The following is a 72089-nucleotide window of genomic DNA, read 5'->3' as shown; positions in this document are numbered from 1 at the left end:
TTTGGGACTGAATGGCTGCAGGACCAGGAGGGACAGAAATCTCTGAGAACAACCTTTATCCCATTTTGTGTGTCTGACTTGTTCTTTTGCTGACTGGAAACTCCTATGACTCATTCTTCCTCATCCCTATATTCTCAGTTTCTTGTCTACCTTTTTCTGCTCAGCTACTGGCCAGTTATCTTATTTATTAAATCAATCATAGTGACATGCATTCACACAGTATAGAGAAAGGTTGTTTCACAGCAAGGGAGACTTGATGTCTTTCTTTAAAGAGCTTTAATGTATTTCCCCAAGACTCAGTAGTTTAGTATAGTAGAGTAGAGAAGGGGTGGGAGAATTCATACTGAAGTAGCTGTCCACACACACAGTGAATGATAACTGATGAACATTTGAGATATCTCTTAACTATGTTTTAATTCTTTATCATGTCACACATAAGTTTCTGCTACAATAGTTTCTTTCTAAATATCTTCTCACTATTTTTTAGGAGGCCATTTTTATTTCTCAAGATGGGGCCTACATGATAGGAAACTTTGACTTACTGTCCGTTTTCTGACACATTCACAGATTTCAGAATCCAGTATTTTGTAGAATATTATTACAGCAAAAGTCCATTCAGTGTGTCCCAAAACATCAAAGTCACTCTTTATCTAACTGAAAGCTAGAAGAGGGGGTTGGAGTTCAAGAAATAAGATCTTTAACAGAAAAAAATGTTCAAGAAAATAAATATTGTAGAGTATTCTACCATGCTGAATACTAACACTTGTCAGCTTCACAGAATTTAAAATACATGTGAGCTTGATGGGTTGTTTTTGGACAGTAAATGGCTTCTCCTTGCCCTGAAATATATTTTAAATATGGCATGATAGTATATCAGACTCCTGCCTGCCATCTCTGAAGAATGCCAGTTCTGGAAGAAGTAGAAGAATTTTTTATTCCTGTCAAAATCCTCAATTAATATTTGATCAACCAAAGCTTGTCAACCCCACTTGTTGTAGTGATGGAGGATTCCCATTGGCTAATAAAGAAACTGCCTGGCCCATTTGATTGGCCAACATTTAGGTGGGCGGAGTAGACAGAACAGGAAAAAGGAAGTGAGGTAGATGGCTCAGAAAATTGCCCAGCCTCTCCTCTCTGAGGCAGACTGCCATGCCTCTCCTCAGAGAGAGACACGATGAAGCTCCAGCCCAAGATGGACGTATGCTAGAAACTTCCCGGTAAGGCACCACTTTGTGGTGCTACACAGATTATTAGATATGGGTTAATCAAGAAGTGAGTAAGAGGCTGAAATAATGGGCCAGGCAGTCTTTAAAAGAATACAGTTTCTATGTAATTATTTTGGGTAAAGCTAGCCAGTGGCCGAGAGCCGGGCAGGACGAAAAGCAGGCCTGCCCACAGCTCCTCACTACATTGTAGTACCAAGGGAAAGAACTATAGTGAATAGTGATACACAGGGTGTTTGGTGTTGTTTATAGTGAGTATCTTTCTTCATAATTTACCAACATTTGATAGTATGGTTATTTGTTACAATTCCATGCTTTGTCATATCCTGACTATCTCTTGAAGCATATTTACTCTAAAGACAGTAAGAACTGGGTCAAAAAGCTTAGTACCTGGTTTTGCATGTAGCTCCGTACTAAGACAATCTGGATTTGATCTTCAGTCTTGAAAAGAAACACAAGCCAACAAATTGCATGAAGAGACTTGGTAGAATATCAAGCAAAAGGTTTAGAGATGTATTCTGATCACTAACTTTATCACTTAGGCCAGAAATGCTTTAGAAATATGTATATATATATATATATATATATATATATATGTGTGTGTGTGTGTGTGTGTGTGTGTGTGTGTGTGTGTGTGTGTGTGTATACACACACACACACACACACACACATATATGTCCTGTTGTTGTGAATGCTGGAAATAACATGTATACATTGGGTATTTATGTAGATTATGCTGGAGATTTTATTAAAAGTTGAACATGAACTGATTATTTAGATGTTTTATGCCAAATCATTTAATATGACTCCGAGTTGTGATTCTACTGCAGCTGAAGTTAAATTATTTTACAGTTTGTGCTCCTAGATGTTATTGGCCCAAGTTTTATGTTGGAGGAGGCCTCTTGTTGGTTCCTGGCTGCTTATCAGCTCAGCCCCAAAATAATCACACAGAAACTTGGCCCATTAGCTTTAGCTTCTTATTGGCTAACTTTTATATCTTAACTTACCATCCCAATTAATCTGTGTACCACCATGAGGTCATGGCCTACCAGCAAAGTTTTAGCACATCTTTCTCCGGCAACAGCTTCATGGATTCTCTGTGACTCTGCCTTCTTCCTCCCAGCATCCAGTTTAGTTTTCCCTGCCTACCTCTATTCCCTGTGCAGGACCTAAACAGTCTCTTTATTAACCAATGTTATTCACAGCTTAGAGAGGAGAATCCCACATCAGTCTTGTTTCTTCTTTTCTTTCTTCAGCACAACCTAACATAAGATTCTCTCTGGGATTCTACATTTAGAAATTGGCCTGATAAAAGTTTCTTAGGATATAATCTATTGCAATAATGAATGAGTTTTAAATAAAGAGGAATCTTCTGGCTTGAGACTCCTTAAAGTTGAGCAGCCTTCAACTCTCATTTTTATACACTAATGGAAATGTAGTGGATGCACATGTGTATTTACAAGTTTAAGTCAGTTTTCTTACAGATTCCTAATACACAGACATTTATTCTTGATGTATTTTAGTGTGTATGAATTCTGAGTCTGAGTGAGTTGAAGCATCTTGCTCAGAGTAGTAATGCCTCAACCTTCAAATCACTTCATATGTTTGGAAAGTATCTTCTTCACACAGTTATTATAAAGAAGGTGAGAAATTAAAGAAATGGTTTATTAGTTTAAGATGGCAAGAAAATGTACTGATATTAAATTTATGGGTCTGAGTAAGGTTACAAATGTGATTGTTAACATATGCTCCATGAAATCCTTGGGTGAATTTAAAATTTAAAATTTCCTAGTTAGATGTTTTATAAATCTCCCTGGTCATCACAAGCCCAGAGATGTCCACCCATACATGTTTCCTTGGACTTCCCATTTGGATAGCTTGGTTTTTTCTGATTTCTTTTTGAATTTGTGTTGGTCTCTACATGGCCAAGTTGTAATGTTGATGTTGCAGCAACTCTACTATGTTCTGCACCGAATAACAACAGCAAAGCATCACCAGTAGGAGAGACCACTTCTGCAAAGCCCTGCTGGGGCCACTAGGCTGCATTATATTCTTCCTAAGAACTAGTCACTATGAATAGGCTCCTTTCTGGCATCTGAGTCATCACCCTTGCCACTATGTATGCAATCATGCATTATATACTTTTCAGAGTACAATGTATAAGTGTGTGAGTGTGTGCTTGCATGTGTGTATGTCTGTGTATGTGTGTGTGTGTGTGAGAGAGGGGTCTTTCCTAGAGGAGCCAGGAGAAAGTAATTAGCTCTTAATAAAACTAAGTCCTAAGATATATGTATTAATGATCTATACAAACAAAGCAATTTTAAAGTTTAAAATATGCCCAAGGATTTCATGGTGTGTATACTACCAATCCCATTGTTTAAACCTTTACAAAGAACTGTAGGCAGCTAAGGGATGCTGAGGGCAGTAAACAGTCTTGCCTGTGGAATGTCACACCTGTTGGTTATCTGATACCAAGCAATCCACACCAAAAACAATAGTGTTTTAAAGTGCCTTCAGCTTCTAACGCAACCTTTTTCCTTTTCTCTTCACTCCTCCATTTCTCCCACAACATCATTCTGAAAGGTATGATGATGATTTTAAAAGATAGTTTTTTCCCTCTTGCTTCCGATGAGTGTGTGGGATATTCAGGTGGACACAGAACACACAATGGACAGCGTGAGGATAAACGTTGCTCCCTGACTCCCTCATCTTTCATTAGTGTGGAACAACTCAAATGCTTATGTAGAATATATTCACCGACTGGGACAATTAAACACTTCCATGCAAAACAACCTTCTATTCCAACCAGACTTCCTTCTAAATACACTCAAATTGACAGTCACACATGTATGGCTTCTAGTTGTCCAATATGGGTGTTTAATTTTTCATGTCCAAGAAGTGCTGCTTTGTGTGGCCAAATAACTCACCCTGCTCACATTTAAACAATCACCCTGCTCAGACTTACAAGGGTCTTGGAATTCTTGGTTCATTGTCTCTCTCACTGTAGCACATTGAAAGAATCCTAATTCTACATAGAACACACATTGGGGTTTGTTTAAAAATATTTATTTTTTTTAAACTCACCTCCCTGAGAATAACATTTAGTGTCTCCTTGAAGTTGACAAAGCAGCATTATCAACAAGAACACTGAATCATTGTGATGCAGGTGGTAATGAAACCACAGATAAAAAAAAAAAAAAACAAAACACTAAATGAAATGAGGCTTTACTTTAACAGCTCATGGAAGAGATCATGAAAATTCTCAGCAAGCAGAGACAGGCAGAAAAATGACTATATGAAGCTAAAGACAAGAGCTTTCCTGATTAAAAAATCAAAAGCACGGTGTTTAAATATGAATTACCCTGCTAATGCTCACTATGATAGTGTGCATGCCTTATATGCCTCATTAAAACGCACATTTTACAGACTCTCTGGCACGTGCATAGATAATTTATGTAATCTAATTGCTCAGGAACTGGGGATTTCACTGCGGATACCAGCTGTGGCTGCTGTCCAGGGGAGAGGATGCTGAGTTCCAAGAGCTCAGCACTCTCTGCTTGATTTTATGCAGCATTTAATTGGTTGCTCAGAAATATATTGCAATGAACATTAATTAGCCTTTAAATATTTTCCTTGAGTGACAATTTATTCGTTAATTTTGGTTTAAAAATGAATTCGAAAGGGTAGAAAGGGAGCTGATGGATTTGAAAGCCATAAAAATATGTGGTTCAAAATCGGACTAGTAAAAAAATAAATAAATAAATAAAAATCGGACTAGTTGTTTTGCATACATGCTTTCATTTCTAAACCTACTTGAGGAGAGGACCTATCACCAACTTATAGAATAAAAACTGGGATCAAAAGATAAAACGAGGCTTCAGCAACAATACAAATTACACTACTTGGCACATTTTGATCTCAGCAAGTTATAGTGTATCTATTAGTCTCTCTCTAACCTGTGTGTCCATCTATCTCACTTGCTACTTTTATTTCTTTGAAAATTTTAGCCTACCTACTTCCTGGACTTTTGCTTTCCTTATGGTTTTATATTTTCCGTCAACCTTGATTGGAGAAGAGGTTCTGGGCTGGTTTCCTGAAAGCTTATTATACTACAACATACTTCTATATTTTTATATAACAGTATTTTAAAGATTTACTTATTTATAATTATTTGTGTGAGGGCTGATATTGCATATGTGAACACAGGTGCTGGTGGAATCCTGAAAGGGAATCAGATGCCCTGGAGCTGGAGTGACAAGCAGCTGTGAGCCTCCTGACACTTGCTGTGAAGCAAACTTAGGCCCTGTACAAGAACAGCGTGTGTTCCTAATCATTCAACCAGCGTCCCAGCCTAGAGTAACAGAGTTTTAAATTGAGAATTTTGTGTTGATGAACACACCAAAATCTGTCCTATTATATGTAAGTTTATCCCTAGGGAAATTAGGCTTTCTTTACATAGGCATGGGAAGTTATTGAAAGAGCATGGATATAATTAGGTCCTTTGAGTCATATTTTCTTTTCCCTCTGGAAATTTAGATAAAACTAGTAGTTAAATATTGAATAATCTCAAATAAACACTTTCAGGTAAGTAAAATAATAAGAAAATGTGTTTATAGTCAATATGTTTCAGAAGTTATTAGAAAGACTGTTTCATAAATCACTAATAATTACAAATTTCAGAATTAATAACTTTCCAGAGTGATGCTGTATATAATATAATGTAATACAATACAATATAATATAACAGGTTGTATTTCTAAAATAAACAGACATTTTGTAAGTCTTATCTCTCTGTGATTGGTTTCTGTATGACTTGGATGAAAAAACCCAAAAGACTGTTGACAGTTCTGAAGAACTGTAACCAAGATTCACTATCCTTATGATATATTATAGGCCAGTCTTTGACATTTTAAATGGAATTCAGGGCATTAAATAACATGTCCAAAAATAATATTTACCAAGTTTATGCAACTATACCAACCTGAAAGTTGCTAAGTTGCTTTATGTATTACAGTTTCAATCCTTGTTTTCATATTCATCCTCTCTCTCTCTCTCTCTCTCTCTCTCTCTCTCTGTCTTGTTCTCTCTCTCCCTCTCTCTCTCTCTCTCTCTCTCTCTCTCTCTCTCTCTCTCTCTCTCTCTCTCTCTCTCTCTCTCTCTCTTCTAATGAGTACAGGGTCTCATGTAGCCAAAACTGGCCCTAAACCCACTGTGTAGCTGAAAATTAATTTGAACTCCCAATCCTCCTACTTCAACTGTGAGAATCTGAGAATACATTATCTAATCAAAACCAACTGATAATTTATTAACTACCAACAAATTATATTTCTTTGATGTTAATGTCTTTCTTTTACTAATTTCTGAATTAAGGTTAAAATATAGCAGGTAATTTCCTTATAACTTTGGAGATAAATCAGTAAGTACCTTGCATGAGTATGAAAAATAAACTTTATATTATGGGAAGTCAAAATATAATAGGTTGCTACAATGAACAGACCTTCAAGAAATGTATCGCTAAAAAAATCCACTTAATAGTTTAATTTGTAGTTGATAATTGATTGTGTCCCACAGCTATTACAATATTCTATTAATAATTTTAAATGATTGATATGAATATGGTAGTTTCTCTCAGATTGTTTTAGCTCTGTCAAAACATTCAGATATATTTTTAAAGGGTAATATTTACTAAAACTTTAAAATATTTTAATTTGTTTGAAACTATATTGTCCGCAAAAGGTTTTCCTAAAGCAATACACTTATTAGAGCTTTCAACGAAATAAGCTTTAAAAATTATTGAAATCATCCGTCCTATTTTTCTCTAAAATTTTGAAAAGAATATTATTATGGCATTTTTTTATTTTTACTTATTTGTTTTTTAAAAGCAATCTTTTCTCATTTCACATACCAACCCCAGTTACCTCTTGCTTCCCACTTCCCACTCCCCCTATATCTTTGCACCCAATCCACCCCCATGAACTCCTCAGAAGAAGGCTTGTCCAATTTTCTTAGCATAAAAGCAAATGCTCTACTTCATAATTAAAAAGCACTTATTCTGCTTCCTGATAGGGGGCTGGAGAGATAGAACAGGGATAAAATTATGTTTAGTGCTATAATAGGACCTGGATTCAGTTTCCATCAGCCTTGTGGAACTGCTTACAAACCATATAACTCCAGCTCCAGGGAATTTGGCGTCCTCTGTATAACTCAACAGACATTTGTACACACACACACACACACATACACACATTACATACACACACACGTGTACATATCCTCATACACAACTATATACATGCAAAACTAAAAGTAATTTTAAGTTCTGACTACATGTATTTTATCCTCTATTTTTAGCCCATCTGCAAATAGGCACTGAGTATTTTTAGACATTTACTGCTACAGTCCATGTGAGGTTATACGCTGCCTGACCCAATGTTTTCAAGAGAGCAGTCCTGTGTTGCAGGTTTGTAGTGTACTGCAGTACATACACAGGTTTATGCCTGATATACACAGTGCTAATATGATTCTATGATGGAGATTGCTGCATTATTGTTCTTTAAATTGAATAAGGCAATTCAATTGCAATAATAAAATATAAGTTATTCCATCAGCCCCACATACATTCTACTGCATTCACCCCAATTCTTTTTTTTAAATATTTATTTATTTATTATGTATACAATATTCTATCTGTGTGTATGTCTGCAGGCCAGAAGAGAGAGCCAGACCTCATTACAGATGGTTGTGAGCCACCATGTGGTTGCTGGGGATTGAACTCAGGACCTTTGGAAGAGCAGGCAATGCTCTTAATCGCTGAGCCATCTCTCCAGCCCCCCCAAATTCTTAATTTGACAACTTTTTGGGCTTTTTATCCTTTCAATGACTTAGCTCCATAATGATTAATACCCTCTCTGCAGTGTTGTTTCTCAAATTTTTACCTGAAGCTGCCACCTGTAGACAGTCACCTCCCAAGATCAATGAGGAATTTATTGATGTGAAAATTCTCTCGTTGTGGCTATGTTCCTTAGTTATTCTACATGGTTCAAATGCTGTTTCATCCCACCCAGGAGCCATGAATCACAACTTTATTTAGTGAGACATAGTAAGAAATTCAAGACTGAGAATGAAGCTAAATGTGGAAAGCAGAAACAAATTAAATGGAAAAATAGTTTGTTGTGAATACAGTCTGAGCCATCATTTAATATTTCATTTAACCTTTACCTCAACCTGGAGAATCTTTGTTTGGAAAGCAGTAAATTATATTTTTTTTCAGCTTCAATTATGTGTAAATTAATATGTGGGAGACTGTAATGACTTTAGAAAGGAACTTTTACAAAAACACACATTTTATGTATTTATATATAAAGCAATTATATATCCATTTATATATACTATATATCTATTTATATATTCATATATAATGTGTATTGTTTTTCAATTATACATTGATAAAGTGATTAAGTCACTAACAAACAAAGGTGTATTTTTCTTCTACATTAACTTAAAAATAATTTGGATATATCTTATCTGCCAAATTAGATAAATATATAGTAAGCCGTATGTTGAAAATGGGGGCTGACTGAGAAGCCATTGATAAAGGCACTGGGTCTTGTTTCTACTTCATGTACTGACTTTTTGGGACCCTAGTCTATTTGGATGAACAGCTTCCTAGGCCTGGATGTAGGGGGGAGGGCCTTGGACTTCCCACAGGACAGGGTTCCCTGCCCGCTCAAGCAGGGAAGGGGAGGGTGGAGGGTGAGTGGGGGAAGCGGAAGGGGAATGAGAGGAAGAGAGGAAGTGTAAATTTTTGAATGGAAAAATAAATTTAAAAAAAAGAAAATGACTGCTTTCTGACTAATTGCTTAACCACATATATATGGTCTTTCAATCTGAAATGTTATATGTCAATTTTGGGAGTCATCCAGTATTCATGCTTAATGATGTTCAGTTAAAAATGGCTAAGATTTTTAATGTTGTATGTGAGATTGGACAAGCAGAGGATAATTGAATGCTAAAAGATATTATTTCTATTCTTGGTTTTACTTCATAGCTTTGATTCTTGTTGACAATTTAAAAAGAAAGATGAGTTGTTATTAAAGGACTTGCCCACCGGCACAACTTTAATATTGCAAAAAGATGATGTCATCTTTGCCTTAAAGATCATCCTTCAGATTCCTAATTACCCTTACAGAGTTAGTGTGGGAAGCAAAAGGCTCACAGCGACACTAATGTGATAGCTACACGAAAGACAACCTTTTACCTTACCCTTTGCATCCTAGTTCTGTTTTTACGTGAACAGAAAATAAGGACTCTGCTTTAGGCAGCTGGAATTTTGTTAGTCTTTTTCCCCTTAAAATATCACTTTTTCTTTCCAATTTCAATCACGTTGATGTTTTCTTTGTAAATGTCATTAACTTCAGTTGCACAACAGGATTTTTTATATTAAGTCTCTGGTCTCCTCACTTACTCAACATGAAAAGTAAGTCGTCAATGAGAAGATATCGCTTTGCGTTTTCCCTGAGCTGTTTATGCTTTCATCTGGTAAAAGTATACATCTTTTAGTTTTTAAAAAGATCTAATTTTACTGTTGGTCTTCTTTACTATATGTTGCTGCTGTTTAATGATCAGCACTTTCACAGTGTGATATGCAAAACGTGAACAAATGGCAGGTGTTGTAAAATTGCCTAATTTGACTAGGAGTAATTGGATAATTTATCTAATCTCAAAATATTATTTAGGTTAAAATTTCCTCTGTAAATGTTAAACATGGAGACTAATTCTGATGACCTAATTTTCTAACATTTTCCATGACTTTGCATAGTTATAGGGATGCACTATGATCAATAATTTTCTCCACAATATCAGACAGATGACCATTAAGTATAAAGACTTTGTGATAGCAATCATAAGAAGTACTAGAAGTAAATTAAGTATAAGACCATGCAGAAGAACTGATGTTTTGTCTATGGTTTTGTTTGTTTGTTTTTCAAGTTGTTATTCCCACATCTCCCAGCCACTGGGAACATAAGCATGGTCCACAATATATATCAAGTTTTTATATCAAGTTTTTATAAGGTGGTCTCTCTTGATACTCTTCCTTGGCAGATGCCAATAAATGTATGTAATAGTTTAAATAATTAAAATTATCAGAGCCCAGAGCCATTGTCCTTTGCTTCTCAGTCAGCCCCCGCTGTTGGCCACACTCAGAGAGACGGGTTTGGTCGCATGATCCATCAGTCCCATTCCAACTGGAGTTGGTGATCTCCCATTAGTTCTGTCCCACCGTTTCCATGAGTGAACGCACCCCTCTCGTTCCTGACTTTCTCCCTCATGTTCTCGCTCCTTCTGCTCCTCATCGGGACCTTGGGAGCTCAGTCCAGTGCTCCAATGTGGGGCTCAGTCACCTTCCCCATCTGTCGCCAGCTGGAGGTTCCCTCACGGTCCTGACTTTCTTTCTCATGTTCTCTCTCCTTCTGCTCCTCATCATGGACGGGCTCTGTGGGAGCCTTCTCAGCTTGGTCGATCACCTTCCTGGACCTGGGGGGAGTTGGGAGGACCTTGGTCTTAGCATAGAGTGGGGAACCCTGATGGCTCTTTGGCCTTGAGAGGGAGGGAGGGGAGGTATGGGTGGAGGGAAGGGGAGGGAAGGGGGAGAAGGAGGGGAGGGAAGGGGGAGGAGGAGGGGAGGGAGGGGGGAGGAGGAGGGAAGGAGATGGAAATTTTTAAATATAAAAAAAAATAAACCATGAGAAAAAAAAATAAAAAAAAAATAAAAATAAAAATAAAAAAAATTATCAAATGGTTAAATCTATCACAGGTTAGTATTTATTTACTGACTTTAGCTTAATATCTATGGAGTTGAAAGGCAAAGACTTCTGAGATGTACCATAAAACAACTTCACTCTTCAGTCTTCCAAATGACTTTCAGTGCTTTGAACATATTTGTGTGGAATTGAATCTATCACAACATCCCAGTATAAATTTTGACATGTTGATGAATTACAGAGATTGCAGCCAAGATCATTAATGAAGGTGATGAGAATGAAATGTACATATCTGATACCCAAGACTGTGTAATGTGTTATGAGTGCAGAATAATTCAAGAAATATTTTAAGTCTTAGGTGGGGTGCTCCTCTTATGCAAGATTCATTGTCTAAAGACTCAACTGGAACGCTCTGGCCAGAAAGAACTAGCCCAGGTGAGTGAGAAATATCCGCTAATTGTGTTAGATCGTGGTTCAGATTTGTTCCAACCCCTTCCTGCTTCTCAGGCTGAAAGTAAATCTTTGGCCTTAGTGTTTAATGTCAATGTATTTTGAACAGTTTTGACTTTATTCAAGACATTTATTGAACTATTCAGCAGCTCAGGGGCAGGGAAAATCTTAGTTCATTGAAATTTACTGGTAGTAGAATATTTAGATAACAGCTAAAAGAACTTAATGGAGAAATATAGAGTCTGGTTTTGGAAAACATATTTAAGGAACAAAGTTATGTAAATGGATTACAATTGTTAAGAAAATGTTACTGAAAAACTAAAGTATTAATTATTCAGAACTCGACTTTCTCAGAAAATAGCAACTTTGCTTTTTCATCCAGTAGGAAGCATGGTAATTCGCAGACAAAACTTTTTATCTACTTTATATGTTATTTTGTAATATTTTGGAGTAAAAGATTTAGAACATTTTCTTGTTTTTAATGCAACAATATTTGTCCCATATTTTGCCTCAAAATAGTTTTTTTTTTTGGTTGAAACATCTATATTTGTTTTAGATAGATTCCAGTATTTTACATTATAAAAATATCTATAGTTTTAAACATAATTTAAAATCATACATACAATATTACATTTAGGTAACATAGAATCAGAGTTGATCATAAATTTTTAGTTTTAGCTTTAAAAATAATTAACTATTCGAGCAATTCATCATATTAATACATATGTTGTATCACATTTTTCACTGAAAAAATCGAAACATAAGAGATAGATACTATATTTTACATAACATTCTGTATATGTGGCATGTATACTACAAAAACCTAGCAGGTATACATGCATACATATGTGTACTAAAGGCATGAACATACATGTCTGTTTGCATGTTTGTATATAAATACAGAATCATTTTGACAATGGTAACTATTATTTTAATTTCCATTTTTATGCTTCTAACTATTCTGGCTTTTTCACTTTGCACATAGGAGAAGTAATACAACATTTCTTATTCTATGTTGAGAATATTTCATTTTTCATAATGTCATGATAATTCATCCATCTGTGGCAAATGGCAGAATTTTCTTCAGTGGCAAGGCTAAATAATACTGCATTGTATATGAGGATGCAGAGTATCTAGTTTATAGGATGAACAAGTCAAAATTAAAGCATAGAATATGAGGTCTGTAATTACTCATTGTTATTATTGAGGATTTGGAATTTTGTCTAATAAATGTCTGTTCTCTCTTGTCAAGTGTTAGAAGATGAGTGACCTTGACAAGTGATTGATATGTTAATTTGCTTAGCTATTACAACAATTTTATATAAACTTGTAACATCCTACTGTATATCTTAAATACATATAATAACTTTAATAAAAGTGTAAAATCCTCCAAAAATTTATTTTTCAAATTATAATTTCTTTTAAATGAAAGTATTTTAAAATTAGTGTTAGTGGTCAAAGATTTTTTTCTAGTAAGAGGAGCGGGTCCTTTGTTTCATCCCGCCAGGCTCCCGGCTGCCTGCCTAGCTTATACCCGAAATAATTACACAGAAACTGTATTCATTTAAATACTGCCTGGCCCATTAGCTCTAGCCTCTTATTGGCTAACTCTCACATCTTGATTCAACCCATTTCTTATAATCTGTAAGTCACCATGAGGTCGTGGCTTACTGGGAAAGACTCCACATGTCTGACTCTGGCAACTCCACGGCAGCTCTCTCTATCTGCTGTTTTCTTCCTTCCAGAATACAATTCTGTCTTCTCTGCCTGTCTAAGTTTTGCCCTATCAGAACAAGCAGTTTTTTTATTGATTAACCAATAAAAGCAACCCAAATACAGAAGGACCTCCTACACCAATTTTGTTTTCCTATTTTAATATTGCCCAGGAAGCTAAATTCCCTATAAATTATTCAATTTAACATTGTCCTGTTGTCTACAATTTAAACAAGGAGCAGGAAATATATTTGAATTAGACACAGTAACCTTAATAATTATAGTGTAAAAATTGATTGCAATAAATACTCAGAAAACAACTTATTTAAAATTGCATTTATAGAGTCTTTATGATAATGTAACACAGTATAAAAATGATCCTGTCTGAATAGAGGATTGCCTTTTCCCCCTGACTTTTATAACATGTCCCAGAAATCAGTATAATAGCTTCTTTATAAAAATATCATTTACCTCAGATACCTGGCATACGGCAGAGTGTGTATGTGAGAAAATTATTCAGATAAAGACCTTGATCACATGGTTTTAGCTCAGCCCTTGGCAGGGCTGTAGAAGACAATGCTCGTTTCTGTGGTTGATCAGCTATATCCACAAAACATGATGAACATTTCTGGTGCTCAGTGTTCTATATACATGGCACTCCCCTTTCCAGCACATTCCACTGGAAGAGCACACGTAGCTTTTGCTTGTGGATTCCCAAACTCAGTCTAGGTCCTCCCTGCTTGGCTGTGGGGCTGATTGATTGACTGTGGTACTAAACATTGACCTCTGCCTTGTACATAACTGGAAGAACTTTTCCAGTGCTACATCACCCACCCAACACAACTGGACTGATATTTTCGTGTGTTCCACACTATCATGCGCACAATGTCTGCTCTGGGACAGGAAGCCCATTATTGAGTTTCTGAAATAGAAGGGTGTCTTCAAAGAAGAAAGCACACCAAGACAGGTTTTCTTGAGATCCCCTGACTTTGCATATTTTAAAATCTGAACTGCTTGTGAAACACTCACCAACCTTTCTTTACTCATGGCAAGTCATTAAGAAATCAGAAACCATGAAACTTTGATTTCAATATTGAATAAACTAAAATTTCACATTAACATTAACTTTGTATATTAAAATGTGGAAGAAAATCCACAACATTCTTACCACCTTTAAAAGCTACTTGTGATTTGTCCAGGAATTAATGTAACTTTTACAGAACCATTATATGATCTATAAAGTTTTCTATAATAATTTAATTTATATACCTAGGACTCATAAGCTAATTTTTAAGACCATTAACATTATATGCATTAGTTCCTTTCTTTTTATTCAAACTGATGATCCAATAAGAACCAAACAAGCTTTTTAGCGACACTTTCTGTTACTTTTTAAAGTTTTTTTCTTTCTTAGTTTTAATTTAGCTTGATTTTTGAACAAAAAGTGTACTTAAATAACTTTTGAAATTATTTTTGAGGTTTGTTTTTGTGGGCCACAAATTCTTCAGGCACATATTGTGACAGAAAATAAGATTTTAGTCAACAGGTCTTCAAGATTTCCCCAGAGAGGGGTAAAAGTGGAAGAGCAGGAGAAGAAAAAGGTAAAAGGAAAAGCTGGTAAGTACTGGCTGCAGTAGAGTGTTTAATTCTCATTGGGAAACTACAATTAATGTTTCTATGGAACAACAGGTTAAATGCAGACAGAATTCCATTTTCCCACATAAACACTCACATAAACATACACTCACACACTCAACATCCACACACATGTAAGTTATGTTTGAATTCATTTAAGTAAGGTCACCTCACTATTATGAGCATCCTGTTCTTGATAGGAAAGAAATTACCCCTTTTAGGGCTTCTTTTATTCTTCTGAATAAGCAACACTGTTTATATTGAGATTTCGAAAAAGTGATCCTTGTCCTTTGAGAAATTCACCTGATATTGAACACTTTGTAATAATAGTATGTAGTAAGGAAGACTGGAACGACACCCGTGTAGGCAGTAGGTGGCCACAGAGCTCCTTTAGTACTGTCGTTACCCAGGAAGCAGTGCGTTATTCCCTTACATGGAAAGGCCCTGCTGGTGACAGCCATGGTGGCAGTAACTGTGTGGCTTTGCAGAGGCAGAGGTCAGGGTCTTACCTGCATTCCCCAGCGGACATCACAGCAAAGTTCTATCTTTGGGATATCTCAGCAGAGAATCTGTTTTTCTCTCTATCAAGAAAAAATAATAACCAAGGTCATTGACTTAAATGAAATAAGTCAATGTGACCTGAGAATAGATCAAGAGATTGTTATGGCCGGGTGGTGGTGGCGCACGCCTTTAATCCCAGCACTCGGGAGGCAGAGGCAGGCGGATCTCTGTGAGTTCGAGGCCAGCCTGTTCTACAAGAGCTAGTTCCAGGACAGGCTCTAAAAAAGCTGCAGAGAAACCCTGTCTCAAAAAACCAAAAAAAGAGAGAGAGAGAGAGAGAGAGAGAGAGAGAGAGAGAGAGAGAGAGAGAGAGAGAGAGAGAGAGAGAGAGAGAGAGAGAGAGAGAGAGAGAGAGAGAGAGACTGTTGTGGGATAGAAGTAGTTTGCAAGACTTGTTGACTAGACTGTGAAATATCTATGTGCATGTTCTAAGAGCTGTTCTCTGAACCCTTGGAAGGTGTGGGGAGCTTCGCTTTAGTCAAAGTTTGAATTTCTTGACTGGCAACATTGAGGCATCATCAAACTCCAAATTATATTAAACTAAAACATTTGGCATTGTAGTTAAGGTCTCGAAAGAGTTAGTGAAGTTTCTTTCTGTCTCTTTCTCTCTCATTCTCAGTGTGTGTGTTCTGATTATAAATATCTTTTGAAGAAAGATATTCTCAAAAGAACTTTTTGTTTTCTGCTTCTTAATAAAACTTTCAGATCCCTCCATCTCAGTTCATGGGAATCCAGCATTTCAAAATCGTTGTTCAGTTATCCAGTATGATATTTAAATCCCATGTGTTTTGTTCTTTAAAATCTAATACATCTACTACATGGGCAGATTTAGTCAATGTATTAGGTTCCTTTACTATTTAAAATATAATTTTTTTGTTGATACTCCTTCCTCTTTCTTCTCCTCCATGCCCTATCTTCCAGCTTGTACACTCCGATCCCCTGTAGCTTCTTCTTGAGTTTTTGGACAACTTCATAAGCTTCTTAACTTGCTAAGCTAAGAATTTAATTTGCATATAGAAGCCAGAGAAGCCTTGTTAAATGTGTGTTAGATTAGATTCTTGCTGTGTTTAAAATTCTCTGGTGGTTTTCCATTTCATGAAGAGTTAATTAAGCTAAACACCTTTATCTGTTCCTCTAAAGTAATACACTGTGTAGCTCTTGGATCCTCATTTTTTTCTGGCTTCTACACTTACAGAATCTTTTTCTGTTCATGTGTCTCAGCATATTGTCCCTTGCACGGGACAAACCAATTTCTGCTTTGTACTTGTGCTCTGGAATAGCCATAAAAAATGTGTCATGAAAAACTGGCAAACACTTGAATGAGGCTTTATACAATGTTTTCTAGGCACTTTAATGGAGACATTAATTGCTGCTGACTAAACATCTCAAGGACAAATATTATTAGCTATTATTTTATAGAGTAAAAAGAATGATGTTCAGAAGAATTAACGATCAGAAAATCATATAATCAATAACTGGTCATTAAGGATTCCATAGTCTTCCATTTTTCCTTGCCATTTTGCACATTAACTCAATGACTATATGTACTACAACCTAGAAAATCAAAGTCTACATGCTACACATGTCAGAAGCTTAAAACCAGATTTAAAGGTGCATAGTCTCCACACACCTCACAGCTCTTATTTCAAATGGATTACAAGAGGGTTAATTGTAGAGTGAGATGTAAGTAGGAGTGGCTTGAAAACAGACTTGGTTTAGTTCAAACATCATATTTCAATACTTCATGAAGTTATTTTACTTATAACATAAAGCTGTAATCACAATGCATGGAAACCAGCCAACAAAACTCAATCCCTGAGAACTTAGACAGCAATTAGGACACTAAGAGAGGCTTATATCTAATCTACATGGGAAGTAGAAAAAGACAAGATCTCCTGAGTAAATTGGGAGCATGGGGACCTTAAGGGAGGGTTGAAGAGGAGAGGGAAGAGGCAGGGAGGGAAGAAAAATGTAGAGCTCAATAAAAATCAATAAAAAACCCCCCCAAAATAATGTATATTAAATACACTGATGGGGTTATCAGCCAGTTTACAGAAAAGTGAAGAAACTTCTACTGTAAGTTTAAGATTCTATTTGATAACATTCTTTAGGGTTTGGGTCTTGGAAGTTAGCAGACTGTTAATATACCCCAAAGATACCATATCATTGTCATAAACGTGTTAGGTCAAACTCAGAGGTGAGAACAGTGAATAACTGTTAATGAGGTGAGAAGTAGTCCAAGATCATTTGGCAGTGGATGCAAAACATTCCAACCCTCTACATAGTTAACTACCTCTGTGACTTTGTTGGATATTTTGAAAACTGGTTTTGCAGGAATTTTCTTTTACTTTGAAATGTCCTCATAAAATTTCATTGACACTAAAAATTAATTATATAATAATGGCACTAGATTGTGGAAATGAGCATTCTGGTATAAATTTCCATATATTGATTCACAAAGTTTTGGAGAAATAAATATATTGAACATATATTCCTATATGAGTTCAATTTTTACTCATACTATTATATATATTGCTTTATTTTTATTTCTTTTAATATCTGAAATATTTTTCTATACTTTTATTGTCTCTGCAGGAAAGTATACTGTATGTGGTAGCAGAAAGAATAAATGAACTTTCACACAATCTAGATCACCCCCTGTGTCAGGAGACCTACAAATACCTGGGTCTTCCTTGAAATTCTTTTCACATTGTAGGGACAGGGCATTTTGGGTAATATCAAATGCATTTGTTTTTTTTTATATTATTTGCTATTGGTCTTAATTTGAAGTGAAGGAATATTTAACTCCAAGAAACTAGTCCTCTTCCATGTTCTGATGCTAGAGAGAAATAAATGTGTACAGAGTCACTGACAACACTAGGCTGGTCAAGCGTTCTTAGTCACTGAGGGTATTTGTGATGACACCCACCAAGAGCTCTGGCACCAAACTTCAAGGAACATTCTGAACCAGGGTCTGTCGAGCACTCCAGGGATCTTCTGACACTATTCCAACAAATCCCACTTTATAAAAAAGGAAAAATGTACAGGAGGTAAGACAGATCATCCTGTAGAACAAAAGAAGCTACTATGTTAACTTTTCCTCTCCACAGCACTTCTTCAAGCATACCCCAAAGCAAAGAGCTATATGATATTACTATAATATAATGTATAATTTATAATTCAATCCATGCACCTAGCTATTGATTCAACCAACCAATTTATTCATCCTTTCATCTATGAATCCAAACATTTACTCACCCAGCCATGTATCCCAGTATGTTTTAAATCATCTATCTACACACCCATTTATCCCAGAAACTGTTTATGTTAAAACTTGTCCATAAGCGTATTTCATATTTTTTCTAGAATTTGTTTTACAAGTTAGTAGAAAAAATTTCCACAAAATTATGCTATGTCTATGTGTTACTGCTATATGAAGTTTTAGATCACATTTTTTGTAGCAGATTTTTTTTCTATAAGATATGTGATCTAAAATAATAAAGTTTAAAATGCTTATATTAGGGAATATTTCTAACAGACTACATGCCTTTCAGTAAAAATATTTAGATAGTGCCTTTGAAGCCAGTATTTAGCCTAGAAAACATTTTCATAATGATGGACAAAGATCTTTGGCAAAGGTTTTGTGGCTGAAAATTAATAGTGGAGCCCTGCTGAATATTAAACAAGTCTTTAGATGTTCCAGGATATTGAATCAGACAAGAAAGTGCAAAGAAAGGAAGTATTCTCTCATCTGGAAAAAAATTATATGCCACTGCCTCAGTGCTTGCATGGGTTATTACGCCTGTGAAAACACGCTTTTCTCACTTTTTAATTTTTTTAAAAGGAAATCTTTCTAAAAAAAAAATCTCTTACTATTGCCTTTTCCCCACTGTTTTATTTGGTTCCTACAATGATGGTTTTGGTATGATTTTCCTTGACATATACTCCTTTTCATGTTCATATTTCAGGGTTATAGTCTTATTTTTACTTCGTTTGTACTTTGATTTTGGCCTTCAGTGAAGAAAGTCCAGCTCATCACATGTCTATGCGATGATTTATTGCACATGTGCCTACCAGGCTATGATTATCTTTGTTTCATCACAGAATTCCCTCGGAATACTAAATGTCATCGTTCTGTCTTGTTGAGGTTTGCATGTATAATGTTCTTCAAACTTTCTCTGTTGGACTGATTGGTTCCTAGGCAGGTTGTAGACCCTTCAGGCAGTGGGATGTTAGTAGAGAGAATGAGTCATTTGGAGATGGACTTCAGCTTTGATAACCCAGTCTGACATCCTCTCTGTTCTTGATGATTCACTGCTATGAATGAAATGTGTCCAGTTATTCAAGCCCTGCCGCCAGGCATTCCGCGTCATGATGAGCAGTATTCTCCAAACTGTAAGCTGAAAGAAACTCTTTCTACCTTAAGTTTTTTATTTTGTATTGGTTATTTGATCACAAGAACAAGATTATTTACCCATCTCTTTTTATCATTATTTACAATTTAGGATTGTGTCACAATTTCATATATATCAAATATTTACTTTGACATCATTTTTTCAGTTTTCAGCAACTTTAAAAAGTATTATTTTGTAGAGTATTATTTTATGTTTATCTCATGCATATTGTGTGTTTTGCCTACATATATCGCGTGTACCACCAGCGCATTTTTCCTGAGAAGAAAAGGTCACCTGTAACTGGAGGTGCCGGTGGTTGTGCGGTAACATATGGGTGCTAGGAAGAGAGCCTGGTCATTTTCAAGAGTCGTAGCTGTTGGTTAAGGCTGAGCCATATGTTCATCCCCTTTTCTAGCCTTTATATTTTCTTTCCAAATCCATCTACTGTTGTGACTATAGTTAGATTATCTACAAGATCCTTTTTTCTCCAGCCTTTTCTTGTCCTAGTCTCTTGGGTCATTCATAGCTACTATTGGAAAATATTGTTGCTTTAGTATTAGTGAGAGAATTCTCTACTTTTCTCCTACGGTACCAGTAGCCAACTACGCAGATCTACTCAGGTTCTTTCTTTCTTTCTTTCTTTCTTTCTTTCTTTCTTTCTTTCTTTCTTTCTTTCTTTCTCTCTCTCAATACTAATATTTCTCTTCAGGTTGACAGATAGTGATTTTCATAGATGGAATAATAGACACTCTCTTCTACGCCCATGTAGCGCCCTGTGATGAGTAGATCATGACATTCTACGACATGAGTAGCGTATACCCTGGGTATCTGAGCTTGCAATATGTAGACAGAATATAATTATATGCCTATGCTCTACCCCTTTTGTTTTCTGTATAATTATCTGTGCTAATGTGAAACCAAGCTTAGTCATTACCTGAAACTAGATAAGTTCTATAGTCAAAACTAGGCAAAAATTACTTAGAATCATTCTAGAGTTTCCACTGGGAGAATATTCTGTAATATTTTTGACTATTAATTTTGGTTGTATAAATTTCAAAGTGTTCTCATAAAAATTCAATACTCATCTCTTCCTCTTTCATCAGCTTCAACATTTTTGCTTGAGGTTTGATAACTCAGATTTGTATAACACTTAGGTTTTTCAAAACAATTTGAAAAATAATTCATTTTATTCTCTAACAGCCCTTCAGAAGTCAAAATGAGTAGTCCAATAGTGAGACCAAACAGTTAAAGCCCAAAGATGTTACCTGATTCTTTCTAAGTTACCTAGACAGCTATGGAAGGAAACAAGGTTTCTAATCCAACATTTTAAGTCCTTCACCAGTGATACAAAAGCCAGTTGTGCTTTGTCTTGTTTTTCATTTTATGGAACAAACATCTGTTATGCAAAGTCTGTAATATGTCATAATTATTCCATATCTCCTATTGAAAATTTACCAACTCATCCTAGCCTAATCAGTCCTATAAAAAATTACGACCTACTAAATGGTATTAGAGTGGGGATTTCCCCTGTTCCTCCACACTGAGGTTTTTGAAGTTATCACATTTAATAGAATTCCATTCATGTCCTGGTGAACATTCCATCTTTCAGTGTTATTTCCAGATCTCTACAAGATACTAGCAAAATTGGAGTCCCAACTCACTTAAATATGCATAATTTTAATAGAAACTTTTAAGGCAGCCATACTGAGAAAACACTTTAGTAACTGGAGACTCTGTACAATTTGTGTTATGCACACCCTTGTCTTCTAATAATTTCCTTCACAGATTGGTTTCCTCATCTTTATGCTCTAAACACACTCCCATTCTTCTCTTTAAATGCATCAGACCACTTCCCGAGCCCCCTCCAAGCCCCACCTGCATCCAGCTACCTGTTCATCTCTCTTTAGACAATAGTGCTTTCAGAATTTTATTGCCTAATAGTAATCAAACTTAGACAGTTAATGTCTATAATTTATATTCACAATTTATCCTGTAAAAAGAAGAGAAAGGCCAAGCTAGTCTAAACTAGTTTGGGGTTCATATATCACAAAGTAAAATATGTACTTCAAGTGAAGTTTAATGGAGACTCCCCTATTTACCAACTTTTATGATCTTTTCATAACTGGGAATGCACATGAGGAAAATAAGATACTACGTGGGAAGGGGCACACATAGTAAGAAATGAGAACATATAAATTATTATAAAACATAGAGCCACGCCAAGTGTGTTGCCTAGTAACAAGTCCCTCTGTGAGCAGAGGCCCCAGAATACACTTGCTCAAGTGGTTCATTGTCACTCTTGAGAGTAGACCCCTCTTTAATAAATATCTCCTTTTTGATCTTAATAAGGTTATTTTGTCATTGAACAAATTTGTGCAAACCTTTATTTTTTCACTCCACTACCACCAGTAATACTTCCCTAAGATGATTTGCTCATTTGTATATGGTCATTTTCCTATTAACTTCCTCAAATGCATTTCTTAATTTTTTTTCTTGTTTAGGTGAGTCACTTTTCCCAACCTAGTTACTACTTAGTAATCTTGTACTTTGTATTTTCAGATTTACCACAAAAAACAAAAAGCAAAAAAATTGTTTTCCTGAGATAATAAGACCGGAGAACAGAATGTTTAGAGAACTCACAATATAAGGAATAAATTTATTATGTAGTCCTTAACAAGCCTTTGTACCATAGGAGGCTCAGTTTGCAAGAAATGGTCAAATTCATCCCCATTTGTAAGACAGTCTGCATCATCCCTGTGGTCAAGGGACTTCAAGTGATGTATGGCTTATCTATGCTTGGATAGTTAGGTTGTTTATTTAAATGAGTCATTAACTCTATAGACCCAGAAAGTGGAGCTGGTTAGGGGAGACACAATATTTCAGGGATGCTTGTTAAGCTCTTTCTGCCCATAATGAACAGATTTTCAAGACTTTTGACGATTCTGCCAGTATCAATAAAATACTTTTCTCAGGTAAGTGTGATGTATCGCCCTGTTTCTAGACTATATGTTCTATAGATGGAGAGAGCTGGCATCAGAAACATGTGGGCCATCACAGGCCTTTCTTTATTCTACTTTAACAACTCTATTTCTTATGAAGACTCTGTAAGTATTTGAAATACAATCTAAGGAAATTTAGGAAAATTTAGGATCTTCAAGTTGCATATACATTAGAATATGCATTTATATTTTAATTGTGCTAGACCTCAAACCCAGAGGTTTATGTAATTACAACAAATACTCTTACCACTGAACTGCATTCCAAATTTTTACCTAGTATTTTTAAGTCTTGTATTGTAAGTATTGTATTTTAAGAAAGGGTAATTCCTACTTATTGAAAGAAAAATATATATTCAGCTCTTAATGGTAGACACACATATATACACACATTTATAGATATACACATTACATGCATATATATGCATAAATATATGTACACATACACACATATATATGGTTTTGCTCTATACTAATCCTTTTTGAATGAAAAGATAAAATGTGGCATGTGTATCTCAATTTTGTATAATCTGTGCACTTGCACTTCAAAATACTGAGGCTAATACCAAATCCTGACCTTCTACAATATAATTGGGTTTGAATGAATCTTGGTAAATGGAATATAATAATATCATGGAAGTCTCTATCACTAATTGAATCTAAAATTTCAGCAGTATTATATAACAGTTACAAAGTAATTTTCTATTGACAAAGAGGCAAATTGTCTACTAACATGTTATAGGTTATTTCCGCAGGCAATTTATTTCAATCAATGCACAGTAGTCTTTATGATGTCTGTAATAAAGTTTTATTTCTAAACGTGTTCTTATTTATTACAGTTGACCCTCAACACTTTGTAGAGATGCTTATCCCTTTGGTTATGGTCCCTGAGAGTAAACAATGTTACAGCATACAGACATAATCTTACTTTAAAAGACATTGTACTAATTGTACTATTAGGGTTTCTTCCTACTTATATATGAAAATCTGTGCTCGGTGTGTTAATAGATACAACCTAAACCATGATTTTCTCATACTTTAAATTCTTCATTCACCTTCAGAAATGAGATATCCTGTACTACTACAGGATATTGCAGTTAAAGTTAACAAACTTTCTGAGACTGTCAGGGTAAAGCATGTTTTTTCTACAATTTTAAATATTATTCATACTATCTTTTTGCTTCATCCACATATGTGAAAAAATAAAAAATGGAATCCTTTGTAAATAATATGAGTAACTTCTGAAACATATTCATGTGACCACTATTTTTATTGATATCTGCTTATCTCTCTGTTCCTGCTGCCAACATTTCCAACAAAATATTAATATTCTGTATTTATAATTTAGGGGGAATGAGCTAAGGATGTTTCCCACATGTTTGGCAATAGTTAGAGATATGCACATGCTTTTTCTTTGTCATTTTTAAAGCCTTTTCTAATACACGTTGGAAGCACAGATGGTCATGTGACAGCTGATATGATACCAGTCTGATGTTTAATGACTTAGAATGATATCAAGGACTTCTGTATCTCAGGATGTGTAAACCTAATCCCAGAGTATTGTTTGCCTTGTCAGTCAGGGGAGAGATCAGTTAGTAACTGATCATATGCCTTCAATTCTAAGATTGTAGTTTATTCTGAGGAATTTTACCCACTCCGTATGGATATCACTGTCTATGGAGAAACTCTGAGTATGGAAAGCTGACTACTAAAGGAAAGGAAAGAATTACTTTCAAGGATCCATGGAACCAGGAAGCTTGCCTGTAAAGGGAGACTGCATTTACATTTCCCAGTCACCCAGACCTGAATAATCACACAGAAACTGTATTAATTACAGCACTGTTTGGCCAATGGCTCAATTGTATTGCTAGCTAGCCTCTTACATCTTAAATTAACCCGTTTCTGTTAATCTGTGTATCGCCACAAAACTGTGGCTTACCTTCTAGTGACCTTCTCCTTCTGTAGCTACATAGCATCTTACTGACTTCACCTCCTTTCCTCCTCTATCTCTGCTTGGCCTTGCTATAGGCCAAAGCAGCTTCTTAATTAATCAATGGCAATAAAACATATTCACAGCACACAGAGGGGAGTCCCAGATCACCTGCCATGTGCTGTATCTGATGAAGCATTTCCCTTAAGTTTGAAAGCCACACAGTAGATTTGTAGACAGGCATACATGTAAGTTGAGGAACAACTACACTTAAAAATTCAATCATTTATAGTTCAGCCCATGGAAATTTGGAAAAGTGAATATTATAAAATCATCTTCTATTTTTTATTTTTGTAAAATCAATTCTTACATAAGCATGGAATTTTATATTAACCTAAACTGCAGATAAATCATAAATACCCACAAATGCTTGCAAATAGGGACTTTAGATGACAGACAAAATTATCTGATTATTTTGTCTTCATTTTACTACTTTCTTTTGTTTCTTTCCTAGCTCATTTCTCTTTATATGTTGTTTTTATCTCAGCAATGAAATAAGGTTCTGTACATTTTCTGGGTTGAAAGTTAAATGAGTCACAGATATACCCTCATGGGAAATGTGGAGAAGGATGTGTCTAAATTTCAAGTTTCTATAAGATATAAATACCTATCTCTTACATAATTTTGAAGTACCTAGGCTTTCATTTCTTAAAAAAACAATGTTTTGAAAACCAAGCTACTTGGATACATGCAATGGCTTATGTGAGAATAATGTTGCTCTTAAATTTGTTCATATATATATATATATATATTAACGATTTACAGACTATTAAGCACTTGGTGTTGTGGGGAGGGGAACTGGATGAAGACAGGAAGTGACAATGGTGGCTACAAGATGAAGACTGAGGGTGTCTGAGAGGTAAACACGGAAGAGTTTTGTAGCCACCCCCGAAAAGCACTGACTAAAGGAGCTAATATGCTTGGGTTTTGATAAGGCACCGTTCTTGTGTTGGTTACCATGCTGTATTAAGGAAGAAGCTATATCCATTTTCATAATTATGTATCTTACTAACTTATTTACTATGCAACTTTTTTTTCCTCATTTTTTTTTATTAAAGATTTCCATCTCCTCCCCTCCTCCTCCCCCTTCCCTCCCCTCCCTTCCACCCATACCCCCACTCCACCCCTCTCCAAGACAAAGAGCCATCAGGGTTCCCTTCACTATGTTAAGTCCAAGGTCCTCCCATCTCCCCCTAAGTCCAGGAAGGTGAGCAACCAAACTGACAAGGCTCACAGTGAGCCCGTCCATGCTGTAGAGTTCATGCTCATCGCCGTTGTCCTTGGTTTCTCAGTCCTCCTCCACCGTCAAGCCACTATGCTATGCAACTTTTAAAATGAACATGAATAAAACTAACAAGATACCTCTTTGCATAGTGAGATGCGGAACTTAGGAAGCAGGACCCTCATCCAAAGGAACAGTAGTAAATTTGGACACTTACAAGGAGTCTTCACGCCTTTTGAAAAATGTTAACTTCTAATGATCAGAAGATATTAAAATAATTGACAGAGATGAGAGTGTAAATGTGCCCACAGCTGGGTAGAAAACCACAAAGGAGGCCAACAGTGAACCGCTGACCTACAACTGCTGGAGAAGATGAGGGATAAAAGGACCTTAGTGCATCGCTAGTGGGAATGTAAGCTTATACAGCCATGTTGAAGGGGAACTTGTTGTTTTTATATAGCTAAGTACATGCTTAATATATTAATAATGAGTTGATATGAAAACCAACATGTCTTTGTATGAGAATGTCAGTGACATCAACAGAGCTTTATTCAGCATAAGTACAACTAAAACAGTCTTTGTTTCCTTCTAGCGGAGAATGTTTCCACAAGCTGTGGTACATCTACTCCCTTGATCACTACTCTGCAAGGAATATGAATGCTATATTGTTCCCAGGAGCAACTTGGATAAATCTCTGGGCAATTATACTGAATAAAAGAAGTATATGCATACATGGGAAAAAGCAATATGGAACATTGATATTAATTTCCAAACCATTGTTGTAGACTCATTATGTCTCTTCTGCAACGAGAAAACACTTTCTAATGGAGTTTATAAAGGGCTTTCTTTGCTCACCTTTACAGAAGGGAAAGTTCTTCAAATGCCACCAAAGAGCATCCAAAAGGCATGTTTTCCCTTAGTGATCCATGTAAAACTAACACATACTGCTTGCCACATAACAATTGACAAAGGCACTTCTTAGCATTCCCAACTGTCTTTTGTGGGAGATACAGTTCAGGATGGTGAGGCCCACAGTAAGATCACAGATGTGTAGTGAGCTCATCTTCAACCCAGTAATTTTCATTCAAGCCTGAAGTTAGGCAAAAGATGTTACATAGCTTAATCCTTTTCATGTAGAGTAGTGGTGGATAGTGTGTGTACATTAGATTTTGTACTAGTTAGTTTATTGTCAACTCAACAAAACTAGAATGTCTTCAATTATATAATTACTTCCATTGGAATGGCCTGTAGGCACATGTGTGAGTCATTTTATTATCTAATGATTAATGAGGAAGGGCCTGGCCTGCTGTGGGCAGCTACACCTGGTATAAGAAAGCAACTGAGCAACACAGAGGAGTGACTCAATAAGCTGCATTTCTCCTCCACCTCTTTGATTCCCGCCTCTACATTCCAGCATTGATTTTTCTGCTTTGACTTACCTTGAGAGTAGACAATAACCTGTAATTCAAATTACCCATTCCTTTCCAAGTTGATTTTGGTCAGGGTTCCATCCCAGGAAAAGAGAAAAAACCTAGGACAGATATAACATAATTCCACATCATTAGAGGTAAAAAGGTAATTGGTGATAATGTCCACTCCTGGTGGTATATTTCAACATATCTAATGATATATCATCATATATGTTAAATCACATGAACTTTGGATTTGTGATCATGTGATCAGTTCTCTGTCCTGCTTCTTGGTACAAAGAAGAACACTGATAAGGAACTGAACTCAGATAGGTTCTTTAACTTTTATGAGATAGTAATAGCTTTGGTTATATGAACACTCAGTGGTTTTGTAGACATTTTTTTTAATTTTAGTTATTTTGACCTTTTTGTTCTCTCTTTTTATTCTTCTCTCATATACTGCGTCCAGACCACAGTCCCTCCACTCCTCCCAGTTCCCCTCCCACTTCTCTCTCCCCAGGTCTACCACCCTTTAGTTCACTTCAGAAAACCGCGGGCCTCTTGGGGATATTAACCTAAAACAGCATAACGAGTTATGATATAACTAGACACAAACTCTTTATCAGGGCTTGGTTAGGCAACCCGGTAGGAGAAAAAGTGTCCCAACAGCAAGCAAAAAAGTCAGAGATACTCCCTCCCCAACTGTAAGGATTCCCACAAAACACCAAGCTACACAACAATAACACATATGCAGATAACCTAGTGCAGATTTATGAAGTATCTGTAATTGCTGCTTCTCAGCCATGTAGTTGATTCTGCAGGTCATCTTCTTCTCGTGTCCTTGACTCCTCTGGCACATACAATTCTTCCTGTCCCACTTCCACCGCGTTTCTCAAGCTCAGAAGGAAGGGACCCAATGAAGATCTCCAACTTGGGCATTCTCTGTGCCTAGTGTTTGGCTATGGGTCTCTTCATCTGCTCCTATTAGTTGCCAAAGGAAATCTCTCTGGTGACAATTGGGCAAGATACCTAGCTATGGAATATATAGCAGAATAGCATTAGGACACATTTTATTAATTTCTTTTTTGAATCTAGGTCACTCGGCTGTCCAGACTGTGGTTATCCCGACAGCTTTGAACATGAGTTCCCTTTTGTGGTGTGGCTCTCAAATTAGAGCAGCTATTGGTTGGCCATTACTACAATATCTGTTCCTCCGTTGTCCCTGCACATCTAGCTGGCAGGACAGAGCATAGAGGAAATGTTTTGTAGCTGTGTTGATATTCCAGTTCCACTACTGGAAGTTTTCTGGTTAAAGAAGATTGCCAGTTCAGGCTCTGGAGATTCCATTATAGGAGTCCTCATTACGGTAACCCAATAGATTTCTGTGAGTTTCTACTGCACTGGGTTTCCAGATTACTCCCCCAAATGACCTCTAATTCCAGTTCTCTCTTTTCATAATCTCTCCCTCCACCCCCACCACTAACCTGATCTCTCCTGCTCCCAATTCTGCTTGTCCCCAGTCCACCCACAAGTCTATTCCTATTTTTCTTCTCAGGAAGACCCATGCATCCCCCTTATAGCCCTTCTTGTTACATGGTCTTTCTGGTTTTTTGGTCATTATTATCATTTCCATAACAGCTAATAACTACTTATAAGTGAATACAAACCATATTTGCCTTTCTGAGTCTGGATTATCTCACTCTGGATGATTTCTTCTCTCTCTCCTTTTAGTTCCATCCATTTGCCCTCAAATTTCCTGATGTCATTGTTTTTAACAACTGAGTATACTGCATTTTTTAAATTTGGTTGAGGGCTTTTAGGGTTTGTTTTTTTTTTTGTTGTTGTTTCTTTTTCTCTTTTCTATATTATGAGTATAGTTGAGCAAGTGTCCTTGATGGAGGATGCAGTATCCTTTGGCAAATGTCCAAGACTGACATAGCTGGATCTTTAGGTGGTTCAATTCATCATTTTCTGAAGGGTTGCCACATTGATTTCTATAGAAGTTGCACCAGTCTGCCCTCCCAGAAGCAATGGAGAAATCTCCCCTGGTCTACATCCTTGTTAGCATGAACTGTCACTTGTGTTATAGATCTTTGCCATTCTGACAGGTATAAGATGGAATCTCAAATTCACTTTGATTTGAATTTACCTGATGGTTAAGAAAGGATGTTAAATTTTCTTTAAGTGTTCTGCATCCATTTGAGATTCCTTTATTGAGAATTCTTCATTTAAATATTTACCCCATTTTTGTTGGGTTATTTGGTTTGTTAATAGGTAGACAATTTTAAATGTAAAGTTCAAAGCAATATTCAATTTTCTTTTTTCATAAGTCTACACAGGCACACACGTGTACATACTCTCACAGAGACTGAAACACTGGAGATTTGGTCTCAGGAAGTACAATAAGAGGAGTGTGGATAATTTTTTAAGTTGCTATGTGATGATAGGATATTGGACTACCAAGGACCAGAAGGAATCCCGTTAACTCTGAGAATAGTGTGTACTGTCGTTGAATCTAATGCCCCATTGGGCTCTGTATCTGAACCAGGATTATGAAAATAGTTTGTATCTCTGTGAATTGGCAAGTGGGACAGTGTTAGTATTCTTATTTTTATTTATTTTCCAAAATTATCATTGTTTTCCCTACTTCCTTTCCTCTCACTTGCTCCCACTACCTCCCTTCTACCTACCTCCCTACCCCCAGCCTACCATCCACACTTCCCGTCTCCATTCAGAAAGGGGCAGGCCTGTCATGGTATCAACAAAGCATGGCACAAGGAGGGCCCAAAGAAGATGCTTGGATTTTCCTGGGAAATGGAAATAGACGAGATCTGGTTAAATTGGGTTTCGGGGGTGGAGGTGTGTAAATGAGTGATTGGGTTGGGTGGGTTGGAAAGTTTCGAAGATGGCCCCAACTAAGACTCCTAGCAATTGTGTTAGTATTTTATCAATAATACCTACATTTTATTTTATTTACATTCAAATTAATTGAACACATTTCTTGTGGCATGCTTAACTTTTCCCATGTTGCTTTGAGCATATGGTAACTGTTGACATAGTAATTTCATTTTCCTCTAAAGTTTTCATCTCTTCTCAGTTTTACTAGGCATTAAGTTTATTAAATTCTTGATAACATTCAAATATGCAATGACATAAACAAGAATCATTCACTGTAGACTTCCAGAGTTATATAGTTCATATTTTAGTAGAGGAGTGAAGATATCAGAAAGCTAGGTCACCATGGCTAGTAGACATGAATGGAGGGGGCCAAATCATGAGTGTCTCAGAAAAGACATACATGGATGCAGTGTTTCACATGAATTTGAGTCTGTAGTTCTATTTGCATTGCTTTACTCATACTGTAACTCAATATTTAAAATAGCACTATCCGAGTATTAATTAGCAAATATGTTTTCCAGAATTCTATCTCAAAAGGTGACCAAACAGTTGTAGATGGTAATTGGCAATAATGAGTGTGAGCACTTAGGAATTTTATGAAGTATTTGTCTAGAAAAATTACTTTCATCAAGGCATTTGAGATAACAGAAGTTATCAGTTTGTCAGTTCAGGCTTGTAAGTTTATAGAAAATTGGAGTCATGAGCTTAAAGAGGTCAATTTTCATATTCTTCCAGCTCCTCTGCATCTTGTTTTTCAGCTTCTGTTTACCTTTAGCATAAATGCTTTCATTCCTCAATGCCTAGGTAATACATTTGGCCCTTTAATGTATTAACCTTTATCAAGCTCCATCACTACTTGTACTTACATACCTGAATTAGTTGATATTTGTTTAATAATTTCACAATAATTATAATACTTCTGATTAAATTTACTTTTTTGTATGTAGTTTTGTTATTGGCTTGTTTTTTATTGTAAGATTCCAGGAACCTCTGGCTAAAGGTATTCACCAGTAAAGACTCTCCAGAAAGTAGAGTCATCTCTAGGGAGATCCATCTTTAGTGGTTTTTCAAGAGCATACGCTGTACTAATATTACTCTTCCTTTCCCAGAGCTTCCTTTGAAAAACGAGTGTGTGAGCTTTCAAATGTTGCACATCGTCTTACCCCACTACTAATGATTCTCGTGTTGTTTAGGTTTGGACCACTACTAATTAATTAGTGTTAATGGTGTTAGTGGCTGTCAGAAAATGATATCCCGTGGGCTTTCACTTTGCTCCTATTTGCTTAATATTTTCATCTTAGCAATAAATAACTTGTCCTAGAAAATTTTTCAACTTTACATGGCTGTGACCTGCTTTTAATATTTCAGTCTTGTAAGGTAAGGAAATTAAAGCCTTGGGGAACTTATGTAATTTCTCCACACTTTATAACTCTTTTGTAGAGATGCCTGTTTCACTTGGAATTTGCAATCAGTGTTTTGTCAACTGTATTCTCTGTATTCTCATGAGTTTTCAACTTGGTGAATGTTGTTTTCAAAGTGTATTTTGACCTCAAAGTCTATGATTTGTTTCCTCCATTGAGTTTTGATGCTATACTGATATTTTATATTTTTTGCTATAAAAAAGTAATTAAAATGAAAGGGACCGCTGAACCAGGCCTAGCATGTAAGATTGTCATGGAAAAAGTAATTCCAAAAAATAACTTTTTCTCATATATCCTGCTTAAGATTTAGCTTCATATTACCCACAAAATCTAGACCTAAGTGTTTTTGATACCTTTGATACAATTTCTCATAAAGTATTGAAGGTTAAGTTCTACATTAATGATATTCTTTGTAAATGAATGAAATTTTATGACAGAGTGTAATTTTTTGAATTCATTTAGTGAAATGACTGATGGAACATTTGCCAATAAAGTATTCAGTAAACTTTGCCAATTCACTTCGTTTTATTTTAATTAGGAAAAGGAGCTCTGTTGCAAAATGAATTACAAAGTCCTTTCGTGGAGTAGCCACTTAATCAGCACTTTAAAATGCACATTTGTAATGTTTATAACCACATTAGTACATTGGCCAAATTGCTTGATCAAATAGAAATTATAAGATAAAGAAGATAAAATTTTTTATTCATAATTGAATTTTTATTTTGGCATCTGCCATGCCATTCCTAACAAAGTGACTACCTGTTATACCAGACAGAAACTACATTTTATGTCTGAAAGACTGCTTATAAAGATTTTTGAGCACAGCATTTTGGGGAGAGATAGTGAGTAATTCACGAAAAGATAACTGTAATTATAGTGGCTACATGTAATAACTGAGCTGGTGATCATGTATTACTTTCATGGAAGAATTCATTTTTTACAGTGAATATAGAGATCAAATGTTTTATTCATTCAGTATAAAGTACCTTTGGGTTAATATAAAATCCATTGTTTGTTATCTAAGCATATCAAGCTAAAAATGCACTCATTTTTCTCCTTTTCAAAACCAATCTTGCCATTTTTTTTTAAAAAATCCAAGGTGGCAAATGGTAAGGTAGATGTGAGAGACCTCTAAAATAGACTATGATTTGCCCTGTGTCTTTGCTTCTTTTCAAGTATGATGGAAATATTACAAAAGAAAATTCTGGGACAATGATTTCTCTACCTGACTTTCTATTTTACTTCCCTAAAGGAGAGGAAAATGTAGGTATCTAGAGTTGGGCCGAGAGAGTTATGTTTAAATTCCTGGGCTTTTTCTCTTTCGTAGTTGCTACCCAATCTTAATCACAAATATACATGTAAATGTCATATGAATTTTCCTCAGAGCACTAATCACAATTGACTGTTATTCCTTCCTTCATACCCTTTAAACATTTATGCTAAGACATCATTTATGTGACTGGTCATCTATATAAGCTCTATAGAACATATTGAGGTTGGTTGCCTCCCCCAAACATATGTCTTATTAAAGCTCAGAAAGTTCAACATTGAGAATTCTCTCTGCCATTCAGGTTTTACTGCAAGAAACTTCTATCAGTGCCTGATATTGGCACTGGAAATTGTCATAGCCTGAAAATGCCTCCTGAAATTTAAATACTGAGCCCTGTGTGTGATGACTGCTCTACCATTTTGACAGATGTAAGTGGCATGACCTCCATGTTGATATTGATCCCCTTACTCGGCCTCAGACTGAAGTAAACCGGCATGGACTTCTCTTTATAATGCTTTACTAACGCTCAAAATAAACAACTCTGTTCTATAGTTCTTGTATGTACTGGGGAAATTATGGCTATGGCTGTTCAATGAAGAAAAGACTCTACAGGTCAAAATATCCCTGTCTTCCCAATTCATTGGATGCAGTTCTCCAGGATGGATCCAGCTGAACTATGTCATGCCAACATTTGGTAAACCGCCAAAACAACATGGATTAGGACTACCAGATCCCAGACCATCTTTTTTGGTTACTGAGCCTGTAGAGGTCAGTGCTCATTATGAAGTTGTTTTCATACTACAACACCTAGCCTAAAGGTTATGGGTCCTATTATACTTTCTACTTTATAGATGTTGTTAATAAACATATCTGCTCTTCCTCTCCTCCTCCGCTTTCTTTCCACACCAATACAGGCCAGGCATTGGTGGCACACACCTTCAATCCCAGCAGCCAAGCTAGTTATCAATAGAGGCTGGGCAGTGGTGGTACAAGCCTTTAATTCCAGCACTAGAGAGGAATATAAAACAGGAGGAGACAAGTGTCAAGCTCAGTCTCAATCTGAGGATTTGTGGAGACAGGATCACCCATTTTGGTCTGAGGTAGAGGTATGAGCCAGTGGCTGGCTGCTTTGCTTTTCTGATCTTCAACTTGAACCCCAATATCTGTCTTTGGGTTTTTGTATGGCTGACTAATGCGGTTGCATGCATCCAGATCTTCAGGCAAGCCTTATTTACTAAAACACAAATACTATACCACTGTATTTACGTTCTATTTTTTGTGATACACACTTATCGTTGAAGCTCATAGAAGAGTTTCTTGGGGATTACAGCTCTAGAGAGATGATTTCATCGCAGGGGGAAGACAGAAACAAGCAGGAGCATGGTGGCCGGATAAATAAGCTAAGAACTCACTCTTCAGGCCCATGCACGAAGCAAAAGGGGTGAAATGGCATGGTATAAAGACGTTTAATCTCAAACCCCGGCCCACAGTCACACCCGTAACAAAGCGGTACCTCTAAACCTCTCCAATCATGACTGTGGAACCAGAAGCTCGTAACACAGTGACCAAAAATTCTCTTCAGGATGTCACTGGCACTCATTTTGTGGAACAAAAAAACCAGGTTAAACCATGATAATAAAGTAGGAAGCTAGATAGATATGTATGTTACGTCGTAAACTGGCTCAACAAACTCGATAATGGTTAAAACAAAATGGAAATCTTGAATTGCCTTGACAGGAAAATGCATAGCTTTGGAAATATTTAATGTCAAAATATCAAAGCAATGAGGTATATCCCACCAACTGGGGACCAAGAATTTCAATGCCTCAGAGACATTTTTTACTCCAACCACGACACACCACTGCCTAGCCCTCAGATTACATGGCCATATCATAATGTAAAAAAGATCTAGTCTGATCTCAAATGTCCCCATGATATTTCATGAAGTCAATACGCCAAGTACAAAATTCAAAATCCTCCCTGAGATTAAGGCAATATATATTTGGAATTTTATAATAATGTATATATTTTATGAGATATATTGTTTTATTAACATATATTATTTATAACCTAATATATTATAATATTATTTTATTAACATATATTATTATTAAGTCTCAAAGAGGAAGGATATGAATATAGTAAGGAAATACTGTTTGAAAGCAAGCCCAAAACTCAGGAAGACAAACATCAAATTCTGGAACTTCATGACCTATGTCGAAGAGGTTAAGTGGCTCTGTTCCCCTGACCTTGCTGACTCCAGCATACATCTCTCTCTTGTGCTGTCTCCAGTGCTATATGCATTGGTCTCTTTGGCAGAACCTCCACTGCTTTGGCATCTCCATTAACTTGTGTTCTCCACAGCAACCCGGACTTCAATTCAGCTGTTTCCCACAAAGACCTCTTAGGACCTCCTATCCTCTCATAGGATTAAGGGATTTACTGGCCATATGTTCCCCGGCTTCAGTACCTCTCTGACACGGCAAAGGTACCCTTCATGCTTCTGAAGGTAGTACCACATGGCCTATATTGCTAATTCACAAGGGCGCAGACCCCAAGAATCACACCATGAAAGGCATTTTTATCTAGTTCCTTTCGGGGAGCAGAAAGCACCTTTGGCTCCCATTTTCCAATTTCGGTTAGAGGACATCTTACCCCTTTATCCCAGTGCAGAGAAGGCCTCTCCTTATTGGTGCTATGTCATAGACAATCACAGCATCTTTTCAAGCAGGGGACTTGGCTCTGATATTAAGTTCTTTAGTGTTCTTTTTATCTCCAATCTATACATTCTGTTTTTTTTTTCTGCCACACTTGTCCTTTTTCATTGTAGATGTGAATAAACATTATCAGTAACAACTCTGCTGGTTGAGTGTCATGCTGTCTTAAAATTTCTTTTCCTGAATAAATTACTTCATTTCTTTTAAATTTAGTCTCAGAAAATTTCTTAGGACACATGAACAGGGGAACCAGATTCTTTGCCATAACATAAGAATATGTCCTCCAGGCCAGTCGCTAATATTTCTAAAATTTATTTCTTTCTCTTCTCTTTTTTCCTCCACCCAGGCTTCTTTCTGAAATCTCTTGAGTTGGGACTCTATAGTTCAAATTGCTCTACGAGAATGACAGAGTATGCTCTACTTACAACATTCAATTAACTTTTCAGGTGAAAGTTCTAATTTCTTCCACATTAAAAAGCAAACGAACACAAACAAACATGGTAAGTTTTTTATAGTAGTTGATGTCGGACTCCCCTCTATATGCTAAGAATACATCTTATTACCATTGGTTACTAAAGAAACTGTTTTGGCTTATTTCAAGACAGAATATAGGTAGGCGGGAAATCTAAACTGAATGCAGGGAGAAAGAAAGCAGAATCAGGCAGATGCCATATAGTTGCTGAAGGAGAAAGATGCCAAAACCTTACCTGTGTGCCACAGCCTTGTGGTGATAAACATATTAATAGAAATTGGTTAATTAAAGATGTAATAGCTAGCTAGAAATATTCCTGAGACATCAGCCAAACAGTGTTGCAATTAAGGTTTTTGTGTGATTATTCAGGTCTGGGCCGCAAGGAAACAAAAGTGCGGTCTCTGTTTACAGCAGGAGTCCAATTTCTGGTACCATTTTTATGTTAGTTAGTCTTCTGTTGCTGTGATAAAAATGAAATAGCCTTATGTAAGAAAGAATTTGTTTAGACTTATAGTTCCAGAGGGTAATGGTGTGAAAGCAATATAGTTGATAGCAAACAGGGTGATAGGAATGAGAAGCTAGGAGCTCATACCATCAAATTCAAATATAAATTACAGAAAGTAAACTAGAAGTGGCCAGAGGGTTTATTTGCAAATATTGCCCTCAGTGGCATATTTCCCAAATCAAGACTGTACTACTTAAACCTTCCTAAGCAGTGCTACCAATTTGAGACCAAGTGTTCAAATGCCCCCAAACTAAATGGGACATTTTTTCATTCAAACCATCATAATTACCATCCTTTCTATATGAGGAAGAAGGATGAAGGAGTAGAAAGAGAAGTAGAGGAGAGAGAGAGAGAGAGAGAGAGAGAGAGAGACAGAGAGAGACAGAGACAGAGAGAGAGAGACAGAGAGAGAGAGAGAAAGAGAGAAAGAGAGAGAGAATTGTCTAAAGTAACCTCATATGATCTAATAAGGGCTGTGTATTCCATGAATATCCATCTTTTCCTTAGAGAGACTGAAAGTCAGTAACAGCTCCATCGAAATTGTTGGGTTCCTCTGTAGCTCCAGCTGGTGTTGAAAGCTTAGACCACTCACGCAAGGTTTCTGTGCTTCAGTCCATGTTGGAGAACCAAAGAAAATGGAAAGTGAAGTCAGTGACGCATGGGAGCAACACTGATGACTATAGCAGCAAGAAGGGAAGGCCAGTAGACAGCCTCTTCCTTATAACCTGCTTTATTCCTGAGCTACACATTGGAGAGTGCTGTAGATTATGAAACAAGGTTTGCCTTCTCCAATAGTCCTTTCCTAAAACCCTCGCAGACTTAACCAGAAGTCTCTCAATTGTTTACAGATGTTTTCTAGTTCACCGTCAAGATTAAACACCACACTGACCAACAGATGACAAAGGTGGAACTCAAGCAGCATGTCCTTATGAACTTTTTCTAGATTTTGGGAGTTACTCTTTTGATGCTGAGTTATGTAAGTTCTGAGAATACAACAATAGAGCAAGTCTCTAGGTAAGGAGCAATAAGATATTTAAAAGAATTCCTTGACTCTCCAGAAATGCTCATTTACTTTCAAGAAATGCTCATTTCCAGAAATGCTCATTTGCTTATCATTAAGAAACTTTGATCAACTAGACTTTATCCCATGTGTGCATGTGGGCACAATTCTAAAGGAATATTCCTGTCATATATGCCACAGATATTTTTCAAAAAAAATTTTTGTTATGAGAAAGGACATAAGGGGAATACATATATTTCTTCAGGGTGTAAGTAGAGAGGGAAGTAGGCAGGATAATTTCTGGTAGACTTGATAGAAATACCTTACACAACTCAGTATTAGTGTCTTAGAGAGGAATTTTTTTTATAGATGAAATTTAATGTTCCCATTCTGGGATGAGTTGAGAAGCCAGTAAAAATAGGACAATACAAAAACAAAAAAAGAAGTGTTTTTGTATTGTTCATTTTTGAAAGTAATAAATGTATTAGAAGTTATCCTTTTCTCAGCAAATATCTAGGGAATATATAAATATCTACCATAATACAGAATAGAAATAATAAGTTCTCCTTGAGTTTCCATGGCCAATATCAATAAGAATAATTTCTTTCAAATTTGATAAAGGACATAAAATGTAGCTTTTTAAAGTTTTTCTTTAAATTTATTAGACTTTTAAAAAATACCATCCAAGTTCCCATTCCCTCCGCTCCTCCCATTCTCTCCATTCATTCTCCCATTTCAGCACCATCCCATCATCAGAGAGGGTAAGGCACATTGCTTTGTGGTAGGTCCAAGGCCCTCCCTACTATATCTAGGCTGAGCGAGGTATCATCCAAAGAGAATAGGATCCCAAAAAGCCATTAAAGGAGGTAGGAATAAATCGTGGTGCCACTGCTAGTGGCCCCTCAGTCTGCTCCAGCAATGCAACTGTCAACCACATTCAGAGGAACTAGTTTGGTCCTATGCTTGTTCCTTCCAAGTCCAGCTGGAGTTGGTGAGCTCCAATTAGCTCAGGTTTCAGTGGGTGAACTCATCATGATCTTGAACTCTTTGCTCATATTCTCATTCTTCCCACTTCTCAACTGGACTTTGGGTGCTTAGTCCAGTTCTCTGATGTGGGTCTCTGCCTCTGTTTCCATCTTTTGCTGGATGAAGGTTCTATGGTGATATTTAAGACAAGTCTCACTACAGGGCAAGTCAAGATCAGGACCCTTCTCCTCTATTGCTTACAGTCTTAGCCGGAGTCATCCTTGTGGATTCCCGGGAATTTCTCTAATATCAGGTTTCTACTAATGCTATAATGGCTCCCTTAATCAAGATATCTTTTTTCTTGCTCTCATCTCTGTCCTTCCTCCATCTTGACTATCCCATTTTCTCACGTTCTCCTCAATCCTCCCCATCTGCCCTCAGGTTGATTATAACCATGGCTCTGTTGTTTATTGAGAAGCAATTTGAGTTTTATTTATTTTAGTTTAAATATATGAAGCAATATATGTCTCCTCTCAGTATTTCATTTTAAAGTTATGTAATAATAGCTAGTTCTGATTTTCCTCCAGGTATTGAATTCCCAAGAATGTAACTTCGAAAATGACCCAGGATTATATTAATAAATGTAATTAACATAATTAATCATTGACTCCCTGGTAAGTATGTAATCTTTTCCCCAGCTATTACAAAGCTCCTATTTTTTTTTTGGTGGGTTTGACCTAGTTCACAATTGCTTAGTATGAAGAATCATGCGACCTTCAGTTTCAAGTTGCCTTCTGGCTTTCAGAACGGTGATTTGTTGATGTCTCCTGGCTTCTTTACTTACTCCCAAACCACGTCTTTTGCTGGGGATATCTACACAATAAACTGCTCTTCTTTGCTTAGAAAACCCATGGTTCACCCACCAATCTACATCTGGGGATGAAGACACGCTTCTTATAACTTCAAGTCAATATTGTTTCCACCAGGTTTTCTTCATATCGTTTATCCTCCACCCACTCTCTTACAACCAATGCCTTGCAACAAGTAAAGAATTCTGCCAGCTTCCCAAAGGAAAAAAAAATTCTTTATCAAATCCCTCATCTTATACAACATGAAAGTATGTCATAATTCATACTTCTTTACACTGTTAAAGGTAAATCATAACCAGCATTAATCAACAGGCTGAACATTACTGGATGAGCAGTAGATGCTAGTGAGTTTGATGATAACCAGAGAAAGTATCTACATGATCTGTCCCTGAACTGATTCTGACTCAACATTTTGGGTTTTTTTTTTTTTTTTTGGATTTTATTCTTTTTTAAAAATGTATTTTATCCATCTTACATACCAATCATAGTTCTCCCTCCTTTCTCTCCTCCCATTTCCTCCTATATACTCCCTAGAAAGAGTAAGGCCTATGATGGAAATCAACAAAACCTGGTACATTAGCTGAGGCAGGACCAAGCAACTTCAGCCTGCATCAAGGCTAAGCAAGGCACACACCAAACTGAATGGGTTACAAAAAGCCAGCTATGCACCAGGGATAGATTCTGGTCCCACTGCGGGGGCCCCCACAAACAGACCAATCTACACAACTGACACCTGCATGCAGAGGGCTTGGTTTGGTCCCATAGCTATCAATCCAGACATGTCTCCGAGAGTTAATCTTTGTAATCTTTAGCCCCCTTTGTTCATGTAATCCCTCCTGCTTCTCTTTATCTGGACTCTCATATGTCTGCCCATTGCTTGGCTGTGAATCCCTGCATCTGCTTCCATCATTTCCGGATAAAGGTTCTATGATGGCAATTAGGGGAGTCAACAATCTGATTAGAGGTGAAGGCCAGTTCAGGCACCCTTTCCACTATTACTAGTATTCCAAGTTGAGGTCATTATCGTGAGTTCATGGGAATTTCCCTAGCACCAGGTTTCTCCCTAACTGCACAATGGACCCTTCTGTCAAGATAGCTCTTTGGGCTAAATGGTGGTAGCACTGGACAGTCATGGCTCATGCCTTTAATCCTAGCACTCGGGAGGCAGAAGTAGACAGATCTTCTTGAGTTTGAAGTTTGTCTGGTATACAAGGGCTAGTTCCAGGACAACTAGGGCTTTTACACAGAGAAACCCTGTCGCAAAACCAAACCAAACCAAACCAAACCAAACCAACCAAACAAACAAAAACCAATTTCATTGTTCTGTCTCCATTCCTTCCTCAAATCACCCATCACATTCCCTCATATTCTCATCTTTTATCCACTCCCTTATACTCCCTGCCCTCAGTTTACCCAGGAGGTCTCATCTAGCTCCCCTTCCTAGTGTGATCCATGCATCTTGTGTAGGGTCTTCCCTGTTATCTAGCTTCTCTAGGGCTGTGGGTTGTAAAAATGGTTATCATTTACTTTTGTGTAATTTTTTTGTTTTGTTTTGTTTTTTCGAGACAGGGTTTCTCTGTAGCTTTGGAGCCTGTCCTGGAACTTGCTCTTGTAGACCAGCCTGGCTTCGAAATCACAGAGAACCACCTGACTCTGCCTCTTGAGTGCTGAGATTAAAGTGTGCGCCACCACCACCCAACTAGTTATCATTTATTTTACACGGAATATCTACTTATGAGTGAGTACATATTGTGCTTGTGTTTCTTAAAATAAAAAAAATCTATTGAAGTAATGAATAATTTTGGGGTAATAAATTTTCTTTTATATAAACAGACATAGATCTATTATACTTTTCAATATTGCTGCAGAGATTCTGAAGATTTCACTACAAAGAAGAGATGAACGAAGAATAGTGAGGAGTTTGGTGTGCTTATGCTGATTATGGGGCTTGGGATACTCTATTCATTTTTCTCCATGACCATTGAACTGACTGTCAATTTCATGATATCATTTTTCTTACAGCTAATTAATACTCCATGGTGCAAAGGTACTACATTTCTCCAAATGGCAGACTACAGAATGAGAAAAGATCTTCACCAACCCCACATTTGACAGAGGGCTGATCTCCAAAATACATAAAGAACTCTAGAAATTATACATCTAAATACCAAATAATCCAATAAAAATGGGGTGCATATCTGAACAGAGAATTAACAACAGACATTTAAGGAATTTCCCACATCCTTAGTCATCAGGGAAATGCAAATCGAAACAACTCTGATAAACCATCTTACATCTGTCAGAAGGCTAGGCTTAAAAACAATGATGTAAATTTATGTTGGAGGAACACTCCTTAAATGCTAGTGGGAGTGGAAACTTGTATAACCACTTTGCAGAACAGTATGATCGTTTCTCAGAAAACTGGGAATAATTCTACCTCAAGACCAAGCATTATCACTCTTGGACATATACCCAAAGGATGCTCAATAATCCTATAAGGACACTTTCTCAACTATGTTCATAGTACCATTATTCATAATCACCAGAACCTGGAAACAGCATAGATGCCCCTCAGTCAAAGAATGGATAAAGAAAATGCAATACATTTACTCAATGTTTATTAATCTCCTAATGAATACATCTTAATATAATACTCTCATTATCATAACTATGAGCCATAATTAGGCTATTTCTGTGCCTAGAAGCTACACAAACTAACTTATAGACAGACATGACTCAATGATCAATTTTGCAAGCTGTATACATTTTAACAAGAATATCCGTATTCAACAACCATTCTAGCTTGTAATCCACTAAATTTTTAAATTACATTTTGATCAGAGAAAACCCCTAACTGGGTGGTACCCAAAGACAATTGTAGTAAAGGTACCATCTGCCTTCTTCATCTGAAATTAAGTTAGCAGGCACTGACAACGGTTTTTCTATTGTCAAATATAAAAATTGTTCATTAAGTCTCATTATTCTGCAGTAGATGACAGCATTGAACTTAAAATTGCTTAAAAGTTAAACTATACTTGCTTCTGTTACCAACACACTTAACTTTTATATATATTTTTTTCTATTAAAATTTTCCACCTCCTCCCCTCCTTCCACTTCCCTCCCCCCCCACCGCCCCCCCTCTCCAGTCCAAAGAGCAGTCAGGGTTCCCTACACTATGGGAAGTCCAAGGTCCTCCCTGCTCCCCCCATGTCTAGGAAGGCAACACACTTAACAACTTGAAAACCAACTCTAAACCAAACAGTTCTAAAAAAATTGAGTGGATTTTGTAAAATCACTCAATTCTTTCTCCTGTTATTGCTCATCTTTGGTTCTATCCATCTGTTTCCTATTATTTCAATGTGACTTTTTATGCATGCCAAGCTTTCCTCTTCACAACTTTCTTCCAGATAGATATTTTGTCAGTTAAAAGCGACTTTTCATTTCAAACTTGTGTAAATGGGGTATTCATTGGTGCCAGTAATAAGATTAATGTAGGTTTTCTAGACTTTACTGCGATACTAAAATTGTACACCAAGATCCAGTGTGCTCTATTCCTGTATGATTGCATTCAATTCTTCTGGGTATAGGATTCAATGCAGGAGAAGAGCTTCCTGTGTGTTTCCTCAATGCTAAGCTGTTTGAAGTCTACCTACATATCAGTTTCAAAGCAGAGCACACGTGGCTTCAGGGTTAATCCATGTAACTGTTCAGGTTGAATCCCACTGACACATAAAAGCCAGTTAAAGTTTTTCAAATGAGCAAGCAGCCTTTCATTTTGCCTAAACCTTTTCTTTTTAAATAGGAGCAGATATTCTTTTTTTTCTCGTTTTTTTATTCAAGATTTCCATCTCCTCCCCCTTCCCTCCCCTCCCTTCCACCCATACCCCCTCTCCACCCCTCTCCAAGACAAAGAGCCATCAGGGTTCCCTTCACTATGTTAAGTCCAAGGTCCTCCCAGCTCCCCCTAAGTCCAGGAAGGTGAGCAACCAGACTGACAAGGCTCACAGTGAGCCCGTCCATGCTGTAGACCACATAGGAGCACCAGACTGAGCTCTCAAGGTCCTGATGAGGAGCAAAAGGAGGGAGATCATGAACAAGGAAGCCAGGACCGCGAGGAGTGCGTTTACTGTAAACACACATGCATGTCCCACATGTCCCACATGTCCCACATGTCCCACATGTGTGGGACAGATCTAACGGGAGACCACCAAGTCCAGTCGGAATGGAACTGATGGAACAGGGGACCAAACCGGACTCTCTGAATGTGGCTGACGGTGGAGGAGGACTGAGAAACCAAGGACAATGGCAATGAACAAGAGCAGATATTCTTATTTGAAACTAAATCCATAATTAATTCTTCTGTCATGTGTGGGTGCTGTAATTCCAAACACAAAGAATTTTAATCTGCTATATAGCACCTTGAAATCATTAAGACTGTATTTTCCGCCCACCCTTATATATTTAATTCTAATTAGCACATTAAATGTATATACTTAAAGGGAATCGTGTGATTCTTTTAAAAACATATACACTGTGCAATGCTAGAATCAGAGTAAGTATACCAGACTCCTAACTATTCATCATTTCTTTATAGTGAAACCTTCAGAATTTTTGCAGCAATGTTAAAAACAAAAGTATAATTAGCATCTATGTCTTTTTATATAAAAGAAAATTAATTTATTACTTCACAAGTATCTATTACTTCAGTAGATGGTTTATATTTTAAGAGGTTATATGCATGTGTGTTTACAGTGAGTTTTCATGTTTTAGAATTCAGCAAAGCTTTGTGTCCCCCCAGAATTCCCATCTCTTATAGAAGCCAGTGAAAATATCTGATGGCTGGAAGCTCACATAAATACTCATGGAATAGATTCTACTGAGTATTCTACTGAAAGATTCTATTGATTGTATTTCTTAGAGAAATTTTAAGAGTTTTCTTGTGGCATTCGTTCTCTCATGATCTGAAAATTCTCCCCAGATTCATGCTATTGATGTGTGTTTCATGTTTTGATGTGGCTATGAATAAGAAACAAGAAATTTCAAGAGTGGAGTTGGAATTAAGTTGTTTGCAAACGTTCCCAATACTAACTGCTCAGACTACTTTTGACTTTTAACCACTAATCAAGTTTATTAAGGAGCTATTGTTAGCCAGGAATTGTTCCAGACTTCAAATTAACATTGGAAATTTTAGGCAACACCTCCTTTACCCAGGAGCTTGTGTAACTGAAGCTCTCAGAAGATGCTCAGAAATTTAGAGTGAAGTTAGAGACATCCCTCACAAATTTGAACTTTTGTACAGAATATAAAAATACAATAATGTTTTTGATTGGTGTCTGTAACTAACATTACTAAAAGAGAAAATAAGATGGTATGCAGTCTCAAGGAGGAAACTTGAGGAATAGTACAGGAGCACTATGGAATTGAACAATGAGTATTTTATTAAAATGTAAGTTTGAAATTAAAAGCATGGTTTGTGAAACCATTTCATCCATAACTCCATTTTAGAACTGTTAAACTTCAAAGTAGCAATTTGTCTTATAAAACTTTCTTACTCAACATAAATGGTGGCATATCAAGCAAATTCAAATGAGACCTACAAAATTCCCAAACCCCATTTAATGGAGTAGTGAAAATGAAGGGACATATTTAAATCACTAATGTTATCTATGAAAAAAAACTGAGGATAAAAATCTGTTTCCACTTAGGTAATAATGTTGATGCTGGGTAAGCAGTTCAATTCATATAAAGACTAATAAGCACTTTGCCTTGCAAAAGTATGCTTGTGTGTCCCTTAGAAGTGGCACTGTGAATACTGGTCCCTATTGGAATAAGCAGTTCTATTCTGGCTCATTTATGAAATGACTATCCTGTAGGAAAAATAAAAAATGGAAACCATTAATCATGTAAAATATTCTACATAAAGCACTAAAATTCAAAGGAAAATAAGACAGATAATTAAGCTAGTTCTAATTTCTGCCTTAGTTTTACACATCAAGTAAACCATGAAATCTCTTTGCTCCTCGGTAGGAATTGGAGATTGACTAAAATACAAAAAACTTAAGTCTCAGAGTTGCACTTGAGGGACAGTTTACTGTAACAAGGGAAGATTAGAGAGACCTTTGCCAAAACTGGGAGTGGATCACAGTACGGATGAAGGATACAACTGACGATCTTCAGTGTTTGGAACAAAGTCTTGATATATAGTGCCAGGGTTGAAGATCAGGCAAGGATGGTGACACTGTGCTGAATGAACAAAAAGGGAGCTCCCTAGATAAACAGGGAGAGCTGAGTGATTGGTGGGAACAAATGGAGAAGGTTTCTTAAGCACCATTTCCTTCCGAAATAGTTTCTCTTTACACTCAAATATGAAATTCTACTCTTTTACACTTACTATCTCAGTTCCAAGGAGACTTAGTTTATCAAATATCCCCTAATAAAATAAACACTTTAAGGAAAACAAACTCCACCTGTATTGAGATGCAGAAAACACTTCAGACATAAAATCGAGCAGAGATGCTTCATCTAGAAGTAGATGGCGTGATACAGTGTAGCAGTGTGAGGTGGATGGGGGTGATACAGTGTAGCAATGTGAAGTAGAGGGGGATGATACAATGTAGCGATGTGTAATGGATGGGGGTGATACAGTGTAGCAATGTGAAGTAGAGGGGGATGATACAATGTAGCGATGTGTAATGGATGGGGGTGATACAGTGTAGCAATGTGAAGTAGAGGGGGATGATACAATATAGCAATGAAAAGTAGGTGGGGATGATACAATGTAGTAATGTGAAGTGGTTGGGGAATGATACAATGTAGCAATGTGAGGTGGAGGGGGTTGATACAATGTAGCAATGTGGGTGTTAGATGAGGATGAAACAATGTAGCGATGTGAAGTAGGTGGGGATGATACATTGTAGCGATGTGAAGTAGATGGGGATGATACAGTGTAGCAATGTGCAGAGACTCAGATTTTTTGGAAGACCCAGTCCTAAATGGAATGTCTTCCTTAGATCTCTCCCCTCAGCGCTCAGGGAGCTACGAGAATGAAAACGTGGAAAGATTGCAAAAGCCAGAGAGGATGGGTGACTCCAAAGAAACTGTCTTCCAAACACAACAGAACTGACCCACATATGAACACACAGGGACTGTGGCAGTATGCACAGGGCCTGCACTGGATCAATCTGGATGGAATTCCAGTGTTGATACAGGGAAAATAGACATGGGCTCTCATTCTTAGCCAAGACCCTTTCTCCAATGACATCTGCTTACAAAGGCAAAATCAGTTTTCTCCAATGTATTCCCACTGGATGTATCAACCACTCTTAAGGTTGGAGCTCATGTCCAGCAATAGATAACCAACACAGAATGAACTCAATGATATTTTTGCAGATGCTTTGTTTCTTATTCCTATGATCGGATATTTTTCATTATGATAGATCTTGTGAGTATATTATGCCTTCCAGTTCTTTTATTTGTTTGTTTGTTTTCTTGAGACATGGTCTTTGTAGCTTTGGAGCCTGTCCTGGAACTAGCTCTTGTAGACCAGCCTGCCTCGAACTCACTGAGATCTGCCTGCCTCTGTCTCTGCCTCTTGAGTGATGGGATTAAAGGTGTATGCCACTACTACCCCACTTTTTTGCTTTTCTCTTTCCCTGTTTTAGTTTGCCTGCTTGTTTTTAAAGAAAGAGGGGGAAGAAAGAGTAGTTATGATCAAAATATATTATGTGAACACACACACACATAACTTAAAACAACAGCAGTAACAAAATTATCCCCTAACTTTATCCTAGAGTTCGCTAACTGACAGTTTTACCGCCTAAAGTGTTTGTGTGGTATGTTCTCCCTCTCCCAGTAGCTCTCACAGTAATAACATTCATCTTTTTGCATCTTCTTTTCCTTTCTGGTTGAAATTGCCTCTGTCCTTGGTTTCTATACCTGACCCAAAGAGCTGTTCACATATTTTAAGTCCACATTTCCTCTGTTGTAATACCACAGAACTGTGAAGGGTTGTCCAGTCACTAGCCCCCCATGTGGCAGGCGCTGGTTTCAGGAACTAGCAGTGGCTCCACTCCAGTTCACTAAAATCCTCAGAGGCTAGAGTTCTGTTGGAGCTGCACCTCTGGTTACGGACATACAAGTGCACACTGTGTTATTTTCACTTTACCATTTTTGTTAAGCTGTTTTATCATCTCTGGAGAATAAAACTCCTGCCAATCAAAATGTAAGGTAATTAATTGGTCATCCTTAAAATTTGCCCAAATGTACATCCAGGTTTTGTGAGGGCCTGAAGCTTCTATAATCTGGAAAGTAATCTTTTAAAAATGCATATAACGTCACTGAAACTAAATTAGGTACAAGTCCCTGGAAGGACTCCATGCAATTGGAAGGCCCTGAAGCTTAATCTTCATTAGTTTCACAGTAAATCTGCCTCTGCACATAATATAATTGTTCCTCACTTACTAGTGAGAAGGGAATGTAATATCTGCACTGGCTGACCTCAGAGCAGCAAGGAGTCTCATATCGGATACCACCCATGACTCACTGATGGCTTCCACAGAGTTTGAGGCTCAGGATAATCTCAAAAAAATATCATCCAAAGAGCAGAAGGCTAGGAACAAAGATACACGGAACCCTTGACTTTTAAACCCAGGACTCCCTACTGTGCTGGTATTGTAGTGTGTGTATTTATAAAGGTCTACTTTTACTCTCATAAAGAACATGCTATATCTGCTTCCCATTCATTGAAAGAGGGACACTGTATTTGTGTGAGATACTAAATATTTTAAACCAATACTTATATACTGCTGTATTATTTATCTAATTATTAATTATTCAAGGACCTGCTATGGATTCAATTGTGTTTTCCCAGAAGGTATACTGAAATCCTAACTACCTGAAGTTCACAAAGTAACCTTATCTAAAAGTAGGTAGCTGCAGATATTCATTAATATTAAAAAGGTAACTCTTGACAAAGCTGGAGTTTTGATCCGATATAACTAGTGACCCTATAGAAAAAAGAAAACTACTACAGAGATAAATACACACAAAATGGGTATGAAAACCATCTGTAATTAAGAAGAGACCAGCAATACTGACCTCTTCCACATCTACAGTTTTTGCCAAGTAAGACCAATGATTTCGGGCTTTTTTTTTTTTTTTTTTTTCAGGAAAAGAATGGGAGCCTCAGAAGCCTTGGGTAGTAAACAGGAGTTAAAGAAAAGATCATGTATCATGGAGAAAAGCTTGGAAGATCTTGAGGGTCCCTACCAACTGTTCAAATGAGAGTAAAGAGTTGCTGGGGTCTAACATCCACATGATGAAAAAGAAAAGATGTCTAGTCTCTGGAGCTGTCTGGAGGCTGTCTGGAGAGCTGAAGGGTTGCAGGTGCTTTTGAGTCAATTTTGCTCCTTGTTAGTAACTTCAACCCATATTCTTGTTTAGTAACTCAAATAACAAAGTATTTATTTGTTCACACAGTTGAACATTGGTGCAACTGTTACTATTTAATGGGAGTATGTGCTTTTTTTTAGTTATTATGTCTCATTTCTAATAGAAAGTTTGTCACACAGCATATGCTCTTGAAGTTAAGACGAATCAACTCCTTGGTTTCCCCCAAATGGGCTTTGATGAAAGTGTACCTCAGTTTATCATTGCAACCTTAAAGGGGTAGAAATCATTTGTGTGTCAGCCTCGGATGACATTTTAGTAACACACTTACCTAGAAAACTCTACTGCAAGTAGTTAGACAGACGCGCAGATCGATAGAACTGGTTTAACCATTTCACCTCAGATGCAAATGACAGTAAGCAGTAAGAAATTATTTATATTGGTAAACAAAACAATGAATAAATAAATCCTATGAAGCTTGGAGGAAGATTTGAGTGGCTCCATAAGTGCAATGGGCTTGGTACTGTAGGTTTTGATCTATGTATCAACAATCACATACACATGTAACAGATGGTAGACTCCATGGCTAAAAGAGCAGAAAGGTGTTATGTGTGATAAATTAAACACAAATGCTTATTATAAGGCATATAACTTGGGGTTCTTCATTTGCATTTGTGTCAGAGTGATCAGACTTATGATTAGATCTTAGCTTAATTCTGTTTCAATTAAAATGTAAACAAAAAATTAAAAATAAAAAGAATAAATGTACAAATAATTTTTCAAAATTAAAAGTTGGTTAAATTAAATAATGGTGAGGGCAACTGGATCGTTGTAAGTATATTCTTTTTTGTTTGTTTGTTTTTGTTTTTTCAAGTCAGGGTTTATCTATGTAGCTTTGGTGCCTGTCCTGGAACTCGCTCTGTAGACTAGGCTGGCGTTGAACTTGCAGAGATCTGACTGTCTCTGCTTCCTGAGTGCCCCTACTGCCTGGCTAAGTACATTCTTAATATGTGTGAAAATCAAGATCTTTTTAAAGAGACAAAGGCAAAAAATATGGCAAGTCATAAAGGAGAGGAGAGGAGAGAGAGAGAGAGAGAGAGAGAGAGAGAGAGAGATTCAATTATCTGCCAAGCTGAAATCAAGGTGATTATCTTGAAGAGTTCCTGTGAATATTAAGTCAGAAGAACGCATTTTCTCATTAGGGTACGTTAATCGAATTGGTATGTTTGTCTTAGTAGAAAATCCACTCTACTTTTCTGCAAGATGCCCATATTTTAACTTTAGCCACCTTATCAATTAGCTATCTATGACAAATTAAATAAGATAGATTATTATGTTATATTGCTGATAGAGCTTTTAAAGATGAGGTCATTTAAACTTGGGGATGGTCAATCTATTTTTTCCTGATAATGACATGGATTGGGGAATTTCTTTTGTTTAATTAACTTAATAAAGATAAAAGTGGAATCTGCTCATCCTGACCCCAGTGCAAGTGAAGAACATTTTGAGTTATTCACTCTGATTGAATTGGAAACTGCAGATCTTATTTAGGTAATTAATCAATAAATAATTTGTTTTGAAAGATTAAACAAAAACTAACTGTAATGCACTGATTTTCAATTTAAACAGATTGTAATACTTGATTCTAAACCTACTGCCTATGACAGCATACATTTCACCTTAGCTCTCCATCTGTTAGCCTACCAAATAATTTAATTTCAGTAGGGAATAAAGGGTTACAGTTTAACATTGATGTAAAAATTACACAATCAAATACATTCCATGTTCAACATTTTTAAAATTTTAATTAGAAAATCTGGACCATTTTGGAAACTGATAGGCTAATTTGTTTGCTTCTGAGCTCATAAAAGTACTTGTACTAAATTGAATAACTTCTCAAAGAAAAATCTTTAATGAAACAGCATATCTACTAGGCATTTAATGAAAGGAACACTGAAAATGTTTCACATAAAGCAACTGTAAAATATTTTAAAAGTAGACCAATTTGGCTACAGAAAACACTGCAGTCAGAATAATCATGCTTTACTGAATGTAAAGATGTTTAGTTAGTAAAATTATCCTGGTGTGTCAATCATCGCATGCTTAGCTAACCATTAGAACAACTGGTGATTCTGTAAGGATATTTGTTGTAGAAGACGTCAGTAACCAGGTGATTACACAGAATATTGGTAATGCGAGCTTCAGCATTTCCCTCTGCTTTCCTTTTTTCAAATGTCACTTTGACTTCTCTTTACAAACACAAGCCCACGATGGTCCTGGTTAGTAGACTTCAGTGTCATGACTCCTCACAACTCTGTTCTTTCATAAGCAGCAGATTGTTGTAGAAGGGAGCTTGTTGGCTCCCAGCCACCCAGCTAGCTTAGACTTGAAATAGTCACACAGAAACTATAGTAATCAAATCACTGCTTGGCCCATTAGCTCTAGCTTCTTATTGGATAACTCTTATATCTTAATTTAACCTATCTCCATTAATCTGTGCATGACCATGAGGTCAGGGCCCACCAGCAAAGTTTCAGCACGTCTGTCTCTGGCAGCAGCTCCATGGTTCCTCTCTGACTCCGCCCTTCTTTCTCCCAACATGCAGCCCAGCTTTTCCTGCCTAGTTCTGTTCTTCCCTGCCATAGGCTCAAAGCAGTTCAAAGCAACACATAGAAAGAAGGACCTCCAACACCAACAAATCCTGAGGAATTTTTTTCTAGCCATGATTATATTACAAAGATTAGACATAATTAATTTTTAAAAAGATGAACACTGTCCTCTACAATATCTTATCAATATATCCATACAGACTTACAGGCATACATATGAAGAAGATGATAAAATCTTTACAATCTGAGGCTAAGTTTAACATATATATATGACATACATATATATATTACTGAAAACTTGATAAAATACAAACATTTTTAAACAAAGAAATTAATCAAAACCAATGATTACACATTAGCCCAGTTCTATTTTCCTAACACGTATTTTAATTTGTATTATTTTCCAAGAAGGACAGTGCATTTTGTTATAATTAAGAGACAGAGCACAAACAGGGAGGCCAGGGATTTGCATACCAAGCAGGATGGTCCCTGGTCTGTAGAACTTCAGACACAGCAGGCTCTTCATTAGCAAAGGAGTTTTCCAGAGTGCTGCTTATTAAGCGAGCAACCTCTTTCTCACTGCTACTAAATTCACCCAGTATAAACCTGTGGAGAAATTTCATAACAAAAATAAGAAATTACCCTCAAAGGCCCAGGAATTGAGAGTCATCCACCTAAATAGGCATTAATTGAATTATAACCCTTGAGATGAGAAATACAAAAACATGCTTTTCGATTTCAATTTCATGTGTAAGTCCCCAAATATATAGAATGTTAAATGATATTGAATACAAATATTTTCACAACCGTAAGCTGTTAGGTATAGAAGTCATAATACAATTTCCTGTATTGCACACTTTTGGAAATTATAACATATCTTTACATTAGAGTGTGGAGAATATTCAACCTATATATAGGAAATAAATGTGAAACCATGGGTATGATCATCTATTTGCTTTCCAAATATTTTCTGTATTATAATTAATAATATCAATGTACACATGTATACTGTGGTATTTTGAAAACGTTATTTCTTCAAGTGATTATGGGCAGGTGCCTTCATTATTGCAAAATTTATGAGTAAAAATATTATTATAGCAACCACTGCATTCGAGACATGATGTGTAACCACAAAAGCACTTGTGCTCTAAGTTATTTGTCGCTGGAAGATGCTGAGAACAATAAATGAAGTAAAATCATTACTGTTTTGTGATCCTACCATCAATCTCAAGAACATGTTCTTACACATGACTTGTTATCTTGCAAAGCTTACCTTATTTTAAATTCAAATATATTTAATAAACTTAATGAACTTTAACAAGTTTAAATATATTTTGAACTTAAATAAAATTTAAAATCTTATTTTAAGCCAAAGAAGTGCTAGACATGCATTGTAAGGGAAAACCCCACTCTCATAAGTTTTTTTTACATAATTCTGATAACAATGCTGCCATCAATAATAACGGAAAGATAAGTCTGAGAAAAAAATGCATAGTCCTTTCCAATTCATTTATTGTGATTGAGTCACTGAGCGTACAATTGTGTGTTCGGTGTTTTCTTCAGGCTGGTATCAATGCCATCACAAAAGTATGTTCATTTACAAATTCACTATTTTAAATTTAAGTTTTAAATTCACTCTTTTATTTTAAAAGCAAATCATCTGTGTTCTCACTGGGTGTTTGTGATATCCATGGATACATTTAGTATGTGCAAAAACAGTTAAAAGTCAGCATCATTTGGAAAACTCTTCTTCTCTATAAGGCAGCGAAATACCAGCCAGCTCATTACTGCCATCGTACTGATATCCAGCCTTTTACCAGGACACGATTCTAGGTAGGAATTTCAGAAAAGATGCACAGCTGGTGTCATCATATATATTAAGGCACTGTTAACTTCTAACAGCTGGAGTGGGCCGGTGATGCATCGAGAGAAGAGTGGGTGTTGAGAATCCTGAGTGTATCCAAGCTGCAGCTCCTGTCTATCGGACCCACGAGAGACAGGGCACACTCAGGCTGCTCTACATGTGGCCTGCAAGTTGAATACTTTATTGCCTTTTCAGCAGAATAGCACTGTTTATCTCAAGAGAATTTGGAGCTTGCAAAGAAATAGCTTTTAATTATAAATATAAATAAGAACCCTCAGGAGTCCTGGGACATAATAAATAATCCTCAGTTTCAGATTATTAATGCTTTATTATATTTTCTTCTTCTCAAAATGTCATTTATAATGTATTATAATTGCATTATTGCCAGGCAAACTAGCAAAGTTCCATGCTTTTTGATTCTACATTTGAAATTCAGTCGAATGTTCAGCTTCAGGAGGCGTTGGCATGCTAGATGCTATTGACGTCTCTAGACTTTTCTAATGCCTCAAAAATCTGAGTTGTAAGTAGTAACGGAAGAGAACTGTGAGTTTTTTCGCAGCACTGGATGAGACTGGTATCTGAAGGATGGGACTGCAGTTGCTGTAAATACTCAAGATGCTATCTCCTACTCCCACAGGCTCATCATGATGCAAAGGACACGAAACAAGATAGCTGAAGGAGACCAGATACCCAACCGCTTTCAGACATATTTTGGTGGAGTCACCGGGAATGGCATGAGGCTATAATTTTTGCATGTGACTTAGGGATCTAAAGTAATCATTAAAGGACTTTGTGACAGAACTTGTAATAAGATTGACATGAAACAATATGTTCAAATGAGTGGACCTGCTAAGGATTTGTACAAAAGCAACGCAGCTGAAGAGCTTCAACAACACTACTTCTTCATTTTCCAACAAGTTGGGGGCCACAAACTGAGAAAGAAGTCATGGTTATTTCCTTTTGAGACCCGACATTTTGTTGCCTATAGTAGCATTTTCTTTTATTCATACCTCCATGTCTGTCTGTGTGCGGATTTCTTCTTTCTGTTGGGAATATCAATGTGTTAGTCACATGTATAATTGCTGTTATCAAAACTCTGATGAGGACAACTTAAAAAATAAGAGGCTTATTTTGTATCACAGTTCCAGGGTACAGGGTACAACCTATGTGTTATTGAGAATAAGTCATGACTGGAGCTTGGGGAGGTAGTTGGTCAGATATTATATGCAGTCAGTCCAGCAGCAGAAAAAATTAATGCTGACAGCTTTCTCCTTTTTATTCAGCTATATCCCAGCCAATGAAATGTTGCACCCACATTAGAGTGGGTCCACCTCAACTGAGCAGTTCTTTATAATTCTCCAACAATAAATCCAAAGACTCTATAGTCTGTAAAGGTGACAAATATTAAAACATCATAGTCATCTATATTGAATATAGACCTTGTTTAACCTGAGTCTTTATCTTAAAACACAGTAACATTTTCAGGTAGAACATGGGATGGTAAAGTTGTGATGACACAATTATGATTTTAAGATTCACAAACAAATACGTGTATTTGTAATTCTTGTCGACATTTATTCATCCCTCTGCACCAGAACCAAAGACTCTTCTGGCTTTGAAGGATTAATCCAGTGTTGTGAATTACTCAGGGTGCTACATGTGTTGTGAGGAGGTCATAGTTGTTCCCAGGCAACAAGAAACATCAGGAAATACTTTCAGTCCACAGCCACAGGACTGGGGTCCTATGACTGAGTGAGCTTCAGTGAAATCTTTTAGAGTCTCAAGATGGTACATCAGCTGAAACACTTCTGTGGCTGTACCTGCTGTGTGGAGAGACACTACCATGTAGAGTTCCTCTGTAGAAACCGTGGGACAATAAATGTGTATTGGTTACAAAGAGAGAAAAACAGAGGACAGGCTGTAAATATTCCAGACCAGAGCTCAAAACATGAATGTGTATTATTTTTCTGTACGACAGTGTTTTCTTTTTTTTTGAAAACCATTAAAATATTCAATCTCAGTGTTGATAAAATTTTAGAAAACAATTAGAAAAACCTAGTCACTGATTGAAAACCTAATAATAAAATACTGACAATTAAAGCAAAACAACAAAAGTAGAGTGGTTACTGGGATACGTCTATGAAAGAGTTTCACAGCCATCCAAAACATTTCTTTTTACTAATACTTGAAAAAATTCAAAGGCCACAAAAATATTAATTCTAGTGATAATGTCATCCTTGACACTTAATGTTGTTCAGTAGTGAACTGTCCATTGATATTAAAGGCATTTAAAAGCGGTTTGGATTAGTTACTGAGCCTTCTTTTAATAACACGGGCAACAATTGAAAAGTAGCCATGAATTAGAGAAACGGCAGTGGGGTACATTGAGGAGTTTGGCAAGGAAAGGGAGGTGGAAGAAATAATGTAGTTAAATTATTACTCCAAAAATATAACAAAAGAGCAAAGACAAAGTGACCCTTTTAGTTAATACTCAGGCCAAAATGCACTGACTGTCTACTGCCCTGCAGTTGCTTCTCTCTCGATACTTGAGCATATCTCAGCTTTTATACACAACCTTCTCATTCAAATATTGCTTAGTTACAATAATCATGGATTTACTAATTTATTATGATGTGAATTTAAAAAAAATACTAATAATCTAAAAAATGTTGGATCTTTTATTTCATGACATTTAAATATATATGTGTATACATTAGAGTTCCATGATTTCATAAATATGTTTTCAAAACCTGTTTTGAGTGTAAAAATAATAAACCTTTAAAACCTAAATAAATGTTAAAATAAAGTTTTAGTTATGTCAGAATACACTGATGTTTAATACATGTAAGAAATCATTCATACATTCTGTTTAGTTTTAGTTTTATTGGAGAACAAAGGGTTTTGCAATGATTTTGAAAAATGTGTGTTCTAATTTTCTGACAAATATTTTTATTGTTTTACTTGAATGTAGATTTCACTTTTCAAGGTTTTATTTTTCTGTAATTGCTGAAGCACAGTGTATAAATGGCATGGAGATTTTACTTGAGATATATTATTTCACAAAATTTAAGTGTTAATGGCCTTCGAAGATCATGTATAGGATAACTACAATTTCTGTTCTATACTTTTAGAAAATAAATTATTGTTGTATAAAAAGCCTTGAAATTTCTGTTCTTATTTAAACACTGTCAGAATAAAATATTTCAACAGGAAAATTCATTTTTGGAATTTTGTATATTTGATTTTCTTATAAGGTCTAATAAAGTGTTAGCTTTGCTTTTTCTGTGTATTATTGTATTATATAAGATATATTCTACTTGTATTGAAAACAAAATCCTTAGCAGTTTAACTGTTATGTGACTTAAAAAAATAATTTTAAGAATATGTGTGAACTGTAGCTCAAAATTCTTTTTTGATAGCATACATATAAAGCTCAAAGTACCTACATTACATGAGATTAAATATATCTCAGTTCAGGCATTCTTTCTCCCAGTAGACTCCCTGCTTACCTTAGTAGTTCTTTTATTTAATTCTTATGTTGCAGAATTTGAATCTATTCTCTCTAGGAAGCAACACATTTTACAAGTTAATAGCTCAGGCGTGACTCCAGCTAGTTGGTATTTATAAGTTCAGGGAAACATTATTATATTCTGACTTAGTTGTGATATAGGCTGCTAAGCCTTTCCCTTGAAAAACTGAGCAATGCTACCAGTTATGTCACCAAGGGACTTGAATATGATAAATTTATTCTAGTACGAGAAAAAGATAAGCTGATGTATAATATTAAAATGATTATCATTTCAGTTCTGTTACCTGGAAATGTTATATTTCTATCTACATTGGTAACAGTGAAAGTGGATTAAAACCTTAAGTATAAGAGCTGGAAATCTAAAAGTACTATAGGAACACAAATGAAATGTTTCAGAATTTTGAACGGTCAATATGTATTATTTTTAAAATGTTTGCTTTTATTTTGTATAAATGTTGACATGTATATTTACACACATATTATAGAGAAAAAAAATAGAGTTTCTTCTAGGGTGTCTGTGTGTGTGTGTGTGTGTGTGTGTGTGTGTGTATGCACTGCATGCTCCTAGTGGCCTCTGTAGTGATGAGCTGCGGGCAGGGCTGCTTTTCGTCCTGCCCGGCTCCCGCATGGTTAGCTTTACACCCGAAATAACAACAAACAAATTGTATTCTTTTAAACACTGCCTGGCCCATTATTTTCAGCCTCTTATTCACATCTTGACTAACCCATATCGAATAATCTGTGTAACACCACAAAGTGGTGACTTACCAGGAAAGATTCAGCACGCCTGACCTGGTGGCTGGCTTCATGGCATCTGGCATCTCTCTGAGGAGAGGCTCAGCGGTCTGCCCCAGAAAGGAGAGGTGGGGCAATTGTCTGAGCCATCTACCTCACATCCTTTTTCCTGTTCTGTCTACTCCACCTATCTAAATTTTGCCCTATCAAAAAGCCAAGGCAGTTTGTTTATTAGCCAATGAGAATCCTCCATCAGGCCTCAAGAATAAAAAAGGTGCACCAGGTCCTCTCAATTGCAGTGAACAGTTGAGAGTTTTCATATGGGAGTCGGTCACTCAACTTGGGGCCTCTGTAAGAGCAATAAGCATACTTACCACTGAAAATCTTTTTCTCCCCAAGTTATTTCATTGTTTTCAAGATCTTAGAGCATTGGAAACTAAACAAAAAACAAACATAAAGGTTTATCTCAAACCAAAAAGGTTCCAAACTGTAAAGGAAACAAATACCACAATAAATAGACAACCAATAAGTTGGGAGGAAACACTTTCAATTATACTTATAGAGAAATCTCTCAGAAGATATGTGATTGGTCAACAGTTATAAGAAAAATGGTGCAACTTCATTGAGCATGATGGAAACCCAAATCTCAAGAAATCTTTCACTTTAGAAAGAATGGATAGCATCAAGAAGATGAAAAACATCAGAACTAATGAGAACATGCCAAAGAGGAAAAACTTTTACAGCATTTCTGGGAAGGTAAGTTAGTAAAGACATTATGGAAAGCAAAATTATAGAGTTTCTTTTAGTATCTTAACATCCCTCTCTTGGGTGTGCCCAAGTTTATGAAATGAATTTATTGAAGATATTCCTGTAGTTATAACATTATTGAAACATTACTCACCGCAGGTAAGAGTTGGAAGCAACCGGTGTGCTCATCAATTGAATTAATAAAGAAAACTTGGCCCGTAGGCACGGCAGACCACTCATTTTCCAAACAAAAGAATGGGATCTTTTCGCATGAACATGGATGAAACTGAAGGCTTTATGCTGATTGGTACTAACTAGTCATAGAGAGCTTGCATTCATTCACTGTGAGCTTAGTAAACGTTGATTCTTAGAATGATGGCTGTCAGAGACTGGAGAAAGAAAGACAAGCGTAAGGAAATGGAAGTTAATTGGGAAAAGGCATTCTTTTTTTTAATAATAAAGGAATTTTTAAATTTTTTTTCATTTTTTTTGTTAAAAATTTCCATCTCCTCCCCTCCTCCTCTCCCTTCCGTCCCCTCCCCTCCACCCATACCCCCACTCCCTCCCTCTCCAGGCCAAAGAGTCATCAGGGTTCCCTTCACTATGTTAAGTCCAAGGTCCTCCCAACTCCCCTCAGGTCCAGGAAGGTGAGCAACCAAACTGACAAGGCTCACACAGAGCCCGTCCTTGTCGTAGAGTCCAAGCCCATCGCCATTGTCCTTTGCTTCTCAGTCAGCCTCCATTGTCAGCCACATTCAGAGAGTCCGGTTTGGTCGGATGTTCCATCAGTCCCATTCCAACTGGACTTGGTGATCTCCCGTTAGTGCTGTCCCACTGTCTCAGTGGGTGAACGCACCCCTCACGGTTGGGAAAAGGAATTCTTGATTTGTTCTTGTATAGCAGAGTACTAGAGACAATGATAATGTGATATAGATATTTTATAAAATTAGAAGGGTCAGGTATGGTGGCATGTACCTTTAATTCCATCAGGTAGGTGTCTGTGAATTGGAGGATAGCTGGTCTACAAGGCAATATACTGAGACCGTTTCAAAGAAAGCAAAGAAAACATAGAGAGAAAAGGAGTTTGAAAGTTTTCAGCATGAAGAGATGGGCAATACGTGTTGATCAATAAACATTATGTAGTATGTACTCATTAAAATATCATGTGGTGCCTTCTAAATATGTACAAATTCAAACTTATGTTTATTCCGTTTTTCAAATTAAACTTTACTGTCATGAAAAATGTAGAAATAACTATACAATATAATCATGCAAAATGATTCTGTAAAGTAACTAAAATGGAAAAAGGATTTAGTCAAGATGAATTATCAACCCTTTTTCCTCTTATTGTTGATTTCTAGGTTTTTATTTTATTCTATTATTTTATTTATTTATTTCTAAGTACTAAAAAGGTATTGGGAAGCTGCTATACACTGTTAAGTCACATGTTTCTCATATCTGAGAGGTTAGATGAAATTGTTTCTCAGACACAGATGTGCAGTCAGTAACGTTTTTAATGAGCAGTTGAATTTATTTGGTATTTATGAAGGTATCCATACTTGCTTATATCATTTAAATCTTGACTCAAAAGGAGACTCATTTAACACTACTGATGCTGATTAATTCATGTTTATGTGTACATTAGACAAACCTGTGAATAATTGTATAAAAGTAGGTAGTATTTGAAAATAACAATTTTATAAAAGAAATTTCTAAACATGCATATAAGCAACTGATCAGGCATGGCATGAGTATGTTTGCTAAGAAAATGTTATAAAAGTAGCAAGAATAAGAGCCCCAATTAACTTGTGTCAGCAGAAACATCAGTTAAGGTATAGCGTTAAATAGGTTGCAGAAAAAAAGACTGAAGACAGACTACATTTTAGAAATTTGCTTTTAATATATACATTCATGAATATTTTGTTTCTGCAAGACTATCAAGAAATTGTTTAATTGGGTCGGCCTCTAAGTAACAAACTCTTCCCTTGGTAAAGATTAAGAGCCTCAAGGCAAACACCAGTTTTATTTATGGCTTAAATACTTCATCCTGCATATAAATATAAACTAAACACTTGCCTTTTTATCTTTAATGGTCAGAAAATACATTGAATTTGCATTCAAATTCATTTCTAAACTTGAATTCTTTTTTTAACTTTTATGAATTATCCTTTAGAATTGGCATTTGAACAGGGAAACTTATGGAACACTCCACTCCATACATGTTTTTATGGCATTTGATTGAAGTAAGCTAGATTTACTAGTTTGATTGATATTGTCTGTACTCTACGGGATCATTCAGAACAGAATAAAAACCATGAAAAAAAAAAAAAAACAAAAAAAAAAACAAAACAAAAAAAAAATAAAAAAAAAAAAAAAAAAAAAAACCATGTCCATTAGAAAGAAAATTAGTCTATAAGAATATTTCTTTGACTATCTCTCTGCTCAGTTACAGCATTATCAGTGACAGGCTGAGTATTCTGAGCTCACTTATCAAGTCTTGACAATCAAAACACATGCCACTGCCAAGTTTTAAAACAAACAAGCATAAATAAATAAAGAAAATTTCTGAACGTGTGGGCAATCTTTTAGCAATATATACCCCAAGGCTTTTATATACACAGAGTGTGATTTAAAACTTTAGGGGTTAAATTTCTTACTCTTTACAGGACTTGAATTTATTTTTTCATTTGTAATTAATTAAAACACTATGTTACATCGATAAAATATAAAAGAAATGGGAAATTCATCACACTATTGATGTAATAGAATTCACAGGATTTATGTCTTATATTTAATATAGCCCCACAGGTTGTACACTAAAGTCATGCAAAAGAAACATTTTCATTACTTATAGGTTTCCCCTAACTTTGATAGACTGACATTCAATATGATGTATAATGATCATGAAATGTTACAGAAGAGCAATTAAAGTGCCTATTCGGACTTGTTCTGTAATGTGTATCTTATTAATCCATCCCATCAGCTGGTCCTAATTCCAAGCTTTGTAAACCTTGAGCAAATTCTCCATCTCCTTGCACCCAAAACTTTATCAGTTAGTTCGTGACAGTGACAATAATCATAACTACTCTACTTAGTAGTTCTAAGAATGAATATATTAATACAAATGTTTAGAATATTGTTCATCTCATAGAAATATTTCAAGAAATTTAAACCATTTGTTATTACTGGTAATTATGAAACAGATTCCATGACCAAATATCTTATTTCCCAAGAAGATGAGAGTGGTTCCCTGAAAAGCAGTCAACTATGGGAAACATTGAAAATAGGAATGATTTTTCAATTTGGGGACTCCTTGCTCTTTAACCCAAAAAATCTCAGTGTTCAGAAAGGATAATACGAACTAGAATTCACTGTTATTACATTATTATAAATTATTATGATGAAGCATTTCCTTGCTTTAGATGATGAATAACCCATGAAAAAAGGCCTATAGAATCCTACAGAGCCTCTTGCTTCTTAACATGGTCCTCTGTAAATGTCTGAGTATGACTGCTCTTTGAAACATCTTAATATTTAATCAGCAGCAACACCACACACATATAACATGCACACAGAGATAACACACACACACATACACACACACGCACACACACACATTTCTGTATCTGTCACTGTGGCTATGTTCTCTCTTCTGCTCTAACCCTCTTCTTTCCTCCCCCAACCCCTTTCTCTCTTTCTGCAACCTCCTTTCTTCCTTTCTTCTTTTCCTTTTTCTACCTTTCTTAAACATAAGAATCTTCTCTTTAGAATTGTGTTTTCTGGTGTGTGCACCTTTTATTCCATGTCCGTTTTCAGAAAAATACCATACTCTCTAATGCAACTTCTCAAATCTTTCTCCATAAAGTATATCTTATGTGCTTAGGATTTGGACTCAATTTCAGAACCCAAGAAGATTGTCTCCTTACCGTTTAAAGGTATTCAATGACACCCACTCCGCTTAAGCCTTTAATGTTATCGCATGTGCTCCCTGGAAGAGCTTATGCTTCTTGTCATTACCATTTCGGTGATTTGGAAATGTTTAACAGCTTCAGATGTTCATTAATCAGTATGATATGCTTGAAATACTTTACTACCTTAATTTTCCAGCTTTTATGGTTTTAAATTTGATAATTTGTCAGAATATATATTATGTAATTGATCAGTTTGCTGCTGTTCTCTGAAATACAAAACAGTAAAGAGTTTGATTCTTCTAATTTATGTGGATATATAAAGTAAATTGTGCTACATATATACTGACAATCATTAGGGTAAGTGAATTAAAAGCAGTAAGTATTTTTTTAATTTACCATAAAATCTTACATAGAGATATGTACTTTATTACCATATATTCTCAAATTTTTGTCTTTTCAAAAGATAGCAATGGCATAGCATAAAATATGCATTCTGACTAATGGCATATAACAAATAGTTTACTTAAACCTAGAAACTTTTAAAGAATATGTGTGTGAATCAATGTCTGTTTTTTTCATCTAAAATCTCAAATGCTTGTTGAAGATCGGGCAGTTGTCTTGTGCTTCTGCCCATACTCAGTTCCCAGTGTCTGCACATCATCCACAATGTTTCAGTTAGCAATGGTTCTCATAATTAATAAAATGCTGGCTAATTGTGATCAGCCTCCCATTCTGTGTCTCTCCACGTACACCCTGACATCACCAGAGGCTAGTGTATTGAAGCATTCGTCAGCATTCTCTCTTCTGATGGTCCAGTTCATACACGGAGAAGAAGGAGCATTGTGGGACTTTGACTATGTCTCAGGAGCGTTAAGGACCACATTCTGAATGTATGTGCACTATTTTATCGGAGCTATTTTCTGCTATTTATTCTAGTTTATAGTGAGGAGTAGAAAGCTCTTTTGTGTAACTGTCTATTAGGATGAAGATAGGTAACAGTAATAGACTATGTATTTAAAAAAGCTAGAAGAAAGGATTTTTAATGATGATAAAAAATTAGGTGGATGAGGAAATAAATGTGTTCCCCTGATTTAGCATTCAGGGTGATAGTGAATGTGAATATAAGTGCTACTTGATGTGCACAAAATGAACAATTTATGTTTTATATGTCATTTTAAAATTAATTTAATTTAAAAACATTCTGATTGGCTTAGCCGACATCAGAAGATGTGAAGCCCCATTTTCTCCCCTAACTTCCCGCCATTCAATGTGGTGATACAGATGGTATCTAAGGAGAAAGCCAGACTCTGAAACAAGTGTGGTGAGCTGACTGAGGCAGTGATTCAGAACATCTTGATTATGATTCACATTTTTATTGTCTTAAAAAGAATCAGGAGACAAAGAAGCAAACTCATCTAAATATTTGAATAGCTAGAGACACAGGTACCAGCCAACAACTTAATTATGGACTTTAAAATTTGGCATTAATCTTTTCTCTTTCCTGTATATATTCTCTTCTAATGCCACAAGTCACAGAAAATTGCTCATTAAATTTCAAGCCATGCTATGTAATACTTGCTACCATTTATAGGCAATGCTCTCCAAAGTACAATTAGAGGGAGTATTATGACACAGAACAATGGAGACAATTATTTCTGAAGTTTATTAATGCTAATTAGCATATGGCATCCAAGACAGCTGCTGATACTTCATTGCTAAATACTGAGGGACTAATTAGTGTTCCATGTTAATTAGCTTCTTCTGCGTGTGCATTGTCCTTAGATGCATATGCACTGTCACCATTGGGCTATTAAAAACCTGCCCCACACTCTGCAAGAACATGATGTGGCATTTAGGAGTTCTTTTAGAGTATATGCATTATTTCCTAACACATGCATCCTTAATAGATTCCACAGACGCTTAATAACCCACTCCTTGCTTAAAACACACTAATAAACCATAAATTTCTAGATGTTAAAGTAAAGACGACCTTTAAATTTATCTTATTTTTGGACCCTCTCATTGCTGGAATGATTTCAAATGCTAAAAAGTACATAGTGAGATGGATTTGGTTTTATTTATTTATTTTTTACTATTAAAACTGATTTGCATTTGTCTGTCAATTTACACATAACCATTTAGTTACTGTTAAAATGCATTGTTAAAAAATGTCAGATATGTGTGCTTTACCACGTGTTTAATTTTGTTGGTTGTTCATATTTTTATTTTTCATCCTGTTTAGATAAAATAAGTTGTCCTTCATTTAAAACAGGAGATTAGGATTTGCCCATAAAAATTTATCATCATTGAAATCATCAAAGAAGGTTTAGGCTGATCAGTGATCAAAGGCTTTCGCAAGGGTCAGAAGAACTCTTCCGTGGTACACACTTTTTTGATGGTTTGGAAGATGGGTGACTAACAGCCACAGCTCGCTCATCAAATTGCTGTCGCAATTAGTGTGATTGACACAAAAGTTACATAGCTTCTCTCAGGGCAAAAATGTCTGTGTGGTGAGTAGATGATCAAAAGAAAAAAATCAGCTCTGGCAAGAATGACCACAAGAAACAATGTGGCTCAGAATCCTGCAGATGAACATTGCTCTTCATTATGCATTGGGATTATAGTTTTTATAATGCTGTACATATTTTTTGAATAATTTTTTCAAATATTGAAAGTTAACATTTTCCAAACATATCCACTGACTATATAACAGCTTTTAAGTATTTTAGTATTATATAACTCTTGTGAAATAATGAGAATCCACCAACACTGTGCATTGGTAACTCTCAACACCTATGATCTCAATTCCCTAATAAAAAGGCACAGTCCAACAAATTGGATTAAAACAATAGGATCCATCCCTCTGCTCCATCCAAGAAACATATCTTAACATCAGAGATAGATATCATCTCAGAGTGAAAGGAAGGAAAATATTATTCCAAAAAAATGGACATAGGAAACAAGTCTGGGTAGCCATTTTAATATCTGACAAAATAGACATCAAACAAAAACCAATCAGAAGAAACAGGGAAGGACACGACATACTGAAAGAAAAGTCCACCAAGAGGACATTGCAATAGCAAATGTCTATGCACTAAATACCAGGGTACGCAAGTTCATAAAGAATCACTGTTACAGCTAAAATCACATATTGACCTTTACACACTGACAGTGGGAGACTTGAATACCCAACTCTTGCCAACAGATGGGTCATTCAGATAAAATAAAATGCATAGAGAGAAATGCTGGAGCTAACTGAAGTTATAAATAAAACAGGCTAGCAGACATTTATAGAACATTTCACCCAAAAACCAAAATATAGTGTCTTCTTAGCACCTCATAGAACGTTCTCCAAAACTGACCACATACTTTGACAGAAAACAAGTCTCAGCAGAAATAAGAAAATTGAAATAATGCCATGTGCTGTATCTGAAAATCATGGAAAAAGTTGGATAGCAACAAAAACAGAAACAACAGAAAGTTTACAAAGTCCCAGAAACTGAACAATTCATTATGGAATGAAATGTAAAATACTTGTCAGCATCCCAAAGTCATTTTTTTCTACATCATTCTAGCAGAAAACATATAAGAATGGGAAAAAACTAAAGGAAAATGGCTTTAGAAAAATACTTCACGTTTAAATTTTCCCATCATATTTTAGTTTACAACAACCCCAAGGAAAATGAACTGTAATTCAAAATACTGTTAAATGATTTCCATGGTTTGTTTCTTCTTTTTGTTTTGTTCCTTTCTTGCTTATTTTCTATATCAAGGTCAAGCCACTTAATCTAGAGTATTTCCATTTGAGACCCTCCTGCCTCAGTTCAGTTAATTCTAAAGTTTACACAAAATAAAATAAAATAAAACTGTTATTGAAGTCTCTTGCTTTTCATGGATATTCAGACATTCTTTGTAGAACATTAATGACATTTGACTTCTTATTCATACGTTTAGGCAAAGGACATACAGAATGTAACTTTTAGTAAGGTTATTGTTCATTCTCTTTCTCCTCTTTTTCCTTCCAACTTGCAGCCGACCATCTTCAGAGATTTTCAATCATTTTCAAAAGCAGAGATCTAGGTTTCTTAATAACTAGCATTCCGAACAAAAGAGGAAAATAGTGCAAATTAAAATGCAGTTACTGTAAAAGATCACAGAATATTGATTCACCAGAACATAGACTTATAATCAGTATGTATATCACTGTACACTGAAAACCATAATCGTGATATTTCTTTGTGTCATTATACTTTAAATCCACAGAATTTTTTTTATTATCAGAAGGACAGCTTTTGTCTACTTTGGGATTTCCTTAATTTCTCTGTTTCAAGTCTTTTATCTAAAAGACCACAGCAACAGTTTGCCCAACCTGACTTGTGCTAGGTCTATTGCGAACAAAATCATAGTATGTGTTAAGTTGTTAATATTTAATTCGAAATTCATAAAATCTCTAGTAATCTCTCTGTGTGAGGGGACTTTTTGTTTTGTTTCCTTCTCTACAGTACTCTGCTAAATTTGTGACCCCAAAACTAACTGTTAGTAAAGACATCTGTCTCCTGGCTGGTGCCAGAATCCAAACTTAGTGGCTTCAGTTTTCATTTGTCTTAAGTATACCTCCTGCCCTCTGACGTCAGCTTTTGGCATGAGAGGACAGCAGGTTCCACTAATGTACTCTGTATGTAGAACCAGTTTCCAGTTAAACCACATGACAAGACTTGAATATGAAATGCTCTCCTTTACACATATTTTGAATGGATGGTCTCCAGTTAATGCTGAGTTGCAACTCAGATTCTCAGGATCTTAGAATCCCTTTCCTGGACCTTCAACTCTCAGGCAGTTCTCCTTTCTTTAAGTTGAGCCTATCCAATTATCACCAATTATCAAGCACAGATGTTCAAATCTCATTGACCGTTTTCCTCTACTCTCTCATCCACCACAGAAATTCTTCACTGGCTCACTCAGAACTTTAAGGACCCTCTGTAATTTACCTAGATGCCATTGACCTCACTCTCTGACTGCCAGAAGGTATCCATTTTTATGAGAACTTGCTCTTTTGTTTAATTCAGTTCAGTCTCTTTACAAGTTGATATCCTTACAATAACAATATTGAAAGTACTGATGAAAGCCCTTCTCAATTTTGTCATTTAATGAAATTAATATTTTAAGATCTTAAAACATGTCAAGATATTAAACATGATATTGTTTAACAATTAAACTAACAAAAAGATTCTGTAGTCAAGTTGCTTATAAATGGCTGCCACACTTTTGCCAGCATTACATAGATAAAACACAGAATTATCAGGCTACTGTCTCTGGTAATTGTAGTTTTCACACTTAAGAGTAATAAGATATGTGTTTGATAGTGTTTACAACTTTAATTTAATTTAATTTTACTTTACTCACCTGCTTTTTCTCTTGAGGAAAACCTACACGGTTTGATGTTTTGTTCTTGTGCAGTTTCTTGTATCACATTAGTTACATTTTATTCAGTAACTCCTTCCTAAAGCCTATTCTAATCTTTGTGCAGAACTATTATCTATTGGAGGATTCCAAAAGGTTAGAGCAATTAGAACACAGTGTGTCTTTGCAACTCAGATTCAAAGGTCTATTTTAATCAATACATTATCCCTCGGATCAATAGCCCCCATTAAGAGGCTCTCTTTTTCTACTGACCCTGCTCTGGCTTCTCTTGCAGTAAATTGTGATATACGTACTGTAAAAACAAGTAATTATTTTCTGATTGTCCCACATCTAATTTAGCTAACAGAAAAATAACTCTACATTTTGAAGGGGGGTTTTATATATTAAAAATTAAGTTTATTATTATTTTAATGAAGCAATATAAAAGCATCGGCAAAGCTAGTGAAACAGAAAGAAGGCAATGAAGAGCACGGTCTGGTGGGAATAGTGAGGTGTAAGGGGTGCTGTGATGTGTATGGGCTGGAAGAAGGTGATGAAGGCCATTAAATGGACACAGCAGGCTTTGGTTTCTACTACTCTGGTCACTTAGCCTTTTATTTTGTGTTCTTTCTCTTCCAAGATATATAATGACAGCTGTACAGCAAAACGGATACAGTCTACACATGAATTTATAGATATGTCATTGATGAATTTGAATACCTAAGCCAAGGTTATCTGAATAACTTACTGATCCATGGTTTGTTTCATCTCACCAGAAAATCTCTGAGCATTAGTTCTAAGCCAGTCCAGTTTAAATTGTATTAAATTACACATAACTGTTCTCAATTTCAGAGCTCAATGAAAATAGATTATAAGAATAACTCCAAATAAAACAAAGAGAAGCAATAGAAGGTGGGAATAAACATATCTATTGGCATACAGATTTCATAAAGTTATCTGAATATATCATTATAGTACTTATAAGTGAAATAAATAATACTCAAAATATTTATCCTCAGAATAAAATTGATCATCATTAATGTATTTCTTAATTTAGAGAATATTTTAAGGTCCAAAATGTTTAACTTAATTACAAAATCAGATTGTTGTTCATTTATGAAGTTTTTTAAACCTAAATGACTTAATTATAAGATTATTTAATCATTGTATAATGAGTTCAAGATTCAGAGGTGTCATTTGCATTTACCCTTATACTTTACATGTGCTGATCACATAGTATATTGTTGTGGATAGTTGTTTCTTTGACAAGAAACCTTTTGGTTGGTTTAATAAAGAGCTGAATGGTCAATACCTATGCAGGAGAAATAGGTGGAACTTCCAGGGAGAGCTAGAAACTGGAGATGAATCCAGAAATATGAGAGATGGGAACAAGACATGGAGAGAGTCAGGCATACAGAATTAAGGATAGGTAAAAATTCACGTGAAACAATATAGACTAATAAAAACTGGTTAATTTAATTTATAAGAACTAATTGGGAACAAACTTAAACTGAAGGCTAAGCATCCATAGTTAATAATAAGTCTCTGGGCAAAAAAACTCTAAGTATAGGTATAATATAACATTTAAGAAGACCAAGAAGGGACAGATCTAACGGGAGACCACCAAGTCAAGTTGGAATGGGACTGATGGAGCAGGGGACCAAACCGGACTCTCTGAATGTGGCTGATGGTGGAGGAGGACTGAGAAACCAAGGACAACGGCGATGAGCATGAACTCTACAGCATGGACAGGCTCACTGTGAGCCTTGTCAGTTTGGTTGCTCACCTTCCTGGACATAGGGGGAGCTGGGAGGACCTTGGACTTAACATAGTGAAGGGAACCCTGATGGCTCTTTGGCTTGGAGAGGGAGGGAGTGGGGGTATGGGTGGAAGGGAGGGGAGGGAAGGGGGAGGAGGAGGGGAGGAGATGGAAATTTTTTATAAAAAAAATAAAGAATTAAAAAAAAAAAGAAGACCAAGAAAGAGGAAGAGTAATATACAGTACAGTAGTGCTGGCTGTTTTCTACGTAGTTTCTTTCTCCCCTTCGCTTCTCTCTCCTCTCTCTGTATTTATGTTGCTCTGTTTATCTTTATCTGTCTCTATTTGTTCTCTCTCTCTCTCTCTCTCTCTCTCTCTCTCTCTTTCTCTCTCTCTCTCTTTCTCTGACTGTCTTTCTCTTTGTGGTAGATAAGTATTTAAAAACATAATTGACAGTAACTGACAGTGAAAGTGTAAAATCCTAGGTGACACACTATAATTTGAGAATGGCAAATTCTATTGTATAGAACAGCTTTCAGATCAAGCAAATGTTTGAGTTGCTTCCTTAATCTTGTGGTGTGATGTTTTAATTCATAAATTTGTTACAACACAATGATTATTTTTACTATAAAAACTAATTATTGTCTTATTGTCTTAGAGTTTCTATTGGTGTGAAGAGACAGCATGACCATGGCAATTCATAAGAATTGTTTATAAAAACAAAAACTAATTGTGTGGCTTATAGTTCAGAGGTTCCGTCTATTATCACCACGGTAGGACATGGTGGCATGTAGACAGATAGGTGCTGGAGAAGAAGCTGAGAGTTCTACATCTTTAAACTGCAGACAACAGAAAGTAAAGTGGGACACTGGGCGTGGTTTGAGCATATATGACCTCAAAGCCAACCTCAACAGTGACACACTTCCTTGCTAAAGGCAACAAGTCACACATTCCAACAAGTCACACCTCCTAATGGTTCCACTCCTTATGATTATGCTTTGGTTTTGTTTCTTTGTTATGCCTGGCCCAGAGACTTTTCCACTTTTTATTTTTCAGATCATGCCTAAAATTTACAAATGATTGTAGTTCATATGAATAAGAGAACAGTTAACAAGTGTGAGAATGAAAATGACTTTGATATTTTAGATTTGTTCATGAATATGGTGACTAAGGTTAAAATAGCCATTTTAATGGGGTAAATGAAATGTGAAAAAATTGATTATCTGAAATAGAAGCAAGAGTGTGATACAATACAGAATTATTTGAATAGAGTCCAAGGATATTTTATTCCATGAACATGGCATTATGCTGTAAGACATATAAGAGGAGTTTGTATTTTCAAAATACCAGAAAATGAAAGGATTTTGAGCATATGCTATGTAGTCATTATCTTGTCTAACCCAAGATTTTCTAATTTTTCATGAGATACTTACCATATTATGAATTCAAGTCTATGAAATATGAACATTGGGGCTTGTTGAAAAATTTCCTACTTAAGTATCCTATCTTAAGACATTCAAATATTTTCTGTAGATTTATGGTCTATTTTTCTAAATATATCTTTATATTGTATCTCCTGTTTCCATATATGACTATGATCTATTTACCTATCTATTACCATATGTCTATGTCTATCTATCTATCAATCATCTATCTATCTATCTATCTATCTATCTATCTATCATCTATCTATCTATCTATCTATCTACCTATCATCTATCTATCTATCTATCTATCTATCTATCTATCTATCTATCTATCTATCATCTATCTATCTATCTATCTATCATCTATCTATCTATCATCTATCTATCTATTGATCAGTCTGTCTATCATCTATCTATTCTTATCATTATTCTACGTATCCCTCATATCTACTTAGCACATACACATCAATGTATCTACTGTAAACCGATTATCTAGTATCTGTCTATTCACCCATTATTTCTCATTATGTTTTATTAGCTATATCTCTCCATTCTTTTATCATTTTGCATCTTTCTTAGCATAGAGCTATTGTTTACATCTTCTTTTCCTTTTACTTCAAATTGTAGAAGGAACAAATCCCATTGATGTATTTAAAGACACAAAACACAAACATTTTTTACATTTGTCCCCACATTAGAATGTTCTGGAATAATTTTATTTATTTAATGAACTGCTTTAAATGTGGATATCAGTTTACATAGTAGCATATATAAATAAGAATTGTTGTCATTGGGTTCTGTGAGCTTCATAATTTATGATTTGTGGAGGTTCTCCTTCAGGTAGGGTATAAGAAGTTGTGACAGGCATCAGATCTCCCTGAGTACCTCTTGTGTTTGTGGTAAAATTAAAAGATGATAAATCTAAGCTACTGGGGAGATGAGACAGCAATAAAGTGCCTAAAACTCTACAGCTGGGAGTACATAAGGAGAATAGCTGGTGACAGTGTTGTGAAGGTCTCAGGGGTAGCTGTGTTGTCTGAATTCTGGCTGACAAGCCAAGCTTGCTTAGATAAATGACTACTTTTTGCGGAAAGGAAAACCCAAGAAAAATCTTTGGTAGTCTCTAAAGGTTTCTCTAGAAAATAAAAGATTGAAACCCCGACTCACAGTATGTGTGCAAACATATTCTACATTGCTTTCCAACCTTTCCCTACATTTATGAACATAGCAGTCATTCTTTTTTTGTGAG

The sequence above is a fragment of the Arvicola amphibius genome, chromosome 5, assembly GCF_903992535.2.
Source record: "Arvicola amphibius chromosome 5, mArvAmp1.2, whole genome shotgun sequence".
In the NCBI taxonomy this organism is placed as follows: Eukaryota; Metazoa; Chordata; class Mammalia; order Rodentia; family Cricetidae; genus Arvicola; species Arvicola amphibius.
This window is presented reverse-complemented; position numbering follows the sequence as displayed.